This window comes from Passer montanus, unplaced genomic scaffold (assembly GCF_014805655.1).
Source record: "Passer montanus isolate IOZ18808 unplaced genomic scaffold, ASM1480565v1 scaffold5, whole genome shotgun sequence".
Classification (NCBI taxonomy): domain Eukaryota; kingdom Metazoa; phylum Chordata; class Aves; order Passeriformes; family Passeridae; genus Passer; species Passer montanus.
Window position 1 is genome coordinate 14,001,605 of NW_024369929.1, and position 72,089 is coordinate 14,073,693.

A 72,089-nucleotide genomic window follows, 5' to 3' on the forward strand; every position below is an offset into this window, starting at 1 on the left:
GAGTTAATGCAGACTTCTAAGCTGACTTACTAATAACATGCATTCCAAAGGGTCTGTGCATGTTTCCAATTTAGAGCTGTAAATTAGATTTTATCCTCAACTTGGCATCTATGAAAGACATTCATGGAATACACCTGCATAAAGATCCTTATTCATCTCTCTCATCCCAATTTAGGGTTGCTTTTAGGCACTGTAATAGAGTGCAGAACCAAACCTTACCTGTGAAATCCAGTGCCTTGAAGAGAGTAGAGAATAATAATACTTTTTATTTATGACTATCTTCCAGCTTCAGAATCTTTTGCCAGTTTAACTGCAATTCCAAGAAATGGAGATGCTTTGATTATTTAATGTATCTTGTAGGAGTATCTTTGTTTAATCTTTTTAGGCTTTGAAAAGGAGCATAAGATGGCTTTGATACAGGGGATTGGATCCATGATACCAGAATGCCTTAAAATATGTTGTTTCTCTGTAGCTTCTCTACCATGTCTGCTTTCTCCAGAGATGTTGCTATGAGAATTCTTGCAGCTGTGCCCTTTGATGGGGCTAACACCACCTTGCTCTACCTGCAGGAAGCCCCACATTTTCAAATGTCAGTCTGCAGCACCGCGCTCTGTTTTCCCTGGCAGAGGAGCATCGTTGTCATACGGGCTCTGAGCAGGGTGGCCCCTGTGTGGCCACAGTGATCTGACTGGAATCATTCTTCCAGGCAAGCCTGTAGTCTGTCCCTCTTCAAAGCAGTTATCCCAGCCCGTCGGTGGGGTTGCTGTCACGCTGTGCCTGTTTCTGGTGTAGCTGTCTGCTCCTGGATGCTGTTGCAGGCTCGCTGCATCCCCGGGGCATCACGGCATCATCAGCTCATTACTCTGAGCTGTGCCCATCAGATACAATCCATCTTCAGAGAGAGGGGTTTTGGCTCAGGGGGTGAATTTCCTGAGATCTGCGTGTGGGTTTCAGCCACATGGCTCCTATTGACTTTAATGGGAGTCACGCTGCTCGGAGTCCCTGCGCTCCCCTTGGGGTTTCGCTCTCCCCTGATGTGTGTGCACTGCTCCAGCATTAGCTTTGAGGGGGGGCACACCTCTGCCCTGCCTTGTCAAGGAGAAACCAGCCCCCCTCTCCACCCTTGCCCCCACCCCTCTGGCCTTGTGTACTTATGGATAAGTAACAATGGAGACTCATTTCTATGGCAAGTTAGCAAGATTTATACTATAAATATTACATTACAAGGTTCCCGACACGGTGCTATTTTCGAACATATCCACACTTTGCTGCAGATCAGTATGTCACTGAAATGTTTCCTTTGAAGAGCACGTTTTTGAAACACATCATAAAAATTTCTAGCATTGAGATTCCTCCATTTGCGCCATCACGGTGCGGGTCAAGATGTCTCTATTAAAATAGGATATTAGAAACTTATAAATTCGACTATTTCTCTCTCTTTTTGGGGTGGGGGGAGGATTCTATAAGGGATTCAGGAAACAGGCAGCATAGCTTTAATTGAAGGAGACAATGTTGTCAGTATATGTGTTCCTACAGTTATAAAGCCCAGCAGTATAGTATTCATCAAGTCTGATTCCACCTGACACTTGACTGAAAGCATTTTGCACTAATTTGCTTTGTGCTTGTCTAGTAAATCTAAAAAGAATGAGTGAAGGGGTGATAGGTGGCCATTAAACAGAATAAACAGCCTCTGGCAAGTGAATGAGTTTTACAGACTTGTTGCTTTTGGGAGGGGGAGGGTGAAGGGGAGAAGATTATAGGTCTTTGAATCAGCATGTGGCTGCCTCTATCACTCTGTAATCACAACTGTTTTCTTTGGCCCGGAGACCCATGTGCACCTCCAGAGAGGCTACCACGGTGAAGAAGGAAGCTCTGCCCCCAAACCTCTGCAGGAGAGCCCTCCAGACATATGATTCATATTCCAAGTGTGATAGAGGCCTAAATGGCAATTATTTTATCATATAAACACCAGTAAGATAGATTTCAGTCTGGAGCTGATTGCTTTCCTCAGATAATCCTTTTCAAATTTTCCCCTACATAAAATATAACAGCTTTAGGGTGTTTTCAGGTCTCTGCTTATGGTTCAACTTATGGTAAAAACCTTGGGCTTGTTGTCATCTTTGTCTGACTTTGCTGATAGCAGGCAGGAAATAGCTGTGTAAAGGCAGGAGGGGGTAAATAGCTGACTCTGTGGTCTGTAATTGGTTCATAGTTTTGGCCTGTGAAGAATAGAAAAGAAGGCAGAGGAGGGCTGGAAGACAGCCTAACAAGGAACACATGGGCATCTGAAAACTAAACACAGCTGGACCAAGAAGCACATTTGACCGCCCGTTCCCTGCTCTCAGACTTCTGAGCATTGTTGTTGTTACTGGGGAATATATAGCACCGGATTTCGAGGGGGTGGATGGGAACTTCGCGGGGATAAAAGGCAAAATATCATGACTAACAAGAAATCAAAACAAAAACTTCCTTTCTCCATGTACTTATTTATTTAGTTGCTCGCTGGCTTGGTGTTCTCTTATCTTGACAACCTCGTTGCTGTAGTTTTGCTGGAGGATGGTACCCACCGCAGAATGTCAGGTTTTCATTCCCCAAAAAAACATTGTTCAGGGGGATTATTTTTGCTTCCCCTGTTCCTTGTCATCCCCACCCTTATTGCCTTCAACACACAAGCATGGGTGGAAGCTCCTGGACTGAGAGAGGACATAATGAGCCTAAAAAAGAGGATGGCATGATGAAAAACTCTACCTGTCAATACAACATTAGAGAGAGGAAGTTTTAATCCTCCCCCACCAACCTCCTCTCAGAAGGTGAGAATAGGGATCACACCAACCCCAGGTCATGCACCAAACCCAGGCAGAGGCTCTCTGTGGGTTTCACAGAGCATTTCTGTATCTGGGATAAGTCAGCTTTGTTTTGGCTGCTTCCAGGACAGGGGAAAAGCTTTTCCTCTCAGTGTCCCTGAATTAAGGGCTCTCATTACTTGAACCTCATTAAAATAATCTCTCATCTGTACATGTGCCATGAGGAAATGGCTGATTCCTCCCCATTCCTCTCCCCTGCTATCTGCACAAACATATTTTTCTTTTCTAAATTAAAAAAGATCTCGCTGGTGCTACACTTGGCTGTTTACATTCTTTAAAGGAAAAAAAAAGAAAAAAAATCAGCCCTGAACCCCCTGACTGCAGAGCTGCCATTAGCGTTGATTGTGTCCAGCAATGCACAGTCCACTTCAAGAAAGGCAACATCCTCTATTTTTTAAGCCAAATGTTGTGCACTGCAGCAAGAACAAACAAGAGTGACTTTCATCCTTCAAACACTGAAGCAGCTTTGCAAAGCCTGACATGAAAGGGCCTCCCTTGCTCTCTTGTCCATGTAGGCCTGGAAATGGAGCTGAAATGGCTAACAACATTGGTAATAATAGGGGCCTGCCTGGCATCAAGAGGTGAGCCGAAAGACTTCAAAAGCTGGCTCGAGCATGGCTGCAGGAGCATTTGCTCTGGGATTCAGGCTCCAACTTTTATTCTCTCCCTTTGAAGAGCTTACAATTGGGTGGAGGGTGGAAACCAAGCATTTTTGACATGAACTCTGCCATGGAAAATTATGAGAAAGACGGAGATGAAAAGGAATGTGTCCTGATTGTGCTGGCTATTTTTTTTTTATTTTATTTTTAAAAGTCTGCAAAACAAGGGGCTTGCAGTACTATAATCATTGATCCTGAAATGTTCTTCAGAGATTAGTGCTATCAGTGCAATGTGAACCTCAAGGCTGAGAGGCAGAGTGGAGGAGAGAGACCCTTTTGCACTAAAATAACACAGGCTTTTAAAGGAATAGTGTATTACTCTGCTGGGGGAAAAAAAAAGCCCAACAAGAACATAATAGAAAAAAAACCACAACACCTGTGCTTGAAAACAAACAAACAAACCAGCAAATAAATGGCAGGCTTGGCTTACCTCCAAATTTTGCAATCACCTGAGGGTCCCAATTGTTTGAGTGTAGATCCCTCAGCACACTCAGACTCCTGTTTGTTTTGTAAGCTCAGATCACTCTTCACGACTCTGGTGTTGGTTTTTCTGCCTATAAACACAGAATAATTTCACTGAACCTGGAGAAGCTGTTGGGGATTTGTTTTAGTATGGGCAGCTATGCAGATATCTATGGGATTACTTAATATTTAAACAAATTAATCTTGTTGTTTCATCCTTTTTATTTTTGGCAAAGCTTCATTAGTATCAAATATGCAACAGGCAGGTGGGCAGCCTTGCAAAAGGTCACCTGTCGTTTCATATTGTACCACTCTTTCCTGTTGTGTCAACTCTGTTAATCTTTAATCATTGGGGCAGTAGATAAAGAAAGGAGGTAAACAAGCTGGAAGTCAGTATGAAAATGGAAGGAAAAGCAGGGAACAGGGGGAACCACTCTCAGAGCCTGACCCTGGAGAGCAGACCTGCAGTGTTGGAGAGCAGAGTGGGAAACTAGGAAATAGAGAGCAGGCTGGAGTGGGAGAAAGATGGGTTGGAAGGATGGGTTGGAAGGAAGGAAAGCCAATGGATGGGAACATCCGTGGTTTGGAAGCCACCTGCAGCTGGTGGGCAAGGGGAAGGTGTCCTGCACTGGTGTATAGATGGAGAATAATGATAGGAATAGAGGAACACTGAAAAGCCTGCCTAGAGGCTGTTGAAATGAATGGAAAGAGTTTGTTGGATATTCGAGTCCTTAAAAGCTGAACAAACACTTCCCACCCACTAAGCCACCCCCAGATGTTGTCACTCTAAGCGTGTATCAATTTGGCATTTTAAGATGAATATTTGGTATTCAGTGGCTCTCAGTCTGTACTTTTGGCATGTTCTAGTGGTCCTGAACTCTCCTTCTGAGCACAACTTGTTTGTCCTCTCTCATTTGTAACCACACCATAAGGGAGCTGTGTGTACACAGTGCTCTTACCTATTTTTCTCTGAATGGGGAGTCGTGGAGTGGCTGCTGTACATGATTGCCTGTCAGGCACCAATTAGCAATCCATTCAGAGTCTCTGAAGCTGTGATCCACAGCCAGGAGAGAGTTTGAGAACACTTGTTTTGAATTATCCTGCACAAATCTCATGCCATAGATCTACAGCAAAATGAGATCATATCCCCATGTCTTTTAAATATCAAGACATCCAGGTATGCTTGGTTTTGAACAAACAAAAACAAACTGAGAGTGAAGCTTTTCTTGTGTAGAGCAGTTTCTTTGACAGTATGTCTTATAAATTAATTTAGCTCCATCTGAAATAAGATTTGCTTTTATGTCTCAAACTACAGTGACACAAGTATTTCAGTTGGTGAAATATGGAAGTTAAACTGTTGGTTGCTGAGTTCTTAAATGTGCTGCTGATGTGAGTCCTTCAGTTATTTTTTCCACCCTCTTTTCTCAAAGGTAAAGAGAAGCCTCTTAGCATTTCTAAAGCCCAACTTGTCAATCCTTTGCTGTTGCTGAATTTTATATGTTAAATCTTTGAATCAATACTGATAGTTCTTAGCTAACCAGTTCTCTAACTTCAGGGAGGGAGCAGAAGAAGAAAACAAAGTCCCTGAACTACAGGGACAACTGGTAGAAAGTGAGGCTGCAGGGGGCTTCTAATGTGCTCTGAAAGCTGAGTGCTTAAAGCAATCAAAGGTAGGAAAAATCTAAAATAATATCTTCAATAACAATCTGTTAATTTGCAAGGACAAGGAAAAGAGCAGCCTTTGGATGTATTGCTAAATTTAAGGAATCTGCAAAGCACCAAAGCAAGAGGGAATCCAGCAGCAATTCCCAGGGCTCCCAGCTCACTCACTAGCGGACTTGATGAGCCTCTTTGATCTGGTATTGACATCATATCAGATCTCCTGCACTGTTTTGCCCACTTGCCAAAGCCAGCTTCCCAGAAGCGAAAATGTGCGTTCCTTTCCTTGGGGTAATTTGAAACATTGACATGAAACAGACCTCTCGCTCTTCCTCTGCTGTGGCCTGCCTTTGGAGTAGTTCTTTCATTAGTGTCTCCTTAAAAACACTTGGAGGTCAGTGCCAGGCTGGAATTGCAGTGTTCTTGTCTATTGTGAGTGATGCGATGATTGGGTATTAAGTGTATGAATACCAAGAAGAGAAAAGACAGAATATATAAGTTGGTTTGGGAGCCTGGGATTCAGACATCCAGGGTTTTTCAGATATCTCGTATAATGAACATCAACTTCATTAACCATTTTTGGCTGCTTACAGATTGCTATACTACACAGAATACTCACTGTTGTTTCAGTGATAAATGAAATTTTCGTGGTGAGAAAGATATGATAAGTTCCCAATACAATGTAACACATGGAAAGAAGCCAGTGAAAAAAAACATTCCTCTTCTCTCCACAAAGGAATTTTGGACACTGGAAATAAAAGTATAATCTATGTTAATGGCAAGCTCAAGTACCATGTCTGCACAAATGCCAAAACAGCATGGGAAATATGCTACTCTCTTCCCAACTAGCATTCCAGATCTAATTGTTAAAGAGCATCTCTTTATGTTCCCTAGACTGTAATGTTGATCCTGCTTTTACTTGATTCAGCAGTATTAGGCATATTTAGATCCCAAATTTTCTCCCTTCTCTCTCTCCCACCATTACTGGCTGCTATAGTTCGTTCATGGGGATACTGGACAATAAACTCACATGTACTATGAGTGCCCAAAAGTGTGCATGAAGAGACATCTTTTTAGGGGAGGAAGCAGATATGGGTACATTAGGACTTTGGGGGCAGTGGCTGGATTTCTTTTATTACCCTCTCTCCCTTTTGGACATCAGTTAACCAAGATTTTTCTCAGTTGGTGTATGTTTCTCTCATTTAATCAGCCCTACTGGAGAGGAAATATGGCTGGAAAAATAGTGGTTTAAAAAGTTACAGTGGCAAAACTTCCCTTAACCAAATGACTAGTCATTAATCTTAAATACAAGTGTCAGGAGGAAAAAGATCTTTGTTGGGGGTCAGGAGTAAAGGCATCCAGGTTGTTTGTGAAATATTAAAAGCTAGAGTTCACTGAGCATCTGTCTTGTGCATTTTAATTGTACCTCCATGAACCTGAACTGTGGGGCCCTCAGCAAGCCCTGCTCAGTTGTGCTGGCTCACAAAGTTCAGGGCTGGGTTGTAAGTCGTTTTTATTTAGCACCTAGTGACAGCAAGTACTGTAGGTGGAGAAACATTAAGTGCCACTTAAATCTGTTCCTGTACATCTTATTAGGAATATACTGGAGTGATACTCTGGCTCTGAATTCACTGAGAGTCATTAAAGAGTCCCCCTTGGCCTTTTCTAACACGTTCCTGGCTGTGCCTCTGGAGAACCCTCAGCTTCCATCCAGCACTCCACAGTGACTGCTCAAATCCAAAATCAACACACCACAAAGTCAATGCTACCAGCTATTGATTGGGAAAACCTCAGTGTTCTCGGCTGTGCCAAGACAGAAACCAAGGCTGACACTGGTTTGGAATCAGAAAATGTGTCTAAAAAGGTGCTGAAGTCACACACATTTTCTGGAGCACGCCTTGACTAAATCTAAGTGCTAAAGGTGCCACAGTTGGGGTGTGGACAAGTGCATCCATCAGGACTCACTTCCTTTTCAAAGGTTGAATGAGTTTTTCCTTTGGCTGCCCTGGGAAATTTGTCCAAAACATTAGGAAGCAAAATAAAATACCAAAGGTGGGCTTTTCTCAGGTGAGCCTGTCCCTAGAGAGAAAGCAATCTCTTTGATCTGAGCACTTGCCCAAGCTGCTGAAGTCCATTTGAGCTGGCTGAGAGAGCCTTGGTGCTCTGTTAATGCAGTGAAATGTAGCACAAGTATTTGTTATTGCAGCCAGTATCAAAGGAGGCAGGAGGACTTTGCCACTTACTGTAAAGTGTTTCCATGAAAATGGAAATGAATGCTACAGGGGTCTGTTCCCTCTGAATGCACAGGGGAGCGAGGTGCTGAAGGGTTGCTTTCATTATACCATTAACAGGGCAAGTTACTTACTTTCTTTTTCCCTCCATCCTTCTATAAAAGCACAGGAGCTCGAGGCTCATTCCTTGGGTCAGCCAGGCAGTGCTGTGTGTTCCCTGCCAGCCAGGGCAGTAAATCCCACTGTTGTTCCCAGATGGGCCCAGCAGAAATCCATCCCTTGTCGTCATTCCAGCTGCACTTTCTCCGCAGGGAGACGGCAGTCACCCATTCGGCGAGGAGGGGCAGGCTGTAATGTCTAGCCAGAAACATCCTCCATAAACCATGGCTTCCTGTTATGACACTCATGTGTCTAAACTTATTGATTTATTTGGGTGGAACTGTCTAACCTGCTCTAGGAAGAGTGGACTCAGCAGGTACTAAGTCATGTAACAATAGGAAACATCAAAATACGGCTCGTAGTGTTAGATCTGGGAATGAATCTTAGTTTAGATTTATTCTTTAAAAGCTATCACACACGTTATCCAGAAATATATTTTCCATTTCCATTTCCATTTTTTTCTTCAATTTAAAAATATTATTATTAGTATTCCTATCATCTGGCCATAGCTTTTTCATTTGTGTATTTCCCTGATTAGCAGCACAGAAATTTTAGAAATTGCAAATCTGGAACTTGGGCCACCAAGGATAAAAGGGATAGTATTCTGTTTTGATTTATACATCTGTCTTGATTAGGGAATTCTCTCTTTGTCTGGAAGCAATGTGATCTGGTTGTTAGAAAAGTGAAGATAGACCTTGGGGACACTTGAGTTCTTTGCTGGCCCTGTCACTCAGTCAGATTCTTTACACCTAAATCCACCCTTTGGGTTTATTAGTGGGTATAAGAACACCTATCCAGCTTTCCCGTGTGCTGTGAAACTTAATTTATATTTCTGAAGCTCTTTCAATTTGTCACACCAGAGAGCTTCTATGAAGCATGTAACTACTGATTTTTAAAGGTGTAAGGTAGTTTTCCCTCCTATGAACATTTATTAAGGTTGATCACATTTAGTGTAAAATCACACACTATTTTTCCCTAGAAAATACTGAATTTAGAAATTCACTGCAAGTTACATCTTTACACCTGTAAATAATAATATCTTGTACTATGTGAGCATATATGTGTGTGGCCATATATGTCTCTATATATTTATATATGCATGGTTATACACACACAAGCAAGAGAGGAGATACTCTTTCCAAATAGTCTGGAAAATCTCTGGGACTCCACAGCTGGCAGTGCATTTCTTTTATTTAAGGAAAACTTACTCAAAAAAGCTTATGTGCAGTCAAAAACTTCCCAGGTCTAATTAATTAATATGAAGTGTAAACAGATCATGAAATATTTTTTAGTGCTTAATACATAAAAATGTCCTGTGTTGATGCTAATGAAAAAGTAATGCCTGGAATATTTCACATTGCAAGGCCTGGGGACACAGATCCATGGAAAAGCAATTCATACCAAACTGCTTTACAAGTGCAAAAATTCTGTTAGCCTAAAGCTACAGCACTACATAATTGTACAGGGAAAGAAAAAAAAAAGAAAAGAAAAAAAAGCCCAGCCCTCCTCTGCCCTGTGTTTGCATTTATTTCAAGTTCTGGTAGTGGGTCATTCTCTCAAAAAATGGTGACACCAGTTTCAGTAGGAAGGATTTTTAATCCACCATATTCTCTGTGTAATCTAGATAGCTCCTCATTACCTCACTGCATAGTCTGTTATTCTAGCTGATTCTTGAGATCTGATCAGTGCAAGAGAAGTTAAGGAAATTTCTGAAGACCATGAAAATCCAACCCTCTCCCCTGGAGAATAGTCTCCTAATTGTAATAGCCCATTTTAATCATTGTAATTGTTTAAAATATTATGAACTGAGGGAAATAAGGAAGATAATTGTACTTCAGCAGCCACAATCTTTTGTTATCACCTAAGCATATTGGAAATTTAGCTGTGTATAGTCCCAATACTTCCTTCACATACCAAGTGGCCTTAATTATGTGGGCAGCTAGAATTCCTCTTGAGAGAGAGGCTTGGATAGCAAAACAGCAGGTAAGAAATGCCTCTTCCTTACTTCTTTGTTTCTTCCCAGTCCCCTGTAGCTAAGGCTGCATATGTGGCTGTCTCTGTCTTTGTGACACTTTAAATGTGAAACAAGTAATTTAGTTGAAAATTTTCTGTTATTTTTTTACATGCTTCATATGCTGGGTTAAAATCCATTAGCATATAACAAAAATCGGAGCAGATGTAGTGCAACAGATTCCTTAAGGGAGTCCATATTTTTACATATTTTGTAATAAGGAAACTGTCACTCCCAGATGGTATCTAGCTAATACTGGTGGTTTGCTTGCTGATAACATACTAAAAAATAAAATTAATTGTATTCTATTTGATGACAATGAAGCCATTATCATATATAATTCACTCTTAAAGCAAACGTCCAAATGATGGTCCCTTGCAATAACTAAGCTTTCCCAGTCCCTGTGCCTGTCCCTTCTCTTCTACCTCAAAAATTCTTTCAGAATTTGCTGCAGCAGAAGCCTCCAGCTGCGAAGTGTAACAGCCCTTCATTAGCAAAGCTGGAAACCAGTGTTAATTTGTGCAGGGAATCTGGGCCAGCAGTACCTCAGTGCACTTAACCACAGGCTTCATCCTTCACCAGTGGTTCTCAAAGTGCTCTGGTTTGGATGTCACTGTTATATATCACAGCAAAAGGAAACAATTAACCTTTGCAATAATGCCACTGGCTGGTGACTGTCTGCTAATGGGCTTGAGAAGTGCAGGAACTATCCAGAGCTGGTACTTGCTGTGAAAATGAAAATCAGTAATCCAGGGTTTTACACAAACACGCAACACTGATCTGTAGAATATGTGCAGTATAAAGCTAAGATGATAAATATATATTTTTTAATCTGAAAGAAAGTTGGGGGTGGGGTTTTTTGTATCCTTAGGTGAAAATGTCAAGACCTGTTGTAGACTGGTCAGGTACAACCTGATAAGAGAATGGTTGAGTTCACGGGAATTAAGGGTTTTGGTGAGGTTTATTCACATGAAACACCAGAATGAGCAACTCAGAAGAACTTCCCTTGTCCTCTTCTGTCCTACCACAAAGATACCCATGCGTGGGAAAGAACAATATGGGAATGAAGAGCTTTCATTCTCAAAGTTGACCTTGGGCAGGGACTGTTGGCTTTCCCAACACCTCCTGGGGACAGCAGCACTGGTTCCCCAGGCCACAGATAATTTGTAGGTGTTGATACCAGTTGGCAAATGGGAAAACTGGGACAGAGGGGTGAAGTGGCTTTCACACAGAGCTGGAACTCATGTCTGAATTCCCAGTTCATTGGCCTGCTTCTTCCAGTGGTGATGGAAACTAAAAACAATCTAGCAGTGCAAAAGAGGGAGTTTGTCAGGCCTGACTAGTTTAAATAACTGTTCAAGGAAACATTTAACTTGATAATAATGGTTTCTCATCTCTGGATGACTGCAGATACAATACAATACAATGAGGCACGCTATCTGAAGGGTCTAAATGCACCTGGCTGTGTTCATTCTAGCTTATTGATGCTTTTAGTTTCACTTCCTTTCTGTTATAAGCATAAAGTGCTCAGAAAAGGAACAGATGACTGCATTTCCATTTGGAGAGCTGGTAGAGGAGGACAATGTTGTAGCCATCTCTGTCACATGGGAAGTGATTTTACATTCTCTCAGGCTCTTTCCTCAAGTTGGGAACTCCATAAAAGTATGTGATGCTACTGGCAGACATTGCAGAGGAAACAGATTGCTTAATATACATGTAATTTTGAGTAAAACATTATTTAATTTAAGAAAATCACAGACTAGTGCTTGGAAAGAGCTATGTAAATCTTAGCCACCTCTTGTCTTCCATCTTCAGTTAGAAGGTTCTTAGTAATCAGCAACCATTATTTTACTTAATTTTTCCTATTTTATTTTGATTTCCTTTACTTTGCTTTAGAAATGAAACAACCCTGTGGATATAACAAGAAAGTAGTGAAGTTTCAGTCTCTCAATTCAAAACATGAGGAGTTTTCTTCCCCACTCTTCCTCTCCTGATGTCTCACATAACATTATGATAAGTTTGCAACCTCAGATGGCAGAATATCATTAAATAACTGCTCCTATCACATTTCAATTAGCTGGTGACTAAAGTAGCTTAGAGATTGTCCATAGTCATCTGGAAATTTGGGATTTGGTAACAGATTTTCTCAAAGAGAATTTACCCAGCTTCAAATGCTCTGAACTCACTTTGTAATCCTTGTCTTCCATAGTATCAGCTGTTACCTCTTTGCTCTTTTTCTAATGCGTTAAGTACCAGACAACTGTAATATTTTATTTAGCAGGATTTGCATTCAGACTTCAAATATCCCTTGAATAATAAAATATTTACATTATTGAACTTTACTTCTGTATGTTCACTGGCATTTTAAGATGTACCTACAGAGGACACCTGCCAGAAAAAGCATCATTGTTCCTATGTTTGTAGACCTCAAGTTGTACTTTTTCTCTCTCAGCCTTCCCTCATTAAGACATCACAGCTGATGTGTTTTCTCCTCCGTGTTTTAACGCCTGAGCAGAAGATGTATTTTATTCATGATTTGGTAGGAAGTGTGTCTGGTGGGATGGAATTTGGACACCATTAAAGCAACCTGAAATTCCACCGTGGACGTTGGGAGGGAGCTCTCTTTCTTAGCCACATAAAGCATCTGCTTAAATTCTCAAGTGTGGAACGTGCAGACTTGTTAGGCAAGATTTTAACAGACTGTTTGGCACTGAGTGTAATTTTCCCAAAGACCTGGCAGTGGAAATAGTTGAAATAATGGTTTGTCAAATACTCATCAAGAAAAATGCTAATTGATACCTCATCTGAATCGAGCTCCACACAGTACCGGAAAGGGAATGGGCATTTCCTGTTTCTTCCCTACTCAAAAAGAGACTCTTCCCAAGAGACTGCTCACGTTAGATTAGATTTGTGCCACCTGTAGGACTATTCTGTAGGGTAGATTAGTTTACGTTATACTGTATTTATTGGGTATTTCATGGAGTGATGTGTGGCTCCACAAGCCTGCAGCATATTAGTGCCAGCATTGCTAGATGCCCTTTTACCAAGTGCCATTTTGAACCCCACAGCAACATTTGTGTTGTGGTGTCTTTCTTTCCTTTGTTTCTTGAAGTTTCTGGGTTCAGCTGAGCTCTTCAAGCCAGCATGGGGACATGAGGATAAATCACAGCTGTGGCTGTGGGACTGGAGCGCCAGCTGGCCACGGTGCCGTGGCAGCATCGCGGGACCGCTGGGTGAAGCCAATCTGAACTTTTGCAATAAATATTAAAGAGACCACAACTTTGAATGGATTTGGAATCTGAAACCAGAAACCCAATCTAAATGTCAGAGCGGGTCCCTATCTGCAGACTAAACTGAACTGAATGTTCAGACCCCAGCTTTGGCAAAGAAATGAAAGCCGTAAATCCAAATCTGCTTTCTGTATTTCAGCCCCTCTCGTGATGCTAATAATACTTTGCCCTTTCACAATCTCCAATATTTTAGAAACTTTGAAATGATTTATCAAATGAGTCATACTTCCCAGCCAGGCTCACAAGAACTAGTTTGCTGGAAATATCACCCAAAAGCAAGGGCAGGACTGGCTGTGGCTGAATTTCTGCTCTCTTGGTAGCTGTGTGTGGAACCAGGACTGTAAGGTTTTGTCTGTATCTCTGTAATTATTCCAGTGCAATCCATGTGTGTCAGAAGACCCAGTTCCATGTGCCTTGGATTCCCATAATTTCCAGGGTGCAGGTGTCTTTCCATTTTCTTATTCCTCTGCCTCTGCCCAAGGGCTTCCAGAGAGATCAGGACTGAGTGGTGGAAACTCTTGGTGCAATAAAGTCAACTTTGCTTTGTCACTGAGAGCCCTCCCCAGTATTTGGAGTATTAAAAGATTCCCCCAAGGCTGTGGGGGAAGTGAGTAGCAGAGCTGAGGCTGAAACATGGAACTGCTGAATCCATGTGTTCCTCTGAGCCTTTATGTTCAGAGAAAAAACAGGATTATTTAGCATCAAAGGTACCAGTAGCAGATACAGGGCATCTTCATTCATCATAAATAATGCTGTTAGTGAGAAATAATAGTATTCTTTAGTATTGATGACAATATATTGAGCATTAGCAAAGCCTTCTGCTAGGAGAGTTATCTAGTGAAGTGAATTATGGAGTTTTACTACCTGAGTACAAGGACTGATATAAATGATCATTGCTGTGGCAATGAATTGGTTTAAAAAGGCTTCATAAGGACTTGCCTAATGCTCATAAATTAACATTAAATATGAGATGGGTTATCTAATCACATGCTTTCAGGCAAATTCCTTTTTAATATGTATGTACACTGCTGCTGGAAATACAGAAGATATATCAGAGGAGATATTTCATGCCATAAATGGTTACGTTTGATAATTCTGTATTATTTTCATAGTTTTTGTAAGTTACGGAATTTCTTTCTTTACCATCAAAATTTGTACACAGAACCCGCGTTAAAATAATATTTAGAGGTAACTTTAACCCTCTCAATGCCTGTGGCTTCAAACTAAGGAGGAATTTCACTGATCATTTGATATGAAATACTGAAGTAGTGGGTTCCTTTGTTTCAAGGGAAAGCGAAGTTGAGATCGCTGAGCTGCTGCACATCTTCTGCAAACTGCTGAGGCTCAGGAGCATCCCAGGGCATATCCAGTGCAACTCTTGGTACATTGGGTAAACAATGCCCCTGATTGCCATCCACTACAAATCTTTGGTGGGAAGACTTGGTGAATACACCAGAAGCTGTTCTGAACTATTTTAATGCAGGGCAGATAAAGCTCATGGATTTAATCAAAGAAGAGTAGGATGTCAAAAATGCAGATACCTAAATTTCTGTCCTCTGGATTAGCTGGGTAAGGGAACATTGGTGTACCAGGTTAAATCTGATTTTTCTTTTGTCCTGTAGCACATGCCACTGCCTTCTGGGCAGTGCCACAATGAAAAACACCAGCTCAGGTCAGTGTTTTGAACTCTAAACAGAGGCATTTACTGTTCTCTGTGGTGCCTGTGATTCAAACAATTCCCTTCTCAACCTGATGGAGGAGATCTGCAGTAGAAAACTGCTTCCACCTGTTGGAGTGAGTTGAATTTTAAGCTGGGTTAACTGTGGAGCCCCATTTGGAAATAGTTTATAAAATGCTTGAATCCTCTGGGGGTGGTTTTATTATACACCTTGTAGTTGCTGAACATTTCAAGACTTAAACTTTATCTCTAAGTTAATCACCTGGGGATCAAGCTAGAGGACTGGATAACAGTTTTACTAATCAAAACAATTTTCTGAATATTGTTGAGTTCCAGGGACTTTTCCCTGCCATCTGAAAACACAGTGAGAGGATGCCAAAAGCAGAATTATAAAACAAACTTTTTAAATCATGTTGTACTTGGAGTTTGATTTCCTAGTCTGTACAGTGAGCAATAATAAACTAATTATGATTAAACTGATAAGGAGTACTCTAAGAGTCAGCCAGGAAAGTCTTTCATAAATAACCAAGAAGGAATGCTTGGTCGCACAGTTGACATACATCAGAAAAACTTCTTTTTGCCCTTTCAGAGAGAGCTCTCTAAAGAAAAAAATACTCAAAAAGGTCCAAAAACCCCCAAACAAAAACAAGTCCAAACCAGCAGAATAAATATGTATTGTTAGTATTAAATAAATCCCATTTTATCTGAAATCCTGTGACATCTTTCTGACCCCACAGAAATGGCTCTCAGGCACATTGAAGCAGCACTATTACTGTTGCTGTTATACAGCAAAATTCTAGACTTAGACTTCCTATGAGAGCAAATAGTTTGGCTCTGGGTTTCTGTCTTTGGCCTATTTTGAATAGTATTTGGGTTTCACAGTTATAACAGGGCAGAATTTATCTGGCTTAATACATGAACATTTCTTCCCGATAGGTTAGGTCAGCTGTGAGGTTTAATCAGTGTTCAGATTTCTGACATGCTGCTCAGGGGCATATCATCTGAGCAAATAAACAACCCAGGAAAGGTCTGTATACCACGGGGATGATGTGGGATTGCAGGGGATCAGTTCCACTCAGGTGTTTATGGTGGTAGTGTCTTTTCATGGCAGATAAGAGCTGACATTCAGCATTACACCCTATGTGGCACCAATGTGTAAAAAACAAACAGTTATTGTTGTTTCCCCTTTGGAGCACTCTTGTCTGAAGGTCTGAACTGAATATGTTTGCTTCTCTTTGAAGCGTGCAGATCCTTCCCACTAACGTTGCAAAGGTTTGGTCTCTTTTATAAAAGGAGCATATTTTCAGCTCTTCTTCACTTTAAAGAGAATCTTCATACTGAACCTGCCTCTGGGTGGTCCTGGTTCCTTTTCTAGCTCTTTTTCCTACACAGCTCCAAATTAAGGCCTCTGATTTCCACTAGCCAGTGTGGCAAGAGCAGTAATGGGAACCAGAATCTTCTTTTTCCCTTGCTGTCCTATCCATACTTGACAGTACTTTGGAGAAGAAGGGGCATTCAGCCAAGGAATGAAACCTCGAGGCAACCATATCAGCCTCAAAGATTTATTTATTTAATTAAGTCATCAGCAAGATGGAAAAATACTCTCAGTTGCCAGAGAGAGCTGTTCCAAGCTCAGGGAGGGTCAAAGTGCATGCCTGCAAGTTATATGTTACCAGGGCTTGAACGCGAAGCTTCACAAAATTCTGCTCTTTGGTCTGGAGTAATGATGCTGTGGGTGCAGCACTGAGGGAGAAGGGCTGGGAAATGTTCTGGTTTGCTCTCCCACTGGAGTGATCCTGCCTCAGAACTCACTCAGCAGCTGCATTAATGTCAACAGGGATCACTGGACACGCTCACAAAGCCAGTCTAGAAAATGTTGGAGGACAGGAGACAGGACCACTTCAGGCAGTGAGAGCAGCCTCCTGATACAGGACACAGCTACTTGATCCACATAATGTCCTTCAGAAACAGCTCAGTTCCCTTCGTTCCCAAGTTTTGCACAAATTGCCTCTATTGCCAAGGCAGTGATAGGGGGCTCAGAATTCTCCATCTCATACAGCTGGAGAAATCACATCAGTGGTCCAAAAAAAAAAAATCCCCAGTCCCTGTATCAGGAAAGCTGTCAGAGGGCTGGGGGTTGAGCTTTCCAGTCAGTGCAGCCAGAGACACAGGCCAGCACCAGCAGGCACCTCTGTGCCTTGGCTCTTCATCTGCTACAAATTGGCCTCGTTCTTCTGGTCTGGCTCTGCATTAAATATTACTTGCTGTCATTTCAGATAGGACTGAGCATTTTTAAGAAAGATTTGGGAAGTACATATTGCCTCAGACAACTTCTAGTAAATAGCTCGTGTTTGTTTCTCTTCCCCAGTGGGAATGCTTCTGAACTTTAGAGACAAAAAAATCCTCTGGCAGGAGCAATTTAGCAAAGCCAGGATGTATTTTAGTGGAGCTTCTCAACTTTCCAGTCAGTTATATTGTTGATTTTTAAATAAGTCTTGCAAACATCACTCTCAGCTTTTAATGCTCCTCTTATTGGCTTCATTTGTCTTTCTGAGGGGTGTGTTGCTGCAGTATTTTCCTGTTCCAGGACTGCACCAATTTCTCATGCAAATTAATCTTGTTAATCATCACAGCCATGCAGTCCTTTAGCTAAATTCTCTTTGCTCAATGAAACACATCAAATGCACTCAAAACATGGAGTTTTTCAATAATCAATTCAGATACATTTGCCCCACTAGCAGTGAAGAAGCTGTACCTTAATTTTTCTTTTTTCTTCATTTTTATTCTTCAACTTTCCTCAAAAGCTGGTCCTCCTGCAATCTGTTCTTATTGGTACCTCTTTGTTTGGAAGACTCAGCAAGATTCACACTGAGGGCAGCGAGTATAGGTTTGCTTTTGGATGATATCACAAATAAATGTCAGTCAGCTCTGGAATGTGAAATTCTAGCTAAAAAGATACTTTTGGCTTCTTCCAAAATGCACAAATAGTTAACTCAAATTTTGTACGAATTATCAGCAATATAGATTGCTGTCTTGCTTGAAAAACCAGAAGAACTGCCTTCAAAATTTGCTATTTTCACCCAGCCCCAGTTCTGGTGATCTTCCCAGACACTGACCTTTTTTTTTTTCCAAAAAAAAAAAATAAATTGCTTTCTATTCTCTCTGGCCTTAGCCAGAGTCATTACTTTTCTCTTTGTCATACTGAGACTCAATAGCATTGTAATTATTTCTGACATATGGTATCATCTATCCACCTCTCCTTCCAATATGTCCAAATAAAAGAGGAATGCCACTGCAGCCACCAGACCATGGTTTCCATCAATTAATAGCACCCCATGGCTGCCCATTCCTGGGTTCCTGGGGGAGCATGGACCTAAACTTCATGTGCAGGCTGATGTGCCACACATAGAACCCTGGAGTTTTTCTACTTTATTTCAGCTCCCTCAAAACTGGAAATTAAAGCCCCAGTTTACTTCCCTAGTTTTGTGGCAGAAGGCCAATGATTCTATCTGAGTGCTTTTTCTTTACCTTCATTAACCCCCAAATGTTGCTGTATTCAAAACATCCACAGAGAGTGTATTTATCATTCATTTTCTGTTCATGTTGATGTGGGAAAACACGTGCAATCAATATTGAATCTCTTTCAAAACAACTTAAAATGGGAATACATATTGCTCTAATCTAAAACTAATCATGATGATAAATGATGAAAAATATGACAAAAAGTGAAAATCCTGGGTTTAGAAGTTCTTTAGTTGTGGGTGTGGGTATGTGTATGGACCTCCATACATATCTATTGTTAACCAAGAAATTAGAACTCAACTTAAAATTCAGTTAGAAAGCAAAAATTTGCTTTTAATGTTTAATGTTGTGCTCATAATTAAACCTCACATGCCTAGTTTTATGCATCTGCCATCTATTTAAATGTAACCTGACCATGTATTTTATTTACCTATATGAAAAATGGCCACAAGTGCATGTTAAAAAAAAAAAAGGCAAGGGTATTTAGCCACAGTTATTTTCTAAAGCAAAATAGAATTGTAAAGCAATACAAGCTGTGGAACATACCAGTCCTTCTGTATATTTATGGTTCTCCAACTTGTTTGCTCTGCCCTTTCAGGCTGAAGGTAAATGCCATGGCATTGTTAGAGAAGATAAAGATAAAATTAGATTAAAGACAAATTAGGCTGTGGTTTGATGAATATCTTAATTCAGTGTAGCCAAGCCTGCTAGGAGAAGTCTTGCCCCCACTCTGGGCCACCTCTTTGTGGGTACCAGCCCTGGGTGAGCAACTCTGCAGACACCCAGAGCAGCAGATCAAGAGCAAATCCCTGAAAACCAAACTGTCAGACAGAGACATTTCTTTTGTCATGAGTTTTCTGCCACAGTACAAACAAGTGGCCCAGAGTGAAGGATGAGGCTGAAATGCCATTTAAAACCAGTCTGACCAGTACTCATGAGTTGACTGTTCTGGGATCTCCAGCACAGTAGTTCCTAATGTGCCTGCATAGTCAAAATATTTCCAGGTACTGTAGCAAATTTAATACTTTGGACCATGAATAGTTTTCATTAAAAAGTGGCTTTGGGGGAAAAATTAGATTTTCAAAGTAACTGATTATATTGATTCTCACACAGAAAAGGACCTTTTCCCTTCTACATTTTAAAATGCATCCAAACCTATAATCCCTACAAAAAGTGCATTTGCTAATAACTGTTTATGAAGCTCGCAGTAATATTTTTTGTCCTGAGTTAAGAAAAAATTGTGAGAGCTGCTGAGACATGAGGTGGCTCTGCTCTTCCCTGTGTTTTGAAAGAGTAACTTCAACATTTGACTTAAGCCTGGCTTCTCACGGCGCAGAGTTAAGCAGCGAGTCGTGGTTTTGCCTCATTAGGTCAGCAACGCCAGCCTGCAAGGCAATGCAGCTGGTTCTGTGATGCTATTAAAGAAATTATAACTACATGCACACATCCTTGTAGCATCAGCCCCCCAGTGAAGACACGAGATCACAGAATTGTTCAGGGGGGTGGCATCAGCAACAAGGATTACAGTTAGGAACATAGTGAGTCAATTTAAGGCTATAAATACCCTGGTTTTCCGTTATGCTTTTAATCTTTATTAAACTGAGTGATTCTTATTTGTTTTCATTCACATATGCATGTGTATAATATATAGTTTGTTTCTGCATATATAGGCCTGTAAGACTGTAACAAATCTTGCAGAAGTCTTCTAGGACATAAATAGTGGGAGTCCAAATCCTTATCTGAGAAACCACACAGACACCAGCACACACTCAGCCTTTAGAATTTCCCTGTGCGTTTTTGCAAATAATGACAAACTGGTTTTGGTTTGGTTGGTTGTTTTGTGAGTTTGTTTTTGTTTTTTTGTTGGTTTTTTTTTTAAAGCATGCAATATTTTTTCATTGCTTAAGAAGAAATTAAAACATCTTTTTGCTTTCTATCCTTCTTTTAATGGCTTTGCATATTACTTTTCATCCAAACTCAGTATTTGAACGTACACTTACCAGGCGCCTGTTTTCTTTGTTGCTTGTAATTACTGAATAAGTCGGAATCATAGCCAAGGAAGTCTGTGTGGGATTACATCTGGAGTAGTGTGCTATAGCAACACTGTGCTTTACAGAGCTTCTCCTCTCATAGATTTGATCTTAATGATGGGCTACACTTTCATCTTTAAAAAAATCATTTTCCGCAACTCACTGCTTTTTATACCTCAGCAAGAAAATGCTGTTTATTGTTCAGTTTCTCTTGCCTACAATGTTTGTATCTATAATTGAAACTTAAAAGCTACGAGCTTGAATAATTCAATCAGAAAGCATATTGTTTTTACTGTTCTCGGTATGAATCCAAACGATCGCATTATTGTGATGTTGTAATATCAGAATGTATTTATTTTTACTTGCACTGTCATAGTAGGCAGCATCTCTCTCTCTCTCACCAGAAAAAACAGCAATGAGGAGGAAAAAAAATAAAAAACGTAGCTGAGCTTTATCCATGCTGGGTTCCTCTGGTCTAACTTAAGCAAATGAGATCTCTTGTCCCCTCCAGCGAGCGGCGGGTCTGTCGCGGAGGCTGTTTCTATCAGCGCTGCTGCTCGCTCTGGCAGTGCCCCCGAGGCTGAGTGTGATCCTGGCGGGGGGACACGCGTGACCTCCCTGTGTGAAGCCACCTCGGCTGCCCAGTGTGTCACTGATACCGCGCTCGTGGCTGCTCTGCAGCCACGCTTCCTCTCCCGCGAAAACGCCTCGCGGAACTGCGCAGCCAGAGCAGCTCCTCTGGTGTCTCAGCACACCTTTTCACCCCAGAATTAGCTGTCGAGCAAACCGAGGCTTGTGTGGTTTGAGCTCAGTGCAATTCTTTTTGTTGTTGTTGTTTTTTAAATGGGGAAAAAATCCCAATGTTTTACTTCAATTATTGGCGATCATATTCTCCATGTCAAGGCAAGCATAAAATAAGGGCTTTGATAATAGGATGGATGAAACTGTGATATCTAATGCAAGTGCCATGTATTTTATCTCGACTCCACAGCAATTTTTTGAACTGATAAAACATCAAATGTGACTTTTGGCTTAATGTGGTTGAAGCAGTTGGTAAGAATTAGCAATAATATGGAAAGTATCCATTTTTCTCTTTATTGCTATGTTTGGGCAAATCATTATATATAATCTACTCTTAGGCAGTGCTGTAGCTGTAGCTGTGGAATTAGGCCCAGGAAGAAAAACTGCCCTTACTCCCTTAACCATAAATTTGAAATTTTCTGATTTGTATAGATTTTCATTATGTCCTTAGCATAATTTCAGCACAAACAGAGGGCTTAGCCAGGCTCCCATGGTGTGTCCTACAGGTATGGAACAGCTTAGCATCTTTTTCTCTGCTTACTAAGCTTAGTGCCTGTAAATCAACCACTCCATTATGCAGTAATTCCCCTCCTTCTTAATTCAAAATAGCAAAGTTAAAGCAGAATTTGGGTAATGAGGAACTATATTGTTTTGGCCTGTGTATGATCCTCATTCATTATCTTCTTTCCATTTAGGGGAAGGGAAAGTGAAAAACCCTTTTATTTGCAAATCCATCCATACCACTTTATAAGACACAGTATTAGGAAATAGCATGATTTATTGGACTGAGGCATTTCAGTAAAGCCTAAATGATAGAGTCTGCTAGGAAACTCATTTTTTCATGATGGGATCTGATGATGGGGGTAAGACCAGGAGCCCCTGCCAAGAAAACACACAGCAATAAACTTGCAGAAAGCTTTCACTACCACCTATCAGTGGTGATGGTTCCCCCTTCTCTTACCTCAAACATTGCCCAAATGGGGAGGCACAAGAATCTCCCCACTGACTCTCTTGTGAGGTGAAATGAAGAAAGCCTTAAACTTCACAATTGCCAATAATGAGCAATCATTACTCAAATTACACCAAGCACTGATTAGGTTTAAAGTAATGAAGAAAACAACACGATCAATCATCATCAACCCAAAAGAAGTCAATCTGTGCTAGAGATACAGCAAGATCTTAGTGGAGGGCTCCATCTACAGGGTTTGGGAGATGAGAAAGAAAAAACCTTCACAACATCTGAAAAAGATTCCCTCTGCTCCCCAGTCTGCTCACATTTTTCTTACCAATCTCGAAAAGCCACACATGTAAAAGGAATTTTTTTCTCCTTTTTTTAGCTGCACAAAAATTAAAAGTGCCTTAGCAAAAATTTAAGGCATAAAAACTTTTTGGAAGGATATTTCACTGGTGTTGAACTGGAATATCTGTTAAAAAAAAAAAAGACAAGACTTAAATACCTAGCATCTATCAAATAGTAAAATTATAGTGAAAGCTCTGACTGTGTGAACAACATCAATGGAAGCAGAGGTTTTTAATGCAATTTGTATTAATAGGTTCTAGCCGCAGAAATAACACTGGAAAAGAACAAATTGCATGGGAAATTCCCATTTGTCAACTTTCATTGGCTGCTAAATAAAAAATTATAAACTAACCCAAAGCTTATTTTGAAAATCCAGAGGAGATTCAGCCTACACTGTATTTCTTAGGCATGGAATAAGATTTTGATACCAGCTACAGACTCAGCCTATTAAAAAAGAACCCATTTCATTTCAAAAACAGGAAATAAAAAGGAAAAGAGTAGATATGTTGCTATTCCATGCACATGTATATGTAAACTTTAAACTGTACTAACGAGTAGCATTAATACATGCATTTTGTAAAAGATGTATTATTATTTAGGAGTAATTTCAGTTGAAATATGTCCCCTTTCCATGAGCTAAAGGCTTTACAGAACAATCAATTTAAAAGATAATTATTTACAGTTTAAGCATAGGCAAATACAAAATTAGGATTTCAATTCAAAGTCTGCTGGATCTAACAGAAGTTTTCCCACTGGCTTAATTCACTTTTGAATTGGGGATAATCATTAGAAATAATGAGATACAAATGAAAGCCTAGTAAAAAATGCATGACCGAAGGGAAATAAAAAACAATACACAGCCATTCTAGTGTAGATTTCCATACTAAAGCCCCTTGTAGAGGGGCTAAATTTAAGGGCAAATTTCCAACTTTTGATAGTTTGAGCCATTCAGGACCATGGTTTGTCTCCTACTTAGAGTTCTCTAAATGGCTTGAGATAATCTGTAGGAATAATGTCATTATCACTAAAACTTTGCAGTTGTTTGGAGTAATTTTTGTTAAAACATTATTTTAACACCCCGTATCAACAGTAAATTTAATTCAGTTTATATAACATGCTTAATATTTGTTGATAATCAGGAAATTATGAGCTAGTCAAGGAGTTTTCATACTGAAACTTGTTTTTTTTATTGAAGACAAACTCAGAGATGAGCATGTGTTTATATGTCTGGCTGAGCTACAGATTAATTTGAGTACTTGCTTAAATAAAGCACTGTGAGGAGTATTGTGAGGATAAAAAGCGGTTTGGGAGTTCACATATTTGTAAAAGTCATTTGGAAATAGTTGAATATTTTGACATCCTTTTGTCTTTACTCTTGGTAATACATAATTTTCATGCAAGTAATTGGGCTGTGCCCTTCCAGAACTGTCACGTGGCCCTATAAATATTAAATGGCAATAAATTATTTTAAAAGAAAAAATTAATAGATTGTTTATTAAAATTCTGACTTATTAAATGAGCTGGAATAATACTGATTATCTTTTCCCCCCTTCTGCCTTGAAATAGAGAAAAAAAAGTAATCTATACCAACATACATGAAAGGTCATCTATGTTCTTCCAAACTTTTGTCTTTTCACAGAGTTTCTCTATTTTTATGTTAAAATATTTTTGTCTTCATTGCTGGAGAGGGTCTTTTTACAAGATCATGCAGTCATAGGGCAAGGAGGAATGATGTTAATCTGAAGAAGGGAAGGTTTAGATTAGATATCAGGAATAATTTCTTCCCCATGAGGGCAGTGAGGCCCTGGCACAGGGTGCTCAGAGGAGCTGTGGCTGCCCCTGGATCCCTGGAAGTGTCCAAGGCCAGGCTGGACAGGGCTTGGAGCACCCTGGGACAGTGGAAGGTGTCCCTGCCCATGGCAGGGGGTGAAACAAGATGGGCTTTAAGGCCCCTTCCAACCAAACAATTTGGGATTCTGTGATTTAATGCAAACATTGAATCTGCTCATTTAAAGCACCCAACAAAACAACAAACAAGAATCAAATAAAGTCTTGATGGAAGAAGTTGACAGCTACAAGTTTGTTTTGCAAATTTCTTACATTCTACTTCTTTAAAACCTATTTGGATTGCCCATCCTTAACAACAATAATAAACTATATCATGGAAACTCAGGGGAGAAAGCCATGGAAATTTCACCAGCAGGAAGAGCAGGTAGCAGCACTGACTGCTGAAAGAATGACTTAGCACAAGGTAAAGCAATCAGTTGTTAAGGGGCTAAAACAAAAATACATCTTTGATTGCTTATTTTTCAGATCTTTTAGAAAAAGCTGTAGAGGGCAGAGGCAAAAATTACATCTGTAATGAAAGTAGAAGGTAGAGTCAGTCCTTGCAGCAGTGAGAACTCTCAAGGAGTTTGTGGACTTGGTGATCCCTGTGGGTCCCTTTTGACTGTAGTGTGCAAGAAGGTGAATCTGGGGGAGCTCCTCTTGCTCAGCTCCATCCTTTGTGTTCAGTGAAGGTACCAAGCAAGGGAATACAGAGCTGAACTTATGGGCAGTGGATTGGGAATTGTAATAGAAGCAGCTGGGAATTTCTGAGAAAACACTTGTCATAGAACACAGCCCATGCTTGTTAGTGAAACCAAGATCAGGTTTTGCAAAACTGTTTTCATGAAGATTCCTCAGGTTTCAGACAAAAATCCCTGGTCAAAGCCAGGGTGGGATAGGCGGGAGCAGCAGAAGAAAGAGAGTGTGATGTCCTTTCATGTTTAATTATTTAAAAACATATAACAGTGGAGGAACTTGAGGTATTTCCAGTTTTGTTCCTAAAGTAATTTATATCAGACATGGGAGACCGTTCCTTTCCCAGCTTTATAGCATAAACAGCCTATACTGGTACCTTCACCATACAGAGGAGAAAGTGCTTTTGTACCCATGTGTTTGTTTTCAGAGCAAGTGCTGAAGAAGATAGGTCATGAGATAGTGAACAAGGTTTGCAGAGATCACCTCTAAGAAAACTGCAACCACCAAAACACCCTTTATAGGAAAGACTAATAATGTTGTGAATAACTTAGAATAATTACATTAGAAACAGGAAAACACGAGCACATGTGGGTTGAGCCAAAGCTGGAATTTTGCTGATGCTCAGCTTGGTGGTCCTGTGGGCAGGCAACATACACAAGCAATTGCCCAAGGCAACAACATTCTTTATTAGATTGATTAAGCACCAGGTTTACTTATTGTCGTTAGTAATGGATGCCAGATTTCTGCTTTGCCTCTGGTAATAGGAACCAGCAGAGAGGAAGGAGTGTTGCTGTGAGTGTTGGTCCTACTACTTGTGTGGAATTTTCACACCTACCTCGATTTAATGTGGAAACAACCAGAAATGGTCCTCACCCAGCACTTGCTGCATGATTCATTGTTTTTTCAACCTAAAACTGAGATTTGTGGAAGCTGATTTAGGTGAGATAAGAAATAAAGGCCCCTTATTGAACCATCCAAGGAACTCCCAGGTTTCCTTTGCACTGTTACCTGGGATTTCATCAAGGGGAATCATTCTTGGGTAGAGAAAAAGGGCAGCAAAGGAAATAATTCCATTACAGAATTACTTTTATTATTCATTTTAGCCAAAGCTACAATACATGTGAAAAATTCACTGACCAGACTTGTGCCTACCCCAAAGAGTCACGAGTTCCTGACTGTAGTCTGTAATGTGGGAATGCTTCAAATCTCTGGGAAGGAAGTGTGGAGCTAAGGCAGCTGATGGAAGTGTGAATGTTTGCATGGGCTTCCCATTCTTGCGTGTGCTCTGGAGCAGATCTGTGTAAACTACATAAACTGCTTAAAAGCTCTTCTTTGAAAGTCAGACTCAAATTCCTAAATCATTTTTGTGCTCTTGAGAACAGTGCCCATATAGTCCATGTCAAATCTCTGTCCTTCAACTATGAACTACTTCTAACAAACTTTTGTTATTGCATTAATTTAAAAATTATGTAGAGATGTGAAATCAATGAATTCTTAGGTAATTTATGCCCATTTTCACTACTGGTTTTTAACATACACAATCTCACAATTTAGATTTTGATTCATTGCATACTATCTAATATAGAAAATGCAACATATTTTATCAATAAAATCTGTACTTATGTTTCTGTTTTAGTTAGCTGGGAAGCTTCTATTGCCAATAGTTTAAGTACAAGTGTGATTTGATTACTTTTTAAGGGTTTTACATATCAAACATCACTCACATGTATATTTTTCACTGTAGAACAATGATTATTAAACAAGAATTAATAGCAGTGCTCTATGTTAACACTTAAGTTTTAAATTGATGGAGAGAAGATGCCAGTAGATGAGCTTTTTAAATGCTGGGATTTTTGCAGAGGAGATTGTATACAAATATAAATATGTGTGTGTGTATGCTATAGTAATTTCAATCTGTTGCTTCAATATTGATATTATGGTTTTTAATATACTGCAAAGATTATGATAAAATTTAATAATTTTCATCCAATCCCCAAACTGATAGTAGAAAAACTACTAATTCCTTAGAGATAGAAATGTTAAAACAAGAAAGTAATGAGTATCTTAAGAACAAAAATTCTCTCTCCTATAAATGTAGGTTATTCATTTTGTGTATTTATGATAGATTCATTTCCTAGCATTCAAGACATTTCTGAACTTTTGAAAAATATGCTGATATGTTGAATTATGTTTCCTGTGTTCATGTTCCTGATCTCTGTTCAACTTATTTTACCTAAATTCAATTTTCAAAAATTATAGGATAAATAAAAAAGTATCTGTACTGTTCTGTGAACTGATGCTGTGCAGGACAATGATGAGGAAAGGGCTTTGCAGCCCAGACAAGCAGTAACTCACAGTGGAAAATTTTATCACTGTCACCCAAATCAAAAATGCCTCTCTGCATGATCTCCCCCAAAATACAACTATTTTCTAGAATCAAATGCAGCCAGCTTTTCTGCTGGGCTGTGCTGGCTGGTTATTTAAGAACTAATGGTCTCTGCCTGTGGACAGGTAAGACCCAATCTTTGGCTGCATCGAAGTGACCAGGACAAAGCTTGGGTTCAGGGAGTCTGTGCCAAGTCATTTTGTAGGATTTTTGAATAGGGCTGTCCCCAAAGAGCCTGCTGATCAAAAAAAAAAACAAAAAAGACAAAAAAAAAACCCCAGTTGTACCTTAAACAAAATTACACCTGGCAAAGTAAGGAGGAAAATTGGAATTTTGTGCGGATTGAGGGCTGGTAGTCATCTTTTGATAATGGGCCAGTAGAAAGTGACTGGTTGGTGTATCTTCATTTTCTTGTTTTATCAAGTTCCCGATTTTCAGGGGATAAACCTCAAGCAGTTCAATTGAAGGAATTGGAAGTTGCCCTCAATAAAATCTGGACTTGACTATAAGAACCCATTGTACATAAAAAACATTAAAGAAATCCTTTGCCCATAAAAGCCAGCAATAGCTTTGCCATGGATTTCAGTTGTGCCAGAATTTTACCCATTGTGTTTTGTTTCAACAAAAACATTTTCATTTTAGGTAACATTTTAAAATATTTTGTGTTTTCTTGATGTTGGGAGCTATTGTTGAGCATTAGCAGGGTGTTTCTTTGGTGGTTTTTTGCCTCAAGTTGCACTGGGGAGGTTTAAATTGGGTACCAGAAAAAAAATTTTTATCCAAAAGTTTGTCCACCCATAGTGCAGCTGCCCAGGGCAGTGGTGGAGTCACCATCCCTGGAGGGATTTAAGAGATGTAGAGATGTGCACTTGGGGACATGGTTTAATGGTGGATTTGGCAGTCCTGAGAGAACAGTTGGACTTGATGATCTGAAAGTTCTTTTCCAATCTAAGTGATTCTGTGATTCTATTATGATAGATGTGATTTTCTATAGAATTCTACTTCTTTAATTATCATTATAATCAAAATAACTTTACTATATGTGATACAATGCCAATTAAATAATAGCTATGAAAGGAAAGGATATGAACTTTCAAAAACCTTCAAGACACAAAAAAAATTGTACAAAATAATCAAACAGAAATGCACATACGTGTGTGAGATGATATTGGCTTGGTTCTGACAAGAGCTGCCAGTTTTGTCTATGTCATCAGATGAAAAGCACTGATGGCCACATGGACACCAAATCAGAGTTATCTGGAAACTGCAAGTGTTTTTGGCACAAAAAATCGAAAGGAATGAAGGAAGTGCAGGGACACAGTGCTAAAGAGGGAAGACAAGAGATTTTCTGTCTTTCCACAGATGAACTAGGATACAAAATCCAGAATCTTGGATGGGCATTTTTATTTTTTAATTTGCTCAAATAATTTTGAGCAGATATACTATATTAATATTTTATTTGAGCATATGTGCATGTGCTTTTGGTGTATACATCTCTGTGCCTGTCTGCATACATGGAACATTTCATGCTCTCTGGCTGGCTGTGATGAGTGAGAAAATCATTCTTTTTTAACAGCACTTTTTCTTATTTCATCTTGTATTATTGTCCCTTGTGGATAGTTTTATAGCTGTTTAATATAAAATTAAAAGAAGACAACCGTAGAGGCTTATGGTACAGCAAATTTGGTTGTTCCCTTTCTATTTGTGAAATTGTTTTTATCCTTTGTGGTACATCTTGAGAGCACAGAGGTGAGTCATGCTTTAAATAAATTTGTTTGGAAGCACATAGAAATTACTTGAAACCGGAGGAGCAGAGCTGACTCTTGTAGAGATGAGGCTGCAGCACTTTCTGTTGTCCCCACAGAAAGAAAACTGGTGTAGGTTGTGCAGCCTAACCCTTAAAACCATCCCAGACAAATATCCTGTGCTCATCTGAGAGCATTTAATTCTTAGTCTTACTAAAGCCAGGGTTAGGTGGACACCCAGGAATGTGGATGGCCACCTAGATCTCATTCCTTCAACATTCAGTGACACTTGGAAGAGATTTTGTGGCTTTATATTATCATAATCCAGATTGATGTGGGCTATATAGACTCGTAAACCATACAGAAGATTTTATGAAAGCACAAGAGTGAGCATATGCTTCTGTAACAACCCAAATACAATATATATGTGTAATACATACACATGCACATGCATTTATGAGACACACATCACTTATATGTCAGAAGTACCATCTATTTTGAGAACATTGCTCCTGTGTTTATCTGTGAGAACAGAAATCAGAGAAATTACAATGCACACGTATTCACCCCTATTATTTATAACTTTTACAAGTTTGCACTCCTTACAGAGACTTGAATTTTCTACTCATTTTTCTAAAGCAATAAAGAAGGGGACTTCTATGTTCACTTACCTGTTGTCAATTACTGACGCCTCATTACACAAATCACTTGGAAAGCTGATGAGGTTTTATCTAACATAGAGGCCAGGTCAATCAATCGTCATCAGACCTGTGGATCTTCAATGGACATTGAAAGGTTAACCCAGTTCTTCAGGGCCTCCATCATGTCAGCAAAAATTAGCAAGAAGGTGGCCGAGCTGTCAATAGAGCACAGAGACAATTAGTTAATGATTAGAATGTTAGCACTTGGGGAGTTGATAACAAAATGAGCCATCTTGGATACATTTGCATGCATTTAGAAAATCTATATAGCTTGGTGGGATGGGAGGGAAGTCTGTGCATATGGTGCAGTAAGGAGTGCCATAAAGCAGAATTATGTGTGTCTGAGTGTATTGTAGACTTGGCTGTGCTAAATGAAGCCACTGTATCAGAAAACCTGCACATTTCAGTTTATGAGAGTCAGGTTCTTGGCTTTACTGATCTACTTAGTAGCCAGCATTAGCAATGAGACTACTGCCCTGTCATCATAACCCCATTTTCAGCTAAATGATTATGGATTTGATATCTTCTACAGTAAGCACTGGCTTTACCAGTTGTGATTAAACTTGAAGCTTGTTAAATTAGGGACACGGTAAAATTAAAAGACTTCCTCCTGTTTGGGATTTCATCACTTAATTTTATTCTTGACTTCTCTTCTTTCATAGGAATATTTTGTAAGACTTCTGCCTGCAGTTATAATTTCATTTTATATCCCTTGTTGGAACAAGAAATCCTCTGTCCATATCACCAGGCCAGGGTACCTCCTTGTGCTGGCTGAGGCTTCTTAACTAGTTTAGGCAGGAAAAATAAATGTTAGACATTGTCTGCATAATTACTTGGACAAGTGGGTTTTGATCGTTTCAAGGTCTCCTTTACCTTTGTGCTCTCCATCAGGTTCAGACACAGTTCTGATGCTCACAACTACATTTAAAAATTGCTGAAATGTCCTGCCATTGAAGTGTTGCAGAGATTTATTTCAGGCTGTTAGGTTTCTCTCTACCTTTGATGGAAGACTAGTGTAGGCTCTGCATCTGAATCGCATTGTCCACCATTATAAACACCCCCTTAATAAGAGACATCCACTCAGTGCCTAACAAAAGAATTCCTTGGATTGAGAACAGCTTTAAGAAGATATATCATATATACTATAGGTTCCCTTGTGACCCAATTGCCTTCCTATTGATGTGCTCATACCTGAACTTGTGTCTCTGAGTGCTTTGACATACAAGTATCCAATTATATTCAATTTAGATTCAGGTGGCAAAGACCTTCACTTTTATTTAGCAAGCATAGATTTCGTAAGTTTTAAAGGAAATGTCATGAAGGGAAAGGGAAGATTTTCAGATGGCTGACTCCAGCTTTATGTTTTCTACCCCTACAACCCTCTGCAAGCCATAACAATTGAAGTCATAATCATATTTATACGAGATTTAGTGAGAAAGGGGCAGCGATGACCAAGTGGTGGTTTCTGCAACAGTGAAAGTGAGACATTACAGTCTCCAGCATCTGTTCAGACAATTTTCAGCCCTACATTTTATAAACAAAAAAGGCATATCTTTTCCTCCTGTGAGCAATAAAGGGGATGAAAATGTGCTTTAAAGACATCCGCATTTGAATTGTCACATCTGAAGCAGAAAGTCTAATTGTCTGGAATATTAGTCCTCCATGCCATTGTGATGAGGCTTTATGGGTATCTTCCTCCAAGTGTATTGAAAAACTCAAGTGTGCTTGACACTGAGCACTAATGTTTCTCTCTACACATTGATGTTGCCGTCACAAAAATGTGTCGTGCCTTAGAGCTGTAACTTCCAAAGCAATTACACACAGGAAATATTTTGGATTAAGTGAAAATAAAAATATCATGGCCAGTAAACACTGTTTCATTACCAGGCTCGTGATTAGTGTTGGTGTGTTTAAGCCATAGTCATACTGTGCTGTCTTTATTCTTTCAATATTCTCTTTATTTTTTCATTATTCAAAGGATTCTCTTTTTATCCACTAAGTTCAGGTTTAAATATATAACGGGACAGATTCCACATTATTGCATCTGGAGTTATTCAGCTGTGATGTGTCAGATTCACCAAGAGCAAGTTTTTGCCCACAATGTCATAGGAGCAGGCACAAAGAGAGACATATTTTCTACAGAGCATTCAAACCCAGCCTGTTGGATTGCACTGGTGGTACCCAGACTTCTGGAACCAGATGCATCACTCCTTTTCACCTGCTCTTCACCTCCTACCTCCCTTTTCCCCCTGGGAGGTATTGTCATTCTGCCTCTTTGACCTCCAAACTGACAGAAATAGTTAAACTTCCTCGATTAAAGTTTTCTTCTTGGCATTTTGTTGAAATGCTGCTCATACTTCAATGCCACAATATAGATTCATTAAGGAAGCTTTCTGATTCCCTAAAGAAATTCCACAATAGCTGTTGAGCTATTGCAACTATTGCCTTTCTTGTTTCTCATTTCTCTCTTGCACTTTGATCAGAAGCTTTGTTGAAATGTGTTGGTGTTGGGCCAAGGGAAGTTTTCTTTTTTGTCTCATGCCAGCTACAACTGAAGTATATTTCTGAGTAGAAGAATGGGCTAAGCAGGGAGTCCTGCTTGGGGAATGTAAACACTATTGTGGGCAGTATATTAAGAAATATCCCGAAGTTAAAGTCAAAACTTCTATCTAGATGGGAAGAGATGCCCATAGTAAAATAAAAAGCACTCTGAGGATTTCAGCTGAAATATTTATTGACATCTATTTAACCACCAATCTCAGAGTGTTTTTATATGAAAATAATAAAGTCCTGAACCACTTCTGCCTAGTTTTTTCTAGAAACAAAACAAAAAACAACTGGAAAAGGACATTTTAATGTTATTTTCCCTGTAGGTAAAATTTTTAAAAAAACTAGCATGAAAGCTGTTCCCTTGAGATCTCTTGGCAGGGAAGGCCCATGAGCCTCATGTACATTTGGATAACAACAGCACCTCAGAGCTCTTTGAAGTTATACCCTTCAGTACTAATCTGATTTCATTCAAAAGAGAAATCTAGGATGATGTTTATGAGGGTTTGCAGTTTCACCATGGTTTTGATCAGAAACAGATGGTGTATCTGAAACAATTAGAAAAACTTTTGTTTAGAAGCAGCCCACGTGTAATTGACTGTTTGATGTAGACATCATAGCATGTGGTGTTGGGGAGTGAAACTTGTACATGCATTTAAAATTTGGTGTGCCAGGACCTCAGCAGGTGTCAGCTGGCTTTGCTTCTGGAGGCTGTGTCAGTTCCCATGAGCTGAAGATCCCAGCCCACAGTCCCTCCAAATGAACAATCAAATCATCTTTTTACAAAATGGCCAGAACCGCACCCTTTCCTAAGAATAATGGCATAGAAGATGCACCAGCCCCAGGCAGCTAAAAAATTGAGTTTGTGGCTAGAAGATGATCCTGAAATATTACTTTTGTTAAGGATTTCTTCAACTGTAATTCCAGCTGGACCTTGCTGGGCCTGGAGTGTTTGTGAAGACTTCAAATCACACCAGGCACTGAGATCAGGGCTCTGGGTTTGCTCCATCTTCATGAACTATTTACATCTTCACTAAGAATTAGTTCTTGGTTAGGATCCTGCAACTAAACCAACATTTTCCTATCAGAAGGTGCAAAGTTCTGAGTTATTGTAAAGGGAAAACATAGTGTACACAATATTGATAATATGAGTCCAGTTTTCATGACTGGAGATTTTCGGGGTGGCTAAAATTTAGACATGCAGCTGTGGGAATGGTGGGATCAGGAAAACACCAGCTGTGGAGACCCATGCCTGCTCTAAAAACTCTTGGTGATCATTCTTCTATAAACTCCAGTGAGACATGACATTTTCTCCTCAGGGATTGTATTTGCAAGAGAGTTCTATGAGAGGATATTTAAAATATTCAGCTGTTCCCTGTGAATTTTCATTGCTAGAAGAATTTACCTTGTGCCTAAAATTCGATGTCAGCCAATAATTCTTATGCATGGTTTCACACATCTGTATGTGTGGACATACGTTCAGTACAGATTTTTATAGATTTTGAAGGAAGAGCAAACAGAACCAGCTGACCACTTAGTAAGGTCACCTGTTTAATAGACAGTGGGGAGTTGTACTTACAGACAGAGAGAATTTAACACTGCATTCTGGGAGACCGCGTCTCTCTCTCACAAAGGAGATACAACATTCTTTCAATAGGAACAGGAATAGACAGGAACACTCTCTGGAATCCCACTATATATACACAAAGCCAGTTGTCTTGAATTAAATGCTGTTGAACAAACTGCCATTTCCATTAAAACCCCTGTTAGCACTCCACTTGTAACGGGATGAAAATATATGTCATAATGGGCCCAGGTACAAAAAAAGCGCACATTTAAACCACTTCAGATGCATGTGTAGCATGAGAAAAACACATAAACATGAATCAGCCCATGTATAAAACGACTTTCACCCATGAGGCCCAGATTGATTCCACCTAACTTTAGGCACTTAACCAGGATACTTAAGGATATTCTCTGCACTGGCTCTCTATGTAGTCAATGGAGTGAGAGAGGCACCGTAAGGAGGCAATTTAGCCTGTCTAGGATCTGAATTGTCCTTATGAGATTCCCCTTTTCCTCCAGTGCCTGTTTAGTTATTTGCAGGGTGTTTTTATGGTGGAGACTTCAGTTGGCTGCCTCGTGTGGGGGAGATAAATCTTGGCCAAGCAGACTGGGTTGGAAGGGGCTGTGTACGCCGCACTGTTGCTGTGATTTCTTTGAAGTTATGAACATTCCCTCAGGACTCTTAGTGATAAAAAAAATAATAATTTAGAGATAAGCTAAGAAATCTTTAGGGTTTCTTTAAACCCTTATACCATACTCTGTGCTTTCATACACAGCATTAATATTGCAAAATGCACTGCAATGAACTAGTTCCTCAGAATGCCAAATTTTCCTTCAATACCTCAGTTCTCCAAACACAAAGATCTGATTACTTGACTCAAAGGCAACAAACAGTGATTTTAAAAAACATTTGGCTATTTGTATTTCTATTAATAATTTTCATGAGTTGCTGCAACAGCATGTAATGAGTGTAAAAGTCAACAAAAAATGTTTTAACTAGCATTAAATTTATTCCCTGCCAAAGCAAACACCATCATGATTCTGCTTAAAGAGAAAACCCATCCTAGCATGAGCAATCATTGTTTCCTTCTTGCATGGACTGGGGATGAATGAGCAAGGAGAACTTTTCTCCTGGAATTAAATGATGGTTCAAGCAGACATCCATTTTCCCACTGCCTAAAATGACTTTACATCATGCAAAGCTGTGTAGATGGCATCATTTTCTTCCAAACATGTGGGTTTTAATGCTTTACTTCTAAGTCTAGTTTGACAGTCTCTACCTTTGCTGCTATATTCTCCCAACAGCAGGGGAAGGTGTGTTTAATTTGCCCTTGTGTGATGTTGCCCCTCATTACTAAAGGTGTAGTTTACTCCAGATATTCTCTGTTTGTGCAGTAGTGAATGTGCCTGTGAGGACCAGACCAGTTCCACCTTCTTCCCTAGACTGATTCTAACAGTGATCAGAACCAGATGCTTCACAAGTGAGTGAGAGAAACTCCCTAATAAATAGCATGATATAATCTGTTCATTGAGAAAAGCTGTTTCCTTTTTCCGTGGAGATTAAGTACTATTTAAAGTATTTAATTTTCTGTAATTGAATCAAGAGTCTTAGAGTACAGCTTCAGTCATTTTTTGTCTCTTGCTAAATTTTTATCCTCAATAAATATCTTGTGGCCTAGAGCACCACAGATTAATTTGTGCATGCTGCAAGAAGTAAATTCAAATATCAGTTGTCTTTCATTTTCACAGAATATCCTTTCTCCCTATGTGATAAAGTAAAAACTCAAGTTTTATCTGGTTCAGGTTCTGTTTTTCTTATTTTTTGAACTCATTCTGCATTTTCTATGGCATCCTCAGAAACTGAAAATGCATACCTTGAGGTCTTATGGAGGTTTTTGAATAAAAACCAAATAATGAAATAAGTCATTAGCACTAGATCGTTTTGCAGCCAGCCTCAAAAATACCTTCAGCATTAAAAAGGACTGGTGCTTTTTTGAAGTGAAGTCTACTGCAATATTGCCACTCATTTCCAAAAATCTGTGTACAAATCTGTTTCTTTGCTTTCAGTTGGTCACATTTTTTGAAACACTTGTGTTTAGGGGGAAAAAAAAGTCTTCTGTATTCAGTCTTTTCATGGAAATTAAAGCTCTGAGAACAGTCAATTTTGTAAGGGGAAAAAAAGAAAAGAAGAAAGTTTCAGACAGATTAAAGAGATAAAGATGACTTCTGAATGGTTCTAGCCTAGAAATTGGTTCAGTTTGCATAATTGGACCCCAGCCTGTGAGATTGTAGAATTGCAAGTAGCAGATGACAGATATTAAACCAGTTATTCTTTGACTGAGAATTAAGGAATGGAATAGGGTGTGCTACAAGTGAAATTAGTAATTGGATTCAGCTCTGTGGGAATAGAATTGACTTGCTTTGGAGCTAGTGAGAGCTCAACTCAAAACTTTTGCCAAAAATTTGAAATAAAATAGTTTTTTAAGGTTTGAAAAATGTCAGTGAGATGCTGTAGTTAACTTTATCATTGTTTATTTAGTTGCATTAGGGCAGTGCCCAGAGAGCCAGTGAGACCTAATACAAAAAACCACGTAAGGACCTAAAACCTAATGTCTAATTTTATAGGTTTAAGTAGTCCCCACTGGCTTGTTTACATGACAAGTGACAACAACTAAATAAATTCCAGATTTAGGGGAGTAGCACATACTAATATGGAATTACTAAGACTGACAAAATTTGTCTCCTTTTCTGCTTTGCCATGTTTAAGTGATTATGGTTCTTCAGTCTTTTTTCTTTTTTTCCCACATTTATATGTCTGCTGCCTAAAAAACCTGTTCCTTAACACTTTCAACAGTGTCGAAGTAGATGATTTGGATTAAAAATCTAAAAAGGCTGCTGATCCTGATGGTGGAAGCTCTTATTTTTTGGGGGGGAATGAGATAGTGGAGTAATGAAAGGGTAAAGGTGGATATTTCTCTGAGGAAGGTTACAGAACTGCATCCTGTTTCACACATTAAGGGATGCCAGTTTGCACTCATATTTATTCCACTAAAATTATCACAAAGAAATAACATCAAATAAACATTAAGAAAGGTCTGTATGATCTTGGAATTCTGTTAGGATCTTCCACATTATGGAGGATTACAACCCAAATGAGTAACAAATTTGGGGCCGTACTTCTCAAAAAACCAATTTGAACGTGTAATTACACGTGAGTATTTTGGAGATATCCAGAAGAAGATATTACACACCATTTTCACTTGTGGGCTGTAGAAACCAGAAATAGCTTTATGAAAATTCGGGCATTGGTACAGAGTCAAAATCAATCAACATTGTGGTATGAGAGGAGCTTCTTTAGACACTAAAAACAATGAGGTTCAAAGAAGTCAACACACTTACATTTAAGGGAGCACATCACAAAGTGAATTGGGTCATCTCAGGGAAATATAAAAGCATTATTCTTCTGAGATTTGAAAAAAATACATAATTACTTCTTCCACCAAGCATGATTCTTTTAAATAACCTTCATTTTTGTCCCTCGGAAATGAAAAGAGGTTTACATTAAAAAGGCATTTCCTCTGACTCTCTGTCCTTGAGCAGCACAAAATGTAAACTATACCTTTCCCTTCTTCCTTTGAAGAAAAAGGAGTTTCAATCTTCTTCTGTGAACACGGTCCATTTAAATAAGGAGATGGAGTCCCATCTTTTCGATCAGCTTTCTTTGTTTGACTTGTCAGTAATAACACTTTAGCTGAAATTGTACAGGCGTCCTGCTAATTTAGTAATTATTGACACGGTGCTGGGCAAGAAATGATAGCAAACACAGGGAACTGTTAAGAAGAAATGAAATAAAAGATCTTCATATCATTGTGAATAATGGTTGAGATCATTTTGTGCTCTAAGTAGGCCCAAGACACCTTTTTCCATTTTCTCGACACATTTATAATTTATGCTTTGTAATAGTTCCAAATATTTTTAGGACTCCGTACTTTGTTTGAGAATCCAGAAGCACTGAATGAGAATCACAGAGTGCACACACAGATGAGTGAGGGGTGTGACCTGACACAGCTTTTGATTTAAGAATGATCCTTCATTTTTATATAGCCCCCTTCCTCGTTTCTCAATTTATCATTGGATTTAGGGCTGCCTTTGCTCTGGCTGAGCAGTTTTTTTGGATTGCTTTTGGATTTTGCCCTGTTGGCAACATCATGGCAGCTTTACTTAGCACGAGCAGCTTTCCAGTGACCTGGTGTGCAGAGGTTTTAGTGTCATTTCAAGGAACTCTGAGAGCTTCCCCCCCTGGAGAAGAGGGGTGCCCATTGTGGTGGATCCTGGAATCCTGAACACCTCCAGTGCTGTGCTTGCTTTGTACTTTGGAAGTGAACGCGCTGTTAATATTAAAGCTCCCTATTGAAAAAATATGGGCTTGATGGTCTTCATGGGTCCTCTCCAACTCAGGATATTCTATGATAAAATCACAGTGAACTTCTACAACTTCTTTACATTTCTTTTTCCGTCTCCTCTAACTGGGCATCATCAGAATAATTTTTTAGGCTTTCAATTCCTAAAATCTTTGCAAAGCTTGTTAAAAATGCTGAGATTTCTCAGAAATTAAGACAAGACTCTTAACTAAAAGTTCTTTATTGATGTCAATGTACCTCAGCTGCGGGCAGCAGATCTTTGTTGCCACCATGGAGCTCGTGTAGATAAGGACACAGACCTGTTACTTCTCACTTGGGTTTTAACTTGGGTCCTGGCTGTTGATGGCAGATGTGTGCTGCAGCTTGGCAGTGCCATTGCACTGTGGAATCAGCTGCTGGTGGCACTGAAATGGTGTTTTCAGGATCTCATGCAGACAGCAGGTGTCTGTGGCTCCTCAGGGACTGTCATTACCTGGACCCAGCTCTTCTTCGTGGGCTGGAGTAGCATCCACAAAAACATTGTCTCGAGCTGCATCAAGGGAAATTTAGGTTGGATATTAGGAAAAAGTTCTGGAATAGCCTTCCCGGGGAGGTGGTGGAGTCACCATCCCTGGATGTGTTTAACAAGACTGGATGTGGCACTCAGTGCCAGGGTTTTGTTGAGGCGTTGGGCCTGGGTTGGACTCCATGATCTTGAACGTCTCTTCCAACCTGGTGATTCTGTGAATAATATATTGGGGTACCCAGGGATGGTTATTCCATGCTGAACTGAGTGTTTTGAAACAGGAGGCAGGACAGGGCATGCAGAGCAGTTGATCTTTAAATCGAAGGCCTTAATAAAAGGAAATAGAAAGTGATGTTTTAATGGCAAGATGATATCAGTGTCTGTGCCATGTATTAGATTTCAATGCAGCTGTATATTGATCTATACACAAACTCATATGAGAGCTGTTCCTTCACACATTGGTCATGGCTGATAATACTCCTGAACCGTGGGATTCTGCAGCATCCAGGGACATGAAACCCATACTTAGTGGCTGGTTAGAGAGGACGGAAAAGTTTTATTAATGTTGAAAATAATGAGGGCTTCTCTCCCTTGATTAGCTGTGATTGTAGCACAGGTGTGTCCTACCTGCCCCATCTGCCTCAACGCCCTCCTACCAGTGTCACAGGGAGAGGTTTAATCCAGAGACACTTTATTTTTTGTTTATATTAAAAGATTCTGGGTATTTTTGTTTCTGTAAAACCTCTGTAGCAAGAGGTTGCAGTGATAGAAACAAAGCAGTGAAGCTGCATTAAACTTTGCACGTTTCTAACTAATCTACCTCTATCTGCCTGTATGCACCAATTATTTGGCTATGAAAAGAAGAAATGCAGTGACAGATTTCATCGTAGACATGTCTGTCTGCTGCCCTAAGGCTACACCCTGCACACACAGAATTCCATGAGCCACCTCTGTTCCCATTCCTGGGAGCTGAGGGTGTGTCTGGCTCAAAATTTACCCTCTGGCCAGTGAACACTAACAGGTGATTTGTCATAAAATAGATGTTACATATAATTTTAATGTAAATATAGATAGGATTTTTTTTTTTAGTCAAAATTATCCAATCCGTTTGAGGATCTCTGTTTATCCTTTCCTACCTATAAATATCCTTGCAAACAGTGTGAACCCTCATGCTTTTTTGTCATGAGTTTCTGGTTTTTGGATTACTTTAGGCATTTTCTTTTTTCTGCTTTTTTTTCCCAACTTTTTTTTTCCATAATCCTGTCTCTGTTTGGAGGCCTTTCAGGTGGTTTAGAGAAGGACAAGGAAACAAGAGGAAAATGATTACTTAAAGGAATTTCCTGAAGGAAATTTCAGAAAATATAAATTAAAGATACACCTCTTCTAAAGCAAAATACTCTAAAATATGTGTTAAGTTTTATTTCTGTGTGGCACTCTGTGCATATAAGGCCATTAACATGCCTTCAGTTTATATTCACCCTCTTCCAAATTCCATTAGGACCTACATTTTTTAATCATTCCAAGAGACTGTAAACTTCACGCAGTGTTTCAAAATTATTTCTGTTTGTTTCATTTATGTGTGTTAAGTCAAATAAAATATTTAACGGAGCTTGGATACAAATTGGAAAGGACCTCATCATTGGATGGAAACAGAGGATGTAGCAAAGAATCATATTAAAGAAAAATTTGTATCATTTTCAGACAAAACCTGAAATGAAATCTGTTTACTAACCCACCAGCTGTCACTGCTACTTCTAGTTGCAATGTATTGCATACACTGAGCTATAGACTTGCAGTCACAGGCATTACTGTAAGGTTTCTGCTGGGAAACTGAGCCTAATGCCTTTTCAACTTCTATTTTTTTCTACTAGAATGGAAAATTTAATTTTAGTGCCTGCATGGTTTTTTATTTGCTGCAACGATTTTATTTTTTTCTTACATGTTAAGGCAGGTTTTATTTAAAGCAAACAAACCAAAGCTGGGGTCCAAGTGCTAACAAAGGTAAAAAAAATTCAAAGGCACTCCAATTTCCTAAATGCTGTTGCAGCATGGCCACGGCTATTTTAAATTCTTTCAAGGTGCAGGTCTTTGTTTTTAAAGCAAGAAGAAATATTGCTTATATACTTAATATTTATGGCCTCTCTCAATTCACTGGCTGACAAATTCATTGCCCTGTGATGGACAGTTAGTGCTTGCCTTCTAAAAGTAAAAGCCAAGGAGATTTTCACTTGCGTGAGGAAAAGAATGAGTACCAAGCATTCCAAGTGCTAGAAATGTTTAAGGCACACACTTACAGATGTGCCAAGCTAAAGCACATAAGCAGAGTTGGTGCCCGAGGCGCTGTGATGAGGACTTGGTCTCAAAATGAAGAACTAAATGCAGATCTTCTGCCTGCCTGTGCTTGAGCTGCTGCAGAGAGAGAGAAATTTAAAAAAAAAAAAAAAGTAGTCAAAAAGAGAAACACTTTTATTTGAGCTTAAAGGAGAAGTTTTCCTGGGATCTTGAATATTTTTGTTGAAAACGAAGAAGAAAAGTGCAAAATTTTGAAATATAAATCCTTTTATATCACAAAATTAAAATAGTTTTGTTTTGACACTGTCAGAATGAAACACACTGATTTCATTTCGATATTTTTTTCAAATGGTTTTGTTCTACAAAATATTCAACTAGAACTAGGGAGAATGTGAGTTTTTGCCAAACAGTTTTGCTTGCCTGTGTTTCTATTCTGCTACATTTATCCCACAGTCAAGTTTCTGATTCAGAGACCACCTTAGCCAAAGCAGGGCTTAGCATTGCCTCCAGCGCGTTCAAAACAAGTTCCTAGTGAAAAATGAAATTTTCTGGGCTGTTGCAGTGGTCTGTTTTCCCAAGACTGCATTCATACTAAGGGGAAAAACTTCATAAAGTCCTTCATTTATGTGCATGCAGTTTTATGTGCTGAGACAAATGTGGTGTTCGGGCAGGGTGCGTGGTGTAATGGAATACTCTTGCTGGGAGCTCTGTTTTGTTCCCACTGTGGAAAACTGACCACATTCCCTGTCCACAGGGGCAGCTGATAGCAGAGGGGCAGTGCAGCATAACAGGGTTTGCACCCACAGACACAAAGGCTGCTTCCAAAAAACATTCATTTTTTGCTTTTCCCCAGTATCTCCAAAATACTGGTGTGGGGAGTTGCTGTGCTGAATGTGCAGCAGAGCACTTATGGATGTGCCCAAAACTTTCTGACCCTGGGGATGGAGCACGAGTGTGAGCAGAGAGAAAATCAGCAGACTTAATTGTTTCTATCCCAAATGTAAATATCCATATATAAAAACACCCCTCAAACCTGAAACCCCGTACCGACTGGTCCTTTTTAATCTTAATTTTGAACAGTTGCTACTCCAATTAAATTCTACCACCTAGCATTTTCAAACAGCTCTTAGTTGTTTCAGCAAACTCTTTTAATGGACAGCTGTTTTTGACAGCTCCTCCTGATTTGCCAGCGCTGTGTCATCTGCCAGAGCAGGAGGACCCATTTTGTATTCTGCTGCTGGCACTGAGGGGATATGTAAATGTACACATGAATCAGTTGTCACCAGCACAGACACACTGTGGCGAGATGATCAGAATGTGTTGGGAGTTTAGTTGGCTTAAAGTGGGAGGAAAAGGAAAAAAAAAAAAAACCAACACAAAAAACCCACCACGCTTAGATTTCTTGAAGTGATTTTTTATTTCAAGTCTCTCCAGTTTATTTTCACTTTGTGGCGCTTGTTAGATTTAGTTCAGGAGAGTGCAATCTGCTACTCGCAAATCACCAACCTGAAACTCAAAAGTTGAGGAATTATAGAAACATTTCAGGTAAACAACGTCAGAACTTCAGCTACACAAACAGAATTTTATATAGGGCTCCACTTTTCAAACATTTTAACCCCAGTGAGAGAAAACTTCACGTTCCCAGGAGCACAGCATGGAGAGAAAGTTTGTTCAGCTTCCCAAGGCATTCTGGTAAATGGTCAGAGCTGTCTCAGCTCACAAGGTAATGCCTGAATGTCACACTACACAGAAAGTCAGTTTTTTTAATGAAAGATAAGGGAAATCACAGGTGGGGTCACTGTTATCAGATTTACTTCTGAGATGACTTGGTGGTACAGCCCCCATCTCTGTGTGTCACCAAGTGGGATGACAACAATTTGGTCACTTTCCTGTTCACCTTTGTTCCTCTCACCATTACAGGCCACTGACAAAATCATAATTCATGTGGGATTTATATTTAGGAGATGGTTTGAGGTTGATTGTTGAGATTTGGGATTGTTTTGGCCAATATCTGTAAATCTGAATTACTGGTAGGAGTCTGAACCTCGTTTTGAACACCAGTGAAAGTGGCAGGATAGTTTAATGTCCTGAAGACCTTCAAATCCTGCTTGAATAAAAGCAACATTTAGAGCATTAAATATTTTCCTCACTATAACTTTATTCCCTCAGAATACCTGAGCATTGAAAGCATTGAAAGATGCTATTGATGCCAGAATCCATTGAGCAATTGAGGTCCCCATGCCAAAGAAAACCACTCCAGTGTGTCACATACCTTTTTCCACAAATTCTTCTCAGAGATGTCCATCTCTGATTTGAACAGTGTTATATCTCATTTCCAAATTTAGAGATCAGTCAGTGGAAGTCCTCTTGATCATTTCATTCTTGTAAAATTTGAAATTCAGTGGGAATGGTACACCGGTCCCACCAGAGACAGTATCCAGATTTCTGCTTCTGTCTCAGAAACCACAGTTCTGTGTTCAATCAAAAAAAAAAAAGGTGATACTGTTCAACTACCCAGCTTGGAAGGAAAATGGGTCTTTATTATCTTTGTTATATAACAAAAAGAGAAAAGGCAAATTGGTAACACCATGTGGCCTAGATGTTAGAAAGAATAGAAAAATGATGAGAACCAAAGTACACACAGAAAACTTTCAGTCAAGGCAGTGAAATTTCAAAAACTGTGCATGGATTGCAGGGTAGGGGTTAATACCAGGACACTGTGCTTGGGTATTCCTGGGTGGGTAAGATAAAATATTTAATAACAATGCAGAAAAATAAGAAGTGCTCAAAAACATTTCTGTTCTGTGTGTGAGAAAAAGCCAAAGTACACAGGACCGTGATGCTGCTGAAATAGTTTCTTTTCCAAAAATGCCAGAGTTGATCATTTTAATAACATTGAATCTGAGCAACCTGCATCCAATAATTTTCACAGAGGTGGCCAAGGAACTGTCCGAGCATTTAGTGTTGATTTTTAATACCTTGGAACACTGGTGATTTTCCAGAGGATTCGAAGAAATCTAGTGTTGTGCCAATATTTAGAGGGTGAATGGAATGAGCCAGGTAACAGGTTTAAGAAAGGCAAGGTGACAAATACCAGTTAATGTGGGATTGTGGGAAACCTACTTCATTGGGCTAATGAGGGCAGTTTTGATGAGATTAAAAGTGGTTTTGGTAAAAGCAGCACTGCTTAAGTCATATTGTGACATGCATAACAAGCCAGTGATAATCACAGGGGTATTTTCTGACTGTCATTTTCACCTTTGAAAGGTGTACACACCTTTGAAAACAGTTTGATTTTTTTTTATCTATAAATCTAGAAGATAATATTTTAGTCCTTTAGAAGACATCCAGGCCTGTAACACCTGCCAGATATAGATTGCTCTTAATGGGGGCTGTCTGGGTGTAAATAAATGGTACTTGATTTTCTTATAAAAATGCAGTAAAAGCGAAGTTTTACGTTTTGGGTGAAATGGCATTTTTACTTTTAAGAATATAATTTAACTTGACACAGCTCTGCTGAGCTTTACAGTGGCTTAATCAAATACAGCACTGCTTTAAAAATAGGGATTGCTTCAAACAGTGGATTAAGTTATTGGTCTTTCACATCTCAAGTGCTGAAGCTCCTTAGGTCTCGGGGTGAGAGTGAAAAGTGATGTCGTTTTAGCTCAGACTGAGTGTAATAGGAGTTAACTCACAGGCCTCTGTCAAGCTGACACTTGGCTGGGTTTTTCCCACTTAAAAGAAAGCCCTTTCAGGGTTATCTAAGTTTGTAGAACCTGCTCCTGACAAAAAGTCTGTGCTACTGGCTAAACAAAAAGGTTTGCTGTCCAGCACACGTGAGGGATCCCCAGCATCTCAGGCTCTTTCTCAGCTGTCCTGCTTCCCCTCCTCATTCTCCAGAATCAATCATGTTCTGGTAGTGATGTGATAGCGTGGTTTTAGCCACTTTTGTGAAATATCTAATTAAATAAGCAAAGGACATAGGTAAGGTCCTGTTTGACATGAAGCTATTGATTGACTTAATGCATCATCTGAAAAATGTTTTCATATCCTCCTGTCTGCACAAGGAGGGACTTCTGTAATCTGCAAGACAAAGCTCCTTACATGACTCCTGGGTTTGTGCTAATGAAGTTTATGCCTCCCAACCAAAGAGCCCCTTCACAGGACATAGAGCTTTTGAAGGAGATTAAATCAGGTTTTGTTACACACAATAACCATAGTGTACCTCTCTGCTTGCTCATACACTGATCAATTGCTGATCGATGCTAATGGCTGCAGTGTCTGGTTTTCATCAGTGTGCCTTTCTTCTGCTGTGGCACTTCAGCATGTCACTGTGCTCTTCACGAGAGGCTTGTTGAAAGCAAAAAGTGTAAATCAATTGGTCTCTGTGTGGTAAACAAAAGCTCTTGGATCAGTCAGAACGAGCCCTGGAGCACCAGATAGCACTGGGGTTTAGTTTTATTTAATTAACAGAATGTTTTAATCAGGAGACTGTTAAAAACCCGAAGCTCCTTGTCCAACCACAAATCCCTTCAGTCGTGATGGGCCACAGAGTGAGGTATTGCATTCCTGTTCACTCTTCACAGCAGAGCTTTAATGTTTGAGGGGTTTCTCACCAAACACACATGGCCTTGTCCCCGTGCTGTGTCACTGTGCCCTGCACTGCACCAGGTCTGCCAGGCAAAGGGACATGGCTTCAAACTGGCACCCTGCAACCCATGCTGCAGGCTTATAAAGCTTTGTGCTATTTAATTTTTTTAATTTTAACCAGGTATGAAGGTTTAAGGCAGGTGGTGTTAAACAGCAGCAGCTCAGTAGGTGAGTATATCCCACACCAGATCAGGAGCAGCCAGTCTAAGACCAGCCATCAGTTAAAAACATATTGCCTGTGTAAAGGGTGGTAACGTTGGGTGTTCAGAGCTAATTTCAAGCAAGAAATCCATTTATGCAACTGGGACTTAGGTTTTGATGATGTTTCCATTAGTAGGCAAACCCTGTGTGGTTATGCCTGCTCGTAGATGAATTCAGCTAAGGAAAAATCAGTAGTGTGAATGGGACTGAAGAAATCAAATACCAAGTTATTATTAAGAAAAGCTGAAAATCTTTGTTCCAACATGTAATGTTGAGTTTGGCTTTCTGAAACAGTGCTTTCATTTAATGCTGATTTATGACCTTGTTAGGGTTATTTATTACAGAAGTATTAGTCTGTTATAAGTAGATATGAAGTATTGTAGGTGGTGAGTAAATATGATTGCTGTTCATTCACTGCCTATGACAACCATCATATATTATTTACTGTTAATCACATTTTACCTAAACAGCAATTTGTCATTTATCAATCAGTTATAAAATATCCTAGTGTGAGTCAAGATGTAAAAATGCCCTTGATTGTTGCAGAAAGCTTTTGTTTTGTGTGTGCTGTACTAGAATTTGAGATTTTCTCTTTATGAACTCAGTCAAAAAGTTAAAAACTTAGATAACAACAATTTGATAGATTGAGGACACATGTTAAAAGGGGGGAAACTATGAGCATAAGACAGCATAATTAATACAAATGTTTTAAATATATTTAAAGCATTCAACTTTTTGAGATAGACGGCTATTAAATATGTGCCATTTTGGGATGTGCCAAAAAGTCTCTGAGGGATGTCTCACGTGTTAATGGCTTTTGGCTTTGCCATTTACAATAATGAGAAAATTCCAGGAAAGTTTTGCTGCCAAATATTGCCTGGCTCAGAGGACAGAGAGTGGTTGGGCTGCTGCAGACAGGACAGCTTTCAGCTACTGGGGTGGGAATCTACAGGTCTTTTCCAGCTTGATGGAATGGGAGGAGGAGAAAGGAACAGCCACTCACCAGGCTGAAGATAGATCTTAAAAAAGGACAGAACAAGATCTGTAAGAAGAACTTCTTTAAAAGTGCTATTTTTTTTTTAACAACTGGTATGAGTAGTGAATTTTACAGCTGCCAATATCAAACCAGGTCATGCCATGACCTGCACAGCCCTCTCCATCCCAGGCAGTGCTCCCAGGACTAAAGGGCATGGACTGAAAAGAAAGGTGTGATGTGAGGTTGTGTTGCTATAACCTGGAGCATCCTTGCAAAACAGGTGGCACAGGGACAGAGTAGCAAAATCCTATCAGCACCCCAGAACATGCACTTGAGCAGGCTCTGGAGTTGTACTAACTGGGACCCTTCAGTGGATCTGGCCAGTGTGATGGAAGATGGAAGACATGGTTTTTCAGGAGGCACGAATAGTTTGGGAGCAGTGGGGTGGGAAAGGTGCTCAGGTTGCCCCTGGCACAAAGTACCACCCTCCTGAACTCCAGCCAGGGGATGCAAGCAGCCACAAGCAATCTGAGTGAGAGAGTTCTGTGGTTATTTTGCATTACCTTGCATTACAGGACAGTAAGGCACTTGTATTTATCAGCTTTCAGCTGAGGATTGAGGCTGGCGTGGCTAAAGACAATATAAAAGTTTTCTGTGCAAAAATCCTGTAATTGAAGATCTCAAAGCATTTTCCAGGCATTAATAAGTAAAGCCTCAAATACAGCTACCAGTATTTCAGTCCCTAACGTTCAACAGTGCTTGTAAGTGCTGTTAAAATAATAACTGTTGTATCAATGCTCTTGCAATCCCAGAAATATTAATGGCATCTTCCCTGTCAACAACCTCCCCTCCTCCAGGCTCTGCTTTCTTCTCATGGGCAGGAAGCAAAATTTTGCAAGGCAAGAGCTTGCTGGGGAGTTTGGGTCATTTGGGATTTTGCTTTTGTGGGTTTTTGTGTGTGTCCAAGGCAGGGCACCAGCCAGCTGGAGTGCTTTCTTGTGCTAAGAGGTGTTCTTCCTGATGTCTAAAACATTTGGATGGATGGTTTTATTTTTTTTACCTTTCTTACTGGAATGTGTTTGTGGTCACAGACAACTAATGAAGAGAACAAAGGAGAGACAATGTTGTAAAATCATTAGAAAAGGTAGGCACTGTTCAAACAAATGCATTTTGCTATTAAAGTGCCATTTTCAGTCTTATTTGCAGCCCCTACTGTTCCTTACACTGGCTCTTCACTGGGGACAAAAAATTCATTAAATGGCTCTTCATTTTGCAATATCAATATGTTTTAAGTCAAATTGTGCATTCTTTGCTGTTAATTCTCTTTTAAACACAAAGAACCATCAGAAAGTTTAGCTGCAGGGGGGCTACAGGCAAGAAGGAAGATACAAACATCCCTCTTATGAGAAATAATAATAATAATGAATTCTTTTAAAGTTTAAAGGAAAATAGTGGCTTTTTTGCGCCAAGACTGTAAGACCTGTTCATTGATCTTTTCAAAGAAGCAACAACAATAAGGAGAAATGAGAATGAAAGGAAATGAAAGCAAGGGAATAAAAGCCGTGAGGAGTTGGGGTACATGGAAGCAACAATCCAGAATCTGACAGAATATGTGGATATTGATGAGGCCTGGGATGCAACATAGATGTGATCCCAGGGAAAGGCCTGGCTGTATTACCTGACTTGACTATTAACTTTGCTTAACCACCAAGTATTTTTATTGAGAAACTCTTTTCTTTCTTTATGTTTTTCTTTTTTTTTCTTTTTTTTTCTTTTTTTTTTTTTTTTTTTTTTTTTTTTTTTTTTTTTTAATTCAAAACACTGCTCATCACATTTGTCAGACTACTCACAGCTTGTACAGTTTTCTGGGTGGATTTGTGCTGTAAGGGAGAAGTCTTAGCTGAAATGGGACCTTGAATATTTTGCAGAAAGCCAACTTTTCACCAGGATCATGGTGGAAGAGAGACAGATGTGGTGCCCCTGTGGAACACAGAAGTTTTGTGATAGATGTTTGTGGTTTGAATTAAATTGAGCAACTAATGATTTGTGCTATGAATGTCTCTGCTGGATTTTTTTAATCTACAAGTGACAAGTGGTCCTCCTGCTAATCAGTGAAAACAGACCCAATCTGTAATATTTAACCTAAAAATCACATCTGAAGAGATTTTTTATGTTTTATGCACACTTGGTAAATTTCAGGTGTCTGATTACACCTGGTCCTCTAGTAGGGTGCAGAGCAGGGCATCTCATACTGGACAAAATGTTTGCCCAAGTTCAGAAAGCAAAGCTATTCTGTGTGGCTTTGGTGCAGGGCAGGCATCAATTCCTGTCTGCTATGGTGAGTAGAATGATGAGTAGAAACACAATTCTGGCTGCTGGTTGAAGGAGGGGAGCAGTGCTGAGCTGAATCCACATTCCCAGTCATCTCTTTGTGAGGCTCCATAAACTCATTTGGAGAGGAGATTTCCCTGACCTGATCCATCAGTGCCACAAAACTGAAAAACCCAGGAAGTTCAGCATGGGGAACGTGCAGCACTGTGGTTTCATGGTTGTGGGGGCACCAGCAGAGAGAAGCAGCAAAGGCTGACGCCCTGGGCCGTGGCTCTTGGTGGGGAGGTGATGCCAGCACTGTCCATGATTGCTTCCAGGAGGAGTGGAAGCCATGGAGATGTCCAGCAGATGTGTGCAGGAGCCAGTCCTGTTATCATATGACTGGGGGGGTTGAGGCTCCTGTTTGGCACAGACCAAAATAAGTCCTGGAACAAGACAGATGATGAACTTGGGCTGTAAAATCCTCTGTGCTCCTCTGCCATTTTGGCCAGTGATCCTGTACCATATGTCAAGTGGGCTGCAAATTCCCATAAAGCAGCAGTTTGCTACACTAGACCTATAACAGGGGAGGTTGTAAAAGGAATAAATGGCAAGTGGAAGGTGGAAATCATGCCAAATGTACAGCACAGGCTTATTAACAGCAGCACAGCAGCCAAAGGGAGGCAGGAGTTGCATATGGGAGTGGGACTGTGCATGGGGAAAATGGAGAGTGGCAGCACTGCCAAAGGGTTTTTCTTCACTTTTTGCCACTTCTGAAATACTTTAGACACTCTGGGGCTTTGGAATGAGAGCTTTGTCTTTGTTTTTGGAACCATGTTTTTGTATTTCTATATAGAAGGCAAATCTGTTATTTTGCTCCTTTGCTGAATCCTTGCTCTGCTAAACCACCTTAGGTGTTGTGTGGATATAAGCTGTAATCATAAAATCATCAAATCATAGAATGGTTTGGGTTGGAAGGGACCTTAAAAATTATCCAGTTCCAGCCCAGTCTGCAGATGTGAGCCTGGAAGGGCCAAATCAAGGAGCCCTCTTAACATGACCTGTTTCTACTGTGGGAGAAACAGTCCCAGGCATCTCCAGCAAGGCCCAGAAATGTTGATTTTTATAATGGGAATTACTATAATTTACAGTGGTCCCATAGGTTAAGTATTGTTTCTTGAAAGCTTTTTAACTCAGTGAATGCTATTTTGCTTAAATCACAAAGTCTTTGGGGAGCAGATCAATTTTTTTTTTTGAATGTCATTTGTAAATTTAGAAATATTTTTACTATGACTTTAGCAATACATTTCAAATGGTCATTTCAAACTCACTCTGTTTCTTTATTTCTAAGTAAAAGCAGGATGCAATATTTCAGCTTGTCTGAAATAAAACAGCAATTTGTAACAATTTCATGTTAACAACTTCATTTCCCAGGAATAATTTAATCATTGGTGGGGAAGGGAGGCTGCCTTTCAAATACTAAGTAAGCCCACAGTTTTCAGTGTTGGAACTTCTGTCAGAACAAAAATTCATTTTGATAGATTTGGAAAGTTATTGGGGTTGGCTTCCATGTTTAGACTATGCTTTTTTCCATTTGTCAACATTTCTTGAAAAAGACTGCATTTGTGGCAAAATTATGATTGAGGACATTACTGAATTTCTCTGCAGAATTTAAGGCTTCAGTGTATAAGGAATGTAATAACTGACATGATAAGCAGTAGCTGTTTAAGTAATGTGTATTGTATGTGAATAAACAAAGAGCAGATCCCAGGCAAGCTGCATTTAAAGACCAGTGATGTTTGCTTGAGGATGAAAATGTAGGGTTAAAACCAGTTATAGTCTGTCAAAACTGGGGAAAAAAACCAAAAAAGAAAAAAATACCCACACATAAAATAACAACAACAAAACACAAAACAAACAAACAGGGAAAAGAAAATAAACCAAAGAGCTCTTGCTGATTAAATTTAATCCTGTCTGGCCATAACTTGTTAGCCTTTCTCCTGTTGAGTAATATTTGATTGATTTTACTGAGACGCTTTAAAAGTACAGCTCAGTTCACTGATACTGCTGGTAGAATTTCCTCAAACAACACATTCTTATTTTAGTCTCATTTTACTGATGGTTTTCTATCTTACAACAGGACTAAAGAAGCAGCTGTGTGTAATCTTAAGTATTTGCACATTACTGGAGCTAAAGACATAACTTCCTACCTACCTGTACCCTGCAGAACAGCAAACCTGAGTAGTGTAGACAAAATCTATGAAAAAGAAAGAATAGATCAGAGAAATCACAACAGGGGCTGAAAGAAAAAGGGGACAGAAAAATCCATTACAAATGAAAATAATAAAGTCTCTTAAACTTTGAGGAAAAAATAGAGGCTTGTTTTGTACAAAGATAGTGAGATGTGTTCATTGATCTTTTTAAGAGTCAAGAAGAAATTGGCCAGCAGCTGAATAAAAGAAAATGAAGTTCCCTTAATACAATCCATGGAAAGACAACTCGGGTAAATTGATCAGTACAGTACAGATAATTTCTAACCTTTCCCTTCTTTGGAGAAGATGTTTGGGGTTTTGTTCTGATTTTTTTTTCTTCCCTCCCAAAGAGTATAAAAAGCACACAGCACCAATTTCAAGTGCTTTTTGGATGGCTTTTCTAGCAATAACTGGAGAATTTCTAGAACTAAGCATGGTAATGGCTTTTCTTCCATCTCCCTCCATCACACCCTCGTTGCCTTGAAAAATATTGATACATTGAGGGCTTTTTCTTTTTTCTCTCTTTTTTTTTTTTTTAGACTCTCAATTACTTCCTTCTCTGCCTTCTCCTTCAAAGAATTTTTGGAACATTTGGCAATTAAAAAACTGAGTTATTACTCTGATGTCTCTGTATGCCAGGGAAACCTCATAGTAATTGAAGTGCAGAAAGAGCCCAAAGGCCAAAAGATGTTTCATCCTTGCCATCCCCTGCTACAAACCTGGCCCTTTACCTTGAGCAATAAAGCTCCTGCCTGTAGTAGTAGCAGAAATTTCATTTGCATTCTTTGTTTTAGCTAAATGTCAGATGTCATTGCAGGAGTGTGTTTGAGGCCTGAAACTGCGGCATCCTTCATCCAGAGGAATTATTCTGGAAGTAGGCTGAAGGCCCCAGTTTCCCTCCTTTTTAAAACTAAATATCCCCAGCTCCCAGAAATAGGAATAACAAACTTGTTTATGGTAAAATAAACATACAAACTCCAGCTATTTAGAGATATTTCTTTTCCAACTCTGAAAAGATCTGTGAAAATCAAATGCATGAAAACCAAACTCGGCACTTGGGATTTGGGAGCTTCCCACAGCATCAAGTGCAAATCTGAACCTATTCTAATTTTGCTTACTGGGATAAAATGCTGTTATTTGCATGTTAGCCACAAATTAACAATTAGAGTGTGGCAGTTAATGAAAGAAAAGAAGCAATGCAGCACCTTTGTGAGTAGGCTGTAACCCATGTTTATAGAGAAAGCTTTGTAGAGTACCCCTGGGTTCTGTAAATGAAGTGGGCCTTTGCATATGCTGCATAATTGTCAAAACATGAGGCTTTGTAGTCACATACCCAAAATGCAATCCATCTTATAAAGCTGCATCACATAACCAGCAGCATAATAATTTTCTTCTCCATGAGCAGGTTGTTCCTCACCCTTGAGGCAGTGCTCATTCAGGTCAGGTATGAAGTTATGTGAAGGTCAGTGTGGGAAAGATCAAACTATACCTGTCTAGATCACACCAGCTCTGCTAATAAAAAGGTATATTCCCTGCCTGGTTTGCACACAGAAATACTTACTAAGATCTTACACAGAATGGGAAAATGTTTCAGAGAATGATTGGGTACTAAACTCTGCAGAAAAGTCCTCGAAATAAATCATTATCACAAATATTTTAATACAGACATCTCTCTGACACAGCTTTCACTGCATGCAAATATTTAAGCTCATGCTTAAGCTTGTTCTGATGTCCCATTGCTGGACCTGCAGAGGCCATTAGTGATTCAGAACAGGATATTATCCACTGACAGATAATCATTGTCTGTTCAGAAACTTCTCCTTTTACAGTACAGCTGCTGTCTATCAGCTGTGCTAGAGTGGTGCAGGGAGATTTGGACAGTGTAGAGGAGTTTTTTTAAGAAGAAGTGTAGAATAAATATCAGCAATCACCATTTGAGTAAAATCAGCAACAAGCCAAGACTTTCCTTGCTCCTGTATGGGAAAGGATGAATCAATTTCCCTGTCCTTTATTACTGAAGTTACCCCTGCAAATAATTGTTCATGAATCTTTAAATTTAAATTCTACAATATGTTCTAAAAGCTTACCTAGATAGCTATTTTCATTTTTCATATCACTAAACATAAATACACATATTCCAGAAAAGCAAATGGATTAATTAAAGGAAGTGTTAAATGAGATATTTTTCATTTTCATACAGATGAAATCAGCCTGACTTATACCATGAGGATGTCACATCACACAGACTTCTTGATGTGTCTGTAAGGGACACACAAATAAAGAGATTCATTTCTACACAATCCCAGTGAACTTCAAATTTTACAAGGTTGTGTGAAGTCAAAGTCACAAGGGATTTTGGGAGCTAAGATCACACGGAAGATGTTTTATTACATGATGGGAAAACTGGGAAAAACTGAACTTTCAACCTTTTTTGTGAAAGCATATGAATACAAAAATCAAGCTGATATACAATAGCAACTAATCATCAAGAAAGACAATTGTTAGTGACTTGTGAAAGAAATCACCAACAGATAAGAAACAATTGGAAAATATTGCTGGTTTTCTGCATCTACTGCATTTAAGTCTGGAAAGCAATTTTACTCAGTGAGCTTTATGAGACAATCAGGGATGTTAAACAAGAAGGAAATCAGGTCTTCACCTCTCTTGGTTTTTAGGAAGAAAGGAAAGAGTATGTTGGTTAACACTGGTGGACCTTTTCTGCATAGCACAAGAAATAAACATTTAAATAATGGTGCCATCAGTGACAAGCACCAGGAGAAGCCACAACCAGGGGATAAAAATGAATTTGTGGCCTCTTGGAACCTTTTTCCCTTCAAGATGCCTCTGCCAAAATAGTTCCATTTACATCTGAGTACCTTGTCAAAGCCAAGAAATTATCGAGGCCTTTCTGAAAGTAAATTTTATGCATACTGTGGGTAAATGCACATATGAAGATCGTGCTGAGGGATGGGCACTGGTGGTGGAAAAGGTCTTCTGAGCCCTGCAAAAGTGGAAGACTTTTTCTTTCCTCATTTCTTGCTTGAGCCATGCCATCAGATAGATCTCCAGCCAGACAATAACTTTTTTTTTTTCCTCCTGATTTTGACCTGAGTGTAAAATATACTGCACCAGTCTACTTGCTAATACTGCAACAGATTGTTTTTTACTTCCCCTGTTTCCCCACAGTGCCTGGCAGCCTTTCCCCTTCCTGGTTAAGGAGATGGGAGTTCTGGACTGCTTCTCAGATAAATTGCTGTAGATTCATCATTCTCCATCTCTGTCCTGAAGAAGCAGTCTCACATCTGATGTTAATCTTAAAACCATATTCTATATAATAAAATTCCTTGTGAAAGCTCTCCCTACATCATTATATGTTAGAATGACAATATTAATCATCCAATGGCATTTGCACACCTACAGCATCATTCCCAAAATCCTCTGAATTTTTTTTTTTAATGTGAAACCTGCAAGGTTTAATGAAGCTTTTAATGGACTGCATCAAACACCACCCCCAGCCCCCTCCCAATTCATAAAATGGATATATAGTCCATGTTGGAAGAAACACCCTTTTATTTGGCAACAGGTGGACTTCCTTAGAGGGGTTTCCAGCTATCTCTGATTTCTGTCACTTAGAAATGGAAGTAATGCATCCAGAAGTGTCAATTTTTGGTTGGTCTTTTTTTTTTTTTTTGGTAATAAGCATAAAATAATCTAAACCCATCCAAAAATCTTAATCCATTCTGGTACCCAGGCACAGTTGCTGCAGAGCCCAGCACTCTGGCAGACATTTAAAGATGGAGAAGTGTAGGTAGAATTGTGTTAGTCACGTAGAATGAGGAGTCAAATTACAGTAAGAAGACTATAAACTGAGTTTATTTTCATTCTTTTTCCTTTTCTCAATTTATGCCACAAATGTAGTACTTTTGACAGAATGTTGGTTATTTTGCCTTTTTTTTCTCCTTGCCTGTTTAATAGAAAAATCCAATTATGATGTAAAGAGAGCCTTGCTATAATTGTCACAAACAAGTTAGCATAACAATGAGGAGCAACAACTTTCTGAAGTCAAAGAAAGCACTGATTTATGACTATCTCTGAGGTGTGATTGATACAGAATGTTTTGAAGGAATATTTTCAACATTTCTTCTTCATTTTACAGCTGCTCCCTCAGATCATCCTAGCTGAAGCATGTTTGCAAAGTAAAGTTGCTTAGGAAGAGGGAACTTTTCCACAAATTCATTTTCTTTTCTTTAAAGAAGGGGAAAAAAATCCCAACCGAGCCTACAAAAGCCATTATTTAAACAGCCTCCTTTTTAAAATGTTTCCGGCAGATGTTTATGCAGCGAATGTGCTGGAGCTCCTTCAGTAAGACACAGAAGTGACATTTCTTGAGGGTTTTAGCTGGAGAATTTGTCTTTCACATCATGTCTTTAAACATCTGCAAAAGGCAACAGAATCTTTATTATCCTGCTAACTTGAAGAAAGGCGCAATGCACAGTCCTGAGTCCTTAAAAGATGGTATTTAATGGGACTGACAGATGAGAAATATCCAGCTCTAATGTTTTCCTTCAGTAGAAATTCACCCCTTGACCTTATGACTCCAGAGTATGGCTGCTGCCTTCTGAAAAAGAACATTTCCTTCCATTCAGATGTGCTTTCCATGGTTTTGTTGTTTTGTTTTTCCATATTGCTCAGTTATCTGCTTTAGGGGAAAGTTTCAACATCAGGATTCAAGCAAAAATAAGAATATAAATATTGCAAGAGCACTTGTGCTAGGTCTGCTTTATGGCACTTGTGCTTCCAACCCTCTTTTAATTTCCTCAGCTGGATATTTTTCTTCTTCCTCACAAAAATCAAAGCTGCCTTTTCTTTTAAATGGGTTTTGAAGGAGTGGTATAATTCAGCTTCCCTATCCTTTGACTTGAGTTTTGTTTATTTGCTGCTGTGCAGAAAATACAGACCGGGGCCATTGCTCAGGGCTGCCCAGGTTGGCCCTTCTACCTTACAAAACAACCTTTTTAAGAAGAATCCAATCTATCTTTTAGTTTCCTGGTTTGTTTCAGATTCAGGTTGGAGGGGGGCAAGGTTTGATGGTGGGGTTTTGTGTTTGGCTTCTATTGTATTTCAGTTGTCGAAGCTTTTTCCCCTCCTCCTTCTTTTTCTTTTTCTTTTTTTTTTTTTTCCTTTTTTTTTTTCCTCCCTGAAGGGTTTTCTCTGGGAAAAGTTTTCTGGGCTTCCATCCAGCCAGTGTCACAATTCACAGCTGTACTGTTTGATTCAAGTGTTCAAGCTGCCAGTGAGGTAGAGCCAAATGAGATTAAGGGGTTTTTTATTAAAGCAAGCACCCGCATGTGCTGGTACGGCCGAGGCTACGTCAGGCATTCCAACAGGAACCCCAACTTCTGCAGACCTTTAGTTCTCAAGCATAAAATATTTATGCCAGGCTGAAACCTGACCTAGATATGCTCATCCGGGAGGAGCTTTGCAAAGGGATGGTTTGGCTTTTATTAAATTGCATCTTCAAGGGAGGAAAATGTACTGATTTCTGGATAAGCAGCTGAAAAAAAATAATAAAAATAGAGATTTAGCTATGTATGTTTAAAACAGCAACAGGCATAAATTAAACAGATCTTTTAAATGATGGATTTTAAGGCAAGCAAGAGATGTATCTGTTAGCTCCCTTCTCTGGCACATGATGGATTTGAGCCCTCCATGCTGGTCAAACTGGGACACTTCCAGCACTGCCCGTCCTGTTCTGCCCACTCCACCCCAAATATCTCCTCTGGGGCACAGCCACAATGCCCAGACATTTATTTTACTTTTTCTGTTGGAATAAACCATGTAGATTTAGTGATGAGAAACTAAATACCACTGTTACTTTTATTGTGGGTGTGAGCCAAATTCTGAACCCACATCTTCAGAGAGAAATGCATTTTTAAGCTCCCTTTTCATTTGAAAAGCATCAAAATTAAACCAGTTCTTTTTATACTGATTCTTATCTTTTGTGTCAACATTTCTGGAGATAAATGAATTGATACTTAAAACACAGGCATATATGTGTCAATGGAAAACATGATGTGCTGTAGTAGAGCTGATCAAAAATGTTTAAAAATAAAATAAGGAAGAAAATTAAAAGCTTTACATAAAAAAAAAGAAACAACACCAATCTAATCTTATTTTTCCCATAACTTTGAGCCAGCTATAAAGTGCATCAGAAGATTTTGAAGGTTATTGACATTGCAAACTTTGGAATTCTCAGACAGAAGTGGCTTTTTGCAATATTAGATCACCTCTTTTTTCTGTCTATTTTGCCCCACTGGGCTACTAAGCATCTCCTAGAATCATAGAATAATATGAAGCCTTTCCCCCTTGTCCTGTGTCTTCATCCCTTGTCCCTGGTCCCTCTCCTGCTCTCCTGGAGCCCCTTTAGGCACTGGAAGGAGCTCTAAGATGTCTCTGGAGCCTTCTCCACTCCAGGTGAGAATCCCCAGCTGTCCCAGCCTGGCTCCAGAGCAGAGGGGCTCCAGCCCAGGAGCATCTCTGTGTTCTCCTCTGCACTTGCTCCAGCAGATTCCAGTTCTTTTCCTCAGAGCTGCTCCCCACCCACCCTCTTCCCAGCCCGTATTTGGGATTATCCTGACCCACCTGCAGGGATATCCACATCCCCATCACTGCTGCTCACAAAACCTCAGCCGTGTTAGGGACTGAAGTGCTGAGAGACTGCTGAAGTCTACAAGACTCTGAAATCAAAGGCAGCAACATTAATATTCTGTGAAAATGTGAAGAAGCCATGAAAGCTTTGTTTGTTGCTAAAGAAACCAACTAAATCAAACAAGTCGAAGAAAACAAAGACTTGTATAATTGTTTTAATTAAAACTGCCACTTATTCCAGAAAAAAGAAAAAAAGCAGCACAGTTGTGCTCCCCAACCATTTCTTGCTTAGACTTGCATGCTCAAAATCTGTGTATAATAAGTGAAATAAAACATTGCCAGCCATTTTCCAGTCCTGTTTGACACAAAAGCTCCAAAACAAATTGCAAGAAGCCCATGCAAAACTTTGTGATGTTTACTTCAGATTTTATCCCAGAGGAATTTATGGAACTTGCCATTCAACTGCGAAAGCATGTTATCTCAAACGAAATGCAACGCTCCTTAAATCTTCAAAGAGCATCATGGCAGTTAGCCATAAAACTCACTGTGACTTTAGACATTCAAAAACAGCATTAATGCCAGGATCTGGCTGCCCTGTGTGGTTATTTTAAGTCTCCATGGGCACAAACACTTCCTTGGGTTTGGGCCCTCCATACATTCAGGCTCTGGTAAAAGCCATGAGACTGCTTTGCCTTTCACAAGCTGCTTATCCCTTTCACCTTCCCACTCCACAAGGTTATTTTGGCATCTCAAAATAAATCAGATAGAGAAGGAATCCTGATAGTTTCTCAGCTCCTGCAACCCAGCCCCTGTTTTTTAATGCAAAGTATGAGAGATATAAATACATCTTAATTTTAATTGAAGGAGAATGTCTGACCTTTCTACAAAACAGTGTCACTTGAGGTTCCTGTATTTCTTGTGACCTTTACAATGTTCATTAGGCTTTTAAGCTTGCAAGTTCAGCTTAAATTGGAAATATTTTGCCTTCCTCAAGTACAGACTTGCTTCCAGTGCAGAATTTGGTCCCACGTTCCACTGTTGGTGTATGAACACAGCATGTTGTCACTGTGTGGCAAAGAGGCTGTTACAAAATCTGAACCACTCTTGCCTTCCCCTCTCAAATAATCTGTTCAGATACTGCACTTTGGCTTGAGCCTGTCTTTTATCTTCTTTTCTCAGCACTTTGGGAGCTCTTTACTTGCATTTGTGTACAGGAGTGTTGGGAACCATTTTTTGTATATATCAAATTGTTATGTCATTTCAAAGATCTTATTTTCTTCCATGCTTCCTAAGCATTAGCATTTTAAAACTTGAGAGAAGAGGGGGTGACTATTAGAAACATCCTACAGGAAGCCATAATTTATCATCAAAATATTTGCAAATTTCTTCTAAACATGTTACATTGAGCTTTCTGGAGACCGCAAAAATTACAGTAACGGCATTTTTTGTCTTTTCTTTCTTTTTATTTTTTTTCCAGTGGCTGGATGACTGAAATAATTTCAAGTCTGTTTCTTTTTTTATGAGAACCTGATCACCACCTGTTTGAGTGAAGAGACTGAGGACTGTTTGAAAGTAATGCCTTTGGCAACACATACACTTTGCTCAGTCTCTCTCACATCTTCATTTTATCATATAAAAGGCTTTTCCAAGTGTTGCCTGAGAACGGTAAAGACCTCATTAGGAGCTGAAAACTGTTGGGGATTTCAATGTTGATAATGAAAATCTTATTTATGGAATTGCTGAATACGCACATAAAGCCTAAAAAGCAATAGCCTAATAGATCAAATAATAGTCCAAGGGAAAAGGAGCAATGTAATCACATCATTCCTATTTTCTAATGGCCATTTCCTTGCATAGTCATATTGAAAGAGAGTCAGAGAACTGTGAGCTGCAGTTGTTTCTGGCATCTTCCAGGCTGGTTTCAGGACTCACATAAGTTTCCTGTCCAGTTAATATTTTGGTAGTATGCAAAAGGTGTGATCTGTCAGAGATTGCTGAAAATCTGGAAGCATTCTTCTGCCTTTAGGCTCAGGTAAGAAAAGGTGTGAATCCCCACCAGAGAAGGAATAAAAAAATAAGTATGGATCAGGAAACTCCCACTGTTTTGTAAAACAGGGCTGTAAATACATGGTAATGAAATATATGATAAATACAGCTTTTCTCTGACTAAACCCATCAGATGCATGCAAAGCCAGGACATGTTTACCAGGAAAATGTGTGTTGTAAGGGAATAGTGGCTATACAGTTTCCTAACTCTACTTCATTGAATGCTTTTATTCCACTGAAATCAGTAATCATGTCAGAATAGAGCTAGTTAAATATGATGGGAAATAAGGGCCTTTAATAGAAGCCTCTCTGCCTGTCTCTCCTTTTATATGGCACCTCCTAACACAGTGTCTGAGTGCAGAGTTCTTCACCCTCATCTGATTTAAAACTTGAAATGGATGCAGTGGAGACCTCTGGTCCAGAGCAAACTGCCCGAGATGAATCAGCTGCTCAGAGTGGCCTCACAGAAATTATAATGGGGTTCTGTGTTCACAGCTGAGTTATTTAACCTGTCTGATTTGGTCCACGGCTTCCTTGGGCATTAATGGTTTGGCTGCTCTCTGGTGCAGGAGGGGTCAATGTTTGAAAGGCTGGATCAGGGCAGCGCATCCCCGGAGCCCCCCGGAACCGCCGCTGCCCTCGGAGCCTTCCCAGATCTCCTTTCAAAGTGGTGGATCCTCGGATCGACGCTTTGGTTTTGATCTCCCCTCCTCCAGGAGGCTGGGGGGTGGCTCACATGCCAGGAACACATGCTGCTGCTGGTGCATCTTGAGGGAGGAGGATTGAGAACTTCTTAGGAGGCAGCTTTTCATCAGCGAGTGCAGACTTAGATGAATGGGAAAGATTTCTCTGGACTACAGCAGTTTTGCTGAAATTGCTGAGAAGCAGCATTATCAGGCAAGGACACTTTTAATTCAATAAGGATAGAATGCTTCAGCTGACTTTTGTTTGATTATATTGTGAATTCTAACGTACTATTGTGCACACCTTGAAGCCATTAAGGCAAAATGAAGAATTCAAAGAGGATCAAGATTAAATGTTTTCTACTGTCCCAAACAAAGCATAATTCAATTAAAGTACCTTTGATGATCTCTACACTGCAGCATTTTCGTTTTTGAGATATAGTACATCATTTAGATTAATACTCCTGCTTGAAAGAAAAGCAAATTTTGGCATGCTGATGTTTCCTGCAGATCCAGCAGCCCATGAGAGGGATAGGAAAATTCAGACTGAGAGCATCTCTCTTCCCTTTCCCCAAGTCCTCTCTTTGATGCAGGACCATGGCAGGAGGGAGAGAAGGGAGAAAGATAAGAATTGGGTTTATCATCTATAAATAGAGACAGCCCTTCACACTCACTTTCTTGAGAAGTCCTAGAGCACCAGGGGAAAGAAGAACAAAATAAATCTGAGAGAGGCTGGGAAAGTTCTGTACATTTCAGGAATGTTCAGAAGCAAAGTTAACTCTGGCAGTCCAAGTTCTTTAAAAAGACACCATCAATTAGTTTCTCAAGTTTAATTCTGTCCTGTATCTACCAGCTGGAAAGTTTGTTGAGCAATAAGCATAAGTGGGTTGTAGAATATAAATCATTGCCCCTGACATCCAGGGAAAGCATCACTTGTTTTGTACTGACGTGGTTGTGGTTACTGCACATTGCTTGTTCAGAATCTTGGGCAGAATCAGCTGCTTGGTTCAGTCCTAGATTTTTAGATTATGGGAGTTAGAAGCTGAAAGAAATTGTTAGGAAGTTTAGCAAAGGAAGGCTGTCATCACACTTTGACCTAAAATGGAATTAAACTGTCCACTGCTAAGGGACCCAGTAGCAAACCTGTCAACATTACTCAAAAATATTTTTAAGAGTTGTTTTATATGGACTGTGCTACACTGGATTTCTTTCTGCTTGTTTTTCTGTTTCCTTGGGTTTTTTTTTTTCCCATAGGTGAAGAGGATGTGGAAAATAGACCATACATGGAAGTCTGTGAATCCTATGCTGGCATCTGTATGAAGGATCATTTTGTGGGAGGTAGGTAAATGGGCCATTGGTGGTGATGATTAAAAACAGCATTATGGTTAAAAAAAAATAACAAAAATGCCTGTCCTCTAAACCAACAAGCAAGTGACACCCAAGCCAGGAAGCTCAAAATCAACAAAATAAACCTTATTCCAAAAGCTGGATTTGGTTTTTAATTGACTGATTTCCTACCAATAAGAGGACACTTTCAGGCTGGTGGGCCCGATGAGAGGACCTTGAAAGCCCAAACTGAACAAGCATGTGAAATATTTAAGGCCACATTTTTATATTTATTAAAAACAGCCTAAATAATTAAACTAGTTGATTCACTAGTGACTTTCAGGCTCATGCCCAGAGTGAAAGGTCATGACCTGACATACCAGGGCCCCACTTGGTACTGATGATTGACAGGAAAAGGAAATAAGTTGATATCTTTCACGTGGGAATCACAGCTTGTAGCAACTATGAGCAAGTGGGCTATTTGGACTTTGTGGGAAAACTTAATTGTGTTATTATTCAAAATCTTCGTTCCCAAAGTTGGTTCAATGGTGATTTATTTACTTATGTGATAAAACAGCTGTGTACTGTAATAAAATACAGGTCACTTGCTGATGTTTAATGCAAAAAAGTGAAGATATGTTTGGTTTCTTTTACTTTGAACTTACAATCAAGCTAGGCAGCAGGGATGACTTTGAATTATTAGGCATTTTCTGTTAGTGTATTGGAAATATTCAATGTTCTCATCATAGTATATATTTTTCAGTGCTTGGTTATGGAGAAGGAGGAAGGCACCATAGACTGAAATATGAGTGCCTCTCCACCATATGCTTTCATTATTTCTTTATAATGATAAAAAGGGGCTGCATTCAGTGCCAGACAATGTCATGGCCCCAGAGATTTCAGTGGCCTGCAGAAGAAAGGAGAAAAAAGCATTTATGATATGAATGAGGATTTGAAATGGCTTTTTTAAAAAAAGGCCTAAGATCCACTTTCACCCTAAATTCTGAAATCACTTGAAAGATGTCTAGATGCAGGGTTTGAAGAATAGCAACTTTCCACCAGGCTCTGTTTTATATGCAGGATCACTGCCATCTTCACCAGGCTTTGTTAGGAGGTCAGATAATTGTACCAAGCAATAGGTCACAGCCTAACTTCAGATACTGTGTGATTTGTTCCAGCAGTGAACCCTGTCATCTTGATCCAGAGGACATTTTCTGTGCCCCAGTCATTTACAAGTTAGCCAAGTGATGCACTTTTGTTTATCACTGAGAAGTTCAGTGGGTTTAGTGTGAGCTGCCCTGTCTTTGTGCCTTTCTGCTCCTTCCCCAAAGTGTGGGCATGACATGAACTGGACCAGGCTGCAGGTCCATGGTGTCCTTTTCCAGGAATGCCATGCACTGCCAGCTCCTGCAGCCCTGTGTCTGGGCTGCTGGATGCCAACAGTCCATTAAAAATCCCATAAAGTCAAAAGTAGTTTTACCCCAGAGCAGGCCATGCACGTTTCAGCTCAGTGTGACACCACATTTTGGGTGATAGAGCAGGCAGTGCTGGCATTTGCCTCAGAATATCTTCACTTTTCTGAGCCTTTCCTCATATCTTATTCTCAATTCAGAGCAAAGCAGCTCTACTTGGGAACCTTTGGAAACTCTGCCACTTGTACCACAATCGCCAGGAGAATTTTAAGCCTTAAAATAATCTGATTCTACCACCAGTAAATAAGCCCAGTTACACAGTAAATCAAGATAAAAGTTGCTTCACAAAGTAAGAGCTGGTGGCATTTCTTTTTCATTGTTTTGATGTTATTCCTTCATATTTAACATCTGGTAATAGTGCACAATATCTTACCAACAGCACAGACATTCAGATCCTGCCACAGGAGTGCAGGTCTGTGATAAGTAAATCATAATCACTGGCTGAGCAATGAAATCGAGAAAAATGGGTCCAGGGGCAAAAACATGCCCAAAATTGAAAACCTTTCTGCAGCAATACCAATCTACTTCCCCTGAACATTTGAGCAGAAGGGGGAGGTACTCAGCTCCCTCAGTACTTTCTGTACATCCTTGTCCTGAAAAGAAAGGGCTATTCTTAACCCAAATCCAGCCAATTTCTAGAATTTATTCACTTACAAAATGGAGATACAACAAACTGGAGAGCAGCTATCAGCAGAGCTGTCGATGAGGTAGCAGCTGCAGATATGTGGAAACTTGTCCCCTGTGTTAGAGGCCACAGTGTGACCTTGCATGGCCCATGAAAGTGTTTAAAAATCATGATGACACTGGGTTCTGACTGACTGTGTCTAGATTCAGCCTGAACATCAAGAGGAGAAAGGCTCTGTGTCCCGTGCCAATTCTCTGATCTTTCCATTCCTCTCCTCCTCCCCACCTCCAGGCTCTGTGTCTCAGCAGCTCCCTGAAGTGAGCACCATGACATGAATCTGGAAGTGAAGAAGCCCACAACTCTTCAGAAAAGAGCAGTTATTCTTAGCTTTGTTTTGCTGATGTTTTTCTTTCTTTTTTTTTTTTTTTTTAAGAAAACAGAAAGCCTGCCAAAATTTGGGCTCTTTGATGTGCTTTGGAAAGAAAAACAATGCTATCTATCCAAGTCCTCTGAAAGGAACAAAAATATGTCATTTTCAGGCATGAACTACTTGAGAAGAACAATCAATATATTTCACAATTAAAGATGGTCAAAAGTTTTTTAATATTTTTTTGGAATTTGTTTGTTAAGAAAATTTCTGAGACATTTGCCTGTTTCAGTTAAACTTTCTTTGGGAAGATTTCCTGAATTACAAGGTAGGTGAAAACATTCAATAATATTCTACAATAATACCCTGGGGAGAATATGCAAGACCCCATCCAAGCTTTTCTTCTGTTGGTTTGGATTGAGTAGGTGAACCTGCCTCGTCCATTTTATTCATCCTTCTTTGGGATGAGAAAACCGTTAGGTCATAAAAGCAGGATCTGGTCTGCACTGTTTGTTTGTTGATTCAGCTCTCAGTGGACACGTTGCTTTATAAATGAGACACTGACTTCATTGTCTCATATTTAGGAAATTTGCTTTAGATGGAAGCATCCCAGGTTGGGGTCTTTGGCCGGTAAATGTGGGGAAGCTTTTGAAGCTGCAGTTTTGGAAGTCATAACCTAATAACTAAACTTCTGTTTGCCCTCTATTTTTAAGTTTTTTCCTCCATCACCCCAGCAAATCTTGAAAGAGCTGATTTATGCAATGAGAATTTTTGACATTTTTATTAAGTCCAGGCATTTAATAAAGACATTCTTTCTTCAATGTGATTAAACTGAGGTAAAGAAGCCCTTGTGCTATTTCTCTTTTCTTATTGAAGTTTTTAACAGATTTCCTTTTTTTCCTTCCTGTGACAGGGCCTGTTACATCATTTCCATGATTGGCTCTCACTTTCCACTGCAATGGCTGTATGGGAAATGCACCTACTTTTACAGCTGAGCTTTAAAGAGGTTTCTATCTCTATCTACTATTTCTGGTCCAGTATTTAAAAAAGAAAAAAGAAAAGAAAAAAGAGTAGAAATTAGACATAGGCTGCAAAGGACAGGGACTGTTGCTTGAGGTTGGTATGAAGGTGTTTGTTCTCTCATTGCCTGTGCTGCACTTGCTCCATGGATTGGGCTGGTTTACTTGGAAAGATCAGGGAAACCTAGAATAGTTTGGAAGCGAGCTTAAAGATCATTTATTAATCTCTCACTCCAAGCCCCCTGCCATGTGCAGGGAAGATCACTCCCTACCTCAAGTTCAGACTACTTAACTCTGAGAAATATAACAAAGCTTGGCTTTCAGAGGAAACATGCTGTGTATTTCTTGAAGGTTTCTTAGTTTGATTTTGGATATCCAAAAATTTGACACTTCTACGATATCTAATCACCCTGTGAAAGTCCAGGCCAGGATTTCAGACTTCGCAAATACTAAGCAAATGCCTTAAATTAGAGGTTTCAATTAGAGAATATTAAATTCTCTTCTGTAACAAGAGATGTTTTAGGAGAAATGGGAATAGCCAGGTGGGAGTAATTGGTTTTGGAAGAGTCGAATATGGGAGCTCTGCCCAGCACTTTCTTTTATTACGGCTGTTTTCCTTCCACAGCTCAGGAAAACTCATATTCATGCACAGCCTTACACTTCACTGGGATTCCCTGACTTGGAGACTGTCAGCATTGGCTTATTATACAAGCTCTTTGTTTTATCCTATACAATACATCTCGCCATACACGATTTGGCCTCTTAACCTGCCGTGAAATATTTCAAGGGCTTGTTGCTGGAAGGCGTCGTCTCTCCTCGCTGTGATTTGTGCATTTTCCTGACAGCTTATAACGATTCGTGGCGGGTTGCAGTACAATGAACTCATGCTGCAGAACAGCACACTGAAAAAGATCTTTCAAATTATTGTTCCGGTGCAAAAGGTGCCCAATCACCTTCCACCTGCGGATTAGCCCGTTGCTATAGGAACACACTGTAGCTTTTCAGTGCTGTGCTGCTGTAGTGCCCAGATTACTGACTCTGACAAACACAATAGGGGGAAAGAATCACGGGTTATTAGTGCTGCTGATGATGTGGTGTTATAAACCTGGGGTGGCACGGAGCGGATGAATAGAGCAGGAGCCTTGAAACGCCAAGGACGGGAGGAGGAGAGGGAGCAGAGTGAAGTGGAGCTAAAGTCAGTGCTGCGGAAATGTTCTCTTTGATCTCCTTTTCCCCTCTGAATAGATATTTTCATAATGTAATGCCAAATGCAAGCAATGCTGTAACTGATGGCAGAGCCACTGGTCATGTCTTTATCTTAGTAGGGGGCTGCTCCTCCTCTCTTCCCTTTTCTTCCAGTGAGCGCTGAAATCTGAACCTTTTCATTCCTGCAGGATTAACTCTGACCAAGGTCAGAGCAGCTAGTCACCAATATTCTCCATGGGTGAGTCAGGCCTCCTGCATCCCTGGGAAATATCACCTGAAACATCCACCTACACACAGGACTTTAACGGGGAATTTTGCAGCGTCAGAAACAGGGAGAGAACAGCTGAGATCAGGCCTATGTCTACTTTGGTGGCCATAACTGAGACTCAGGAGTTTATGCTGCTGAGCACCCTCCTGCAGAGCGAGCTGCCTGTGTGTTTCATAGGGGAGAAATAACTGCTCACAGCTCTGATTTGTAGATGGTCTAAAATTCCCAGAAATAGTTTTGCTACCACTTGTGCTTGGGCAGGGTGAAGCAAAGGAATAAAATATATACTTGTCCATTGCTCGTGTGCCTTGAGCAAAACAAGCTGTGTTTAGTCACAAGTTCACCAGATGGTACTCTGGGGGTTATTGCTGTTATATTACATTACTGCAATATATTAGACAAGGCACAGTGATTCATTCCCTCTCCTCAGTGCTTTTGGAGGCTGTTTCCCTCCCGATGGAAGCTCAGCTGACCCTGCTGCTCATGACCCTTGGGACTCCTGTGGGCTCCTGTTGGAAGCACCAAACATCCCTGCACTAGTGGCAGCACCAAACCTTGCAAAAGGCCTGGCTTGCACTCTGAGAAGTGGCTCCACTTTCTGATTTGGGCCAGCTGATTTGGGACATCATTTGTTTTCAGCCCTGGCTGCCTCCTCCCTCCTTCTCTGCTCCAACTCTGCTGTTTTGCCTTCTCACTGGGGCCTCCCCGACCTTGCAATTGGACCCGTGTGACCCTCTGAGCAGGGAAATGGCCTTGCTCAACCCCTTGTTTGCAAAATGTACTGAAATACAGAGTTTGCACTGTACTTACAGAGCCCAAGGACTATCAAAACACCACAGAGAGGTATTGTTTTCCTCCACTTCTGTTACTCTGTAGGCTGAAACCCTCTTTCCAGTGAATTATGTGCTGGCTGACACCTAAGAACCCGTCCTGGGTGGGTGCCACATGTGCACACAGGGCATAGGTGCTGCTGTTGGTCAGCTGGACGGCCCCTGGGACCATCTGCCACCCCTCTTTGGCCTCCCTGTCTCACCATTAAGTTCACTGACCAGCTGCTTTTCCTCATTGCCCTTGACAAAGCTGCCAAGCCACAGTCAGCCCTTGCTACGAGAGGAGACAAAGAAATGCCACAGCCCCTCGCTCTCCCAATGGCCTTGAGCTTCTGATCCCAGTTTCCTTCTGATTCCAGTTTCCTTCTGCTCCCCAGCACTGCCCTCGTGGTGCCAGGACACTGACTTGAGCCTCCCCAGTGCTCTCCCCTAGTCACAAGCTCAGGATCAAAATTTACTTCAGTTTTGCCTGAGGCATCTAAAAGAGTGATGGAAAAAGTTGGTCGGAGTGTGCTTGGAGCAGAATTTCACTGCAGGTGTTACTGTAATTTCAGGCAACTTGAAAATTGCAAATTGGGCCCTCTGTCCCTTAGATTATGCTTTTCATTTTATGATCCTCTGGAGGAAAATGAATTTCCTAGGCTGAGCTCCTGTCTGCAAATTTAGAGGGACAGAACACACGCTGCCTCTTCAGTTTTAAGTGGCTTTAAACGGGGACATAGAATGGAAATTGAGAGAGACACCTAGCCAGGGAAGTATGGAAACCTAGCTCCAGTAAAACGAAGGGAAAATCTTCATCACCATCATCACAGGTATGCATGACCTTAGCAGAGCTCAGGAGTGCTGTGGGAACAGCAGTGCAACACTCCTGTTATGCCTTATTTTTTTTATCAACAATGTTCTCCTCCACTTTGACGTCAGCCTCAAGATTGCTGGCTGTGATGTGCTGCACCTTTCGTATTTTCTTTCCAGTCATAATATTGCTTCAGCCGTAACCTCAGCACTTTGAGGAATAATTGTCCCTGACAAGGGGGTGAATCACTGGCAGAGAGTTGATAAGCATTACATACAGATGACAGAAGTCAGGACATATCGGATTACTGCTGTGAATATAATAAAAGAGAGCCTAAACACTTTGGCAGCTCAAAGACAAGCCATTTCATAACTCTCTAGTGGGGCTATTATCTTCCATTTACTGCCACTGATAACCAGGTTGCAACTGTCTCCCTAGGATCTAGTTACAATTCACTTAACACTTAGAGGACCAGACATATTGGAGGACACTCAGATGAGGATAATTTCTTAAAGATCATTTATTTTTAAATTTTTATCTTCCTTGCTTCCCCTCTTTATAGTGCGATAAGAACCTAAATCAGGAAGCTTTGAACTTCTTTGGGGAAAGGAGAGTTCATGGTCGTCTTCCCTTTAATCTTTCACTCCTGAGTTTCTTTTGAAGCCAGTTGCTCATCTCCAGCAAGCAGGTTTCCACCTCTGGTACTCTTGTCATACATGCACACAGACCTAAAAGCTTGTTCTGATACTGACTCCATTAGGTTTGCACATGGGTGTTATGTTTTTATTTCTGCAGCCAGGAAGGGGCACCTGAGCTTACAAATCAGGGGGTGTTGGTGTGTATCAGCAGCAGATAATTCACAGCAGTGCCAATTACAATCCACACTGGTGGGGTCTGGATACAGATGATATTTATATGCACTGTGTGAGATTTTGTTTCTAAACCTCGCTGCCTAAGAGGAGTTTAACACTTCATGCTCCTAGATATCAAAGTTCTCTCTTTTGGTCTAAAGAGAAAAATAATTATTTGGCTGTGGCAGAAATCTGGTAAATCAGCAGTGACTGTCCTTAGTAGCCAGCACACCAGTGAGAAATAGTTATTAATCTTAGGAATTAAACCCTTCTGTGTGAAGGGAAACTCTGTGTTCTGCAAAACTTTCCTCTTGTATCCATGACCAGCAAAGGTAAGCTCTGCTCAGCTTTCAGCATCTGAGGTATTTTCAGATGCAGGCCAAAAGTTGATTCACCCTTTTACAGGCTGAAGACTGGAGCCTTTTTTGTAAGCTTGGCCACATAAATCCACTCCAGATTACCAGAGCCCACTTCCCAGCCACTGGGGAAGGAGTATATTTGCCTAAGGTGGATCAGGATGATGAGAGAATAAAAGCTCAATGCCACTGGCAACTCAGAGGTTGTGCATTCATAAAAGAACCCCTCATCCCCATGCACAAGTGTTTTCCTTACATTCCCATCACTGGAAGCTCTGCAAAGAAACCTCTCCATGTGTCTGAAGGGCCAGATTTGGTGATCTAGAAACTAAAACATCCTTCTGTTACTTACTGCTTTAACCCACAGTGCAAACTTTACATCTCAGCTGGCCAAAAATAGGTCCATACTGCTGGATGTAAACCACCATAAATCTGTTTGGAGAGAAATGGTACCAGGCTTTCTTAAATTACAAACAATAAGCAATGCTTAATTGCCTTTTCCATATGATTTGCATCTCTGCTTGATTTTTCACAGCACAAGTCCTCTTCTGCTACAAGGAACCTGTAAAGAACAACAGCAATTAAGGAGGGAGGAAAGAAGTTGAAACAGTAATTGCAAGTGGTTTTCTCCTCAGGACTTCTGGATCCCACCACTGACTTTCTAGCAGCCAGGCAAAGGCAGGTGAATCCCTCTGTGCCCTGATTTATCCACCTGTAAAATAAGCATGGCCAGTCTTGCCTGCTCCACCACCTTGTGACATGGTGCAGCCAAGAAATATGTGTAAATTGCTGAAAGATTCTGAGACCAAGGGAAGGCTGGAAGTGCCAAGTGTTGTTGTTGTTATTGTATTAACAATGTTGGCTGTTTTCACTGTTCATATGGTAGCCTGGCTGGAATTGGGCAGGAAGCCCAATAATACCAACAACCAACAAGAAACTAAAATAAAATGTTTTACTTAATGAGAGCCTCTGTTTAATCAGAAGCCTGTGTAATTATGTCACAGAGGGCTAAGGATCTAATGTTTTCCTAATACATTTGCTTTTAAAGGGACGATTAACCCAGCATATTTCAAGATGATAAGCTGCTTCTTTCTTCAGTTCCAGTTACTTTTTTTTCTGCATTCCCTGGTGAGTCCAGAGAGAACCTGAGAGTCAGAGGATTTTTCTTAATTGCACCATAACTATCTTGTATGTCTGATGCTGGAGTATTTTCTAAAGACACAGGTTATTAGTCCTAGGTTGGATGGGTCTGCAAGAGAATTCAGATGCTGAATTTATTCTGGTTTGGCTCCTCTGAGGCATGGCATACATTACAGAAAGCCCTCAGTACTCCTGCCTAAAACAGTCAATATTCTTAGCAAGCAATTTGATCAGGAAGAAGGAATAAAATTATACCTTACCTGGAAATAAATACATCTTAGTTTAAGTATTAAAGATTAGTTATGGCTTACTTCTAAATGTTATGGTTCTGCACACACTTTGCAAGATCTGTGCACATGTCTGTCCAGTCAGTTCTTTTTATATGTTTTGAGGAAAATAATTAACAAAAAAAGCTCTTTATTTCCTAAAGACTACTGTCTTAGGAGATGATAAACATCAGTCCATATTGAGATTCCAGGCAATATATTTATGCTGCATGAGGTGGAGGAAAGGTCTCTGTCATGTATATGAGGTTCTCTAGTTTATATCTCTGTTGGATAAAACCCATTTTATCCACACCTCAGAAATGTTTGATCAGTTCTGTTCTTAAAGATCTGACTGTAAAAGATCATGGGCCCTCTGGGGAATTTATCCCAAATTTTTTGCCAGGAAGGACATTTGCTAATATCCAAGCAGGCTCTTCCAGGACAAGTTCTGG